At 39.4% G+C, this 60,948-nt stretch overlaps 3 protein-coding genes, 1 long non-coding RNA gene and 1 other non-coding gene across 6 annotated transcripts; 1 reads left to right on the top strand and 4 right to left on the bottom strand.

Moving 5' to 3' along the window:
* Positions 1–1,850: 1,850 nt before the first annotated feature.
* On the bottom strand, positions 1,851–13,424 carry dipk1b (divergent protein kinase domain 1B). 2 transcript variants are annotated; one of them, XM_051411731.1, is made up of 8 exons: positions 12,882–13,424; positions 11,485–11,552; positions 10,701–10,755; positions 7,686–10,438; positions 6,558–6,692; positions 4,111–4,218; positions 3,491–3,667; positions 1,851–3,307 (listed from the first exon to the last, which is right to left on the bottom strand). In XM_051411731.1, the coding sequence occupies exons 4-8, from the start codon at positions 7,752–7,754 to the stop codon at positions 2,495–2,497; spliced, it is 1,302 nt and encodes a 433-aa protein (XP_051267691.1). In that variant the 5' UTR covers positions 7,755–10,438; positions 10,701–10,755; positions 11,485–11,552; positions 12,882–13,424; the 3' UTR covers positions 1,851–2,494. The 2 variants fall into 2 exon arrangements, with proteins under 2 accessions (XP_051267691.1, XP_051267689.1); XM_051411729.1 differs by lacking the exons at positions 11,485–11,552; positions 12,882–13,424 and having other exon boundaries at positions 10,701–11,478.
* LOC127371036 (small nucleolar RNA SNORA17) lies at positions 10,513–10,647 on the bottom strand. Its single transcript, XR_007886348.1, has one exon. It is a non-coding gene; the product is annotated as a small nucleolar RNA SNORA17 (small nucleolar RNA).
* A 141-nt stretch (positions 13,425–13,565) lies between the features above and the next one.
* mrps2 (mitochondrial ribosomal protein S2) lies at positions 13,566–16,177 on the bottom strand. The gene is made up of 4 exons (XM_051411739.1): positions 16,094–16,177; positions 15,766–15,876; positions 15,547–15,667; positions 13,566–14,434 (listed from the first exon to the last, which is right to left on the bottom strand). Exons 1-4 carry the CDS (start codon positions 16,116–16,118, stop codon positions 13,888–13,890), a joined length of 804 nt encoding a protein of 267 aa, XP_051267699.1. The 5' UTR covers positions 16,119–16,177; the 3' UTR covers positions 13,566–13,887.
* Positions 16,178–16,462: 285 nt separating this feature from the next.
* On the bottom strand, positions 16,463–27,231 carry ppp1r26 (protein phosphatase 1, regulatory subunit 26). Its single transcript, XM_051411750.1, has 5 exons — positions 26,924–27,231; positions 19,625–22,961; positions 17,182–17,296; positions 16,894–16,979; positions 16,463–16,804 (listed from the first exon to the last, which is right to left on the bottom strand). Exons 2-5 carry the CDS (start codon positions 22,888–22,890, stop codon positions 16,768–16,770), a joined length of 3,504 nt encoding a protein of 1,167 aa, XP_051267710.1. The 5' UTR covers positions 22,891–22,961; positions 26,924–27,231; the 3' UTR covers positions 16,463–16,767.
* On the top strand, positions 25,779–29,685 carry LOC127370054 (uncharacterized). The gene is made up of 2 exons (XR_007886136.1): positions 25,779–26,661; positions 28,869–29,685. It is a non-coding gene; the product is annotated as an uncharacterized LOC127370054 (long non-coding RNA).
* Positions 29,686–60,948: the final 31,263 nt, after the last annotated feature.

The following is a 60,948-nucleotide window of genomic DNA, read 5'->3' as shown; positions in this document are numbered from 1 at the left end:
ACGGATCTGGGGATGCAAAAGTCATTGGCAGGACCTACAATATTTGAGGTATGGGTTCCATATAGACCCAAGGGAGGACCAACCGTAGATCCAGAACTAGTGCCAAAGAGAACCAGGGCAAGGCCTGTGACAAACAGGACAACTGGTGCAGCAAGCAACTTGCTTTGTGGTAGACAGGGCACCGCCTGCAGTAGACAAGGAGCTGTGTCAGGGGGCACAAACAGCACCAATTTGTCACAATTGTTTCTTGAGTGTTCCACACACACTTGCCCTCATTTAGCACATTCTGTCCATACCATTAGATACAAGCGTATGCATGTACAGGGCCGTGAACTTCAACCTCACTCTGCTAGGCTGCGTAACATCGCCTTGCAACCTTATATGTCCCAGCATCAGCAGGCAGCGAAGAACAGCACCCTTAGAGATCCAAAAAGAAAATCTTCAGCTTTGGGCAAATCAACCTAATGCACAATTGTCCTACTGGAACCAGTTCTAGGAATTGCTTTGGAATACTCCAGAGTTGTTTAATAAAGTTGTTGCAGTGATATTTCATTCTTCCTTAACACAAACTGAACTGTCGACTAATAGACCTTTAATTCAAATTTGAACAAATAATAACAGCTTGTCTTCTTAAGGTTAATCAGCAACAACAATGATCTTTTATTCTAAAATGACATGAGCTGACAACCCAGCTGATTTTTCTGATATACCAACAATTACAAATATACCTGTGTGTGTGTATATATATATATATATATATATATATATATATATATATATAGATATAGAGAGAGAGAGAGAGAGAGAGAGAGAGAGAGAGATATATAAATGTATATATCTTTGCAACATTAAGGTCAGAGGAATACTTTGGATGCTTGATTGCACCTCTTAGGTGGTGGTTGTCTTGAAGAAGCACAATCCAGGTACAAGTAAGACAGTTAGTGTTTTTCTGTCTGTAGTGTTGGCATATATATGAGAGTCAACATGGGATATGAGTGACTGCATTGACTGCGTGCTTTGAACATTTTGAGTCCTGTTCGAATTTGTTCTTAAGCTGTGCCACTATGCGATGTATTGAGACTTTTCCAAAGCACTTTGATCTTGCTTCCTACTATCAAAGACTTGCAGCAGCTTTCATCTCCAGGAAGGTTTCAGATAGCAGGGGCTCATGGTCAGAGTCTGACACAACAGATACAAGTGGTTAAACGATGTCAAACACCTCCTTGCTAATCTGGACAGATTTAGTTCTTCCTATTACAACGCTGTTGTCAGATGTGACTTGGGAATAGTATAGTATAGATAGTTCCACTGTTCTGACTGGTGACTAAACACCCATCATACATTTCTGCCAACTGCAGATCTTGCAGCTCTTCCTTCCTCTGCCTATGTGGTCGAGATGAGCACAACGTTTTCATCTTGGCTGTGAATGCCTTTAACATTTTGCACGCATTACCAACCATAGCATTTAGTCTGCCGGGAGGGTGATGTACTAAAATATCACATGCTCTGCAGTCTGCAAATTAGTGGAGAGGGCAGAGCTGACACTTTCTGCAACCTCTTTACCCATCAAGTCTGTAAATACAGCTATCACTATCATACAGCTATAGTATCCAGAATACTCACAGATTATCTTCTGTGCTTTGCGTTTTGCAAATTAGTTCGGTGATGCCAGGCTAGTACATGATCCCTTTACAAATTACTTTAATAAATACATAAAGCTGATTGAGTTACTGCGAGAACATCTGAATGACTTCTCCAACTTTTGACTTCTTCTGCTCTGACACCAGGCAGTTTACATGCAAACCATTTCAATGACAATGTGTTTAAAATCAATTGTCTGCACCAACTCATTCACAGATTAGAAGTTCATTCAAGTTTAATCATGTCTGATTGTCCTTTACAACTCCAGTCCTTTCAGGTCGATTTTAATACATAGTCAATATCAGATCAACACCAGGAGGTACATTTCAGTGCTACTGTATATACAGTACGCATTATTCATTCCATTAATTGTATCTTATCTCTGCTTCAGATGGAGATTCATTTATACACAGGAACAATGTTCCACTAATATACAGTTGTACAAAAACTACACTGTGTCACAATTAGACTTTCTGTCTTTACTAGGGACAAACAAAAGAATTTTCTATTAAACTACCGTATTTAATTTACTTACATATTACAAATAACGTCATAGGCATTGCCCTGAGAATATTATGTCTAAACAAATGAATGTGCTTCTCAAAATAATGCATCGGAAAACAAAAACATGATGGGATTTTACAAGAGTCTGCATCATCTACTGTTTCATATTATATATTTACTATTTCACAGTTTCCTGTTATTCACAGTCAATGTGGAGTCGAAATACATCAGTTACCACCAACTTCTAAAACATTTGGCAAAGCTTCATAAACAAAAACTACTGTACTTGTGTTCATGTAATAATTCACTCATGATGTAGAGGTACAGGTTGGATCATCTCAACCTGTTTTCAAGAATACTGAGTGTTAGAAATTTTCTTCCAAAGCAATGTCTTCAGGTTGTTAAGGACCAGCGAATGATGCACCTCCATCTGACTTGCAAGGCCGCTGAGTGTCACACAGGTGCGTAGTTGCTTTTCCAGATCCCCACGGAGGTCTGAAGGTGCGCCAAAAAGCAGAAAATCCTGCAACAGCACACACACCTTTGCGAGATTGGGTTGTACAACCTCAGTATTACACTGCTTCACTAGTCGATCACAGGTGGCCGTGCAGTCCCGGCCGTAAGTACAGTCTGCGTTAGTCTCACATCGCCGCCCCCTCAAATATCCCCGTACAACTGCCTCAGATGCCACACTGCGCAGATTGGCCATCTTGCAGTCATACTTTGCGTTGTAGCCCACATGGCGAGGACTGGCATCACATATTAGGAAACTCCCGTAGGACCCGTGGAAAACCTCTTCCACAAACTCCAGCAGGCCGATGGTGATGCGTGCCCTGCGTGGCCAGGCTGGTGCGAGCCAGTGGTTCAGGCTGGAGCTTAAGGCATCTGGGACCAGAGCCTGCAGGTAATGAGGCACCTCTATTCTGTAGAGGGAGCTATGGCCCACATGTTCTGTCACATACAAGTCTCCACAGAAGCCTAGCAGCTTGGGCGTGTGCTCCTTCTCCTGCAGCGCCACCATCAGGAGGAACTCATTGATCTGGAGAAGAGCCCAGATAGATTTGGCCTCAGCTAGAGACACTTTGCCATCCTGGTTGACATCAGCCAGGGCAATGACCCGGTCCACCAACGAGTTCAAAGATGGTTGCTCTCCAAGGTTAGCCTGCAAGAGGGAGGTTGACACAATTTGGTTATTATGAGGTAATTGTGGTATAAAAAAGGTTGCACAAGGAATATTCAAATCCAGGTCCAAAATGTAGTTTTTGATTAGGTAGCTTCTGCTTTCTAAGGTGGTAGTTGTACCATATGATATATTTTATGGTGTAATTACTGAGGAAAAAAAGACCTTGAGGAAACTGTGCAGCATCTCTTTAAATTCATCCATAGAGGTTCCACGAGTGGGTTTGTCAAATAAGCTCATCTCTTGTCGCAGTACAGAGTCTGGAGCCCCATCAATCTTCACTGGATCCTCGACACCACACTTGATCACAACAGGTCTCTCCTTCCACAGTCCACTGTACACCTGCAAGTATAGGAATGTGAGAATAGGAAGAGATAAGAGGATATGTATGAATGTTTGTATGTGTCTGATACAGTACCATGAAGGCCAGTGGTAGGGGTGTTTTTTTAAATACAGGCATCAATTAAATACAAGCCGAACAAGTGTTCAGAACTGTATAATATATTACACACTGATTTACCATTAGCTGTTACACAAATGAGCGCTGCTTAAAACTACCCTTATGAAAATGTAGTTTTCTGGTATAAGCAAGTTTTGTTTTCCTATAGAAAAATAATGAGCAGGAAAATCTGTTTCACACAATTTAAATATGTATGAAGCATGCAATATCCTTATTCAATATTTTAAATGTAAAAATCCTTTTGTTCCATGCTAGTAAATCAGAATCTTTGGCCTTGTAAGCGTTTGGTCTTTAGCCAAAAAGGTTGTGTGTGTATTCATTTTACCTGATGTGTGGAGGAGGTGGACATGCAGCGCTGCAGTGTTAGAGTCTTCTGATCACACAATGCCTTGCAAGATGAGCCTGATATTATGCCCCTTCTATAGTGATCGCACTGCAAAAGGAAACAGGAAATGCACTACATTAACATTTAAGTCAGAGAGCAAGTCAGACATTCTACATATATTTCCCCTATTGCTTTTAGGAAATACAGAACGGGTAATTATTACTGCTGGTACTCCACACAAGCTTATATTAGTATATTAGAAAATATTGATTATAAATAAACAAAATATGGTCCAAAACACCAGTTAGACAAACAAGACAACAACAACAAGCTCTGGCTCTGTCCAAAAGGGTAACACAATCTGCCTACCATCACCTCTAAATCTCACAATTGAACAAGTTATTGTTTAAAGTTATAAGTTAAATGTTGGTATCAAAAATTTCAATTTTTCATGACTTTTACCACTGCATTCCCATGATACCACTGTTCTTACTGATGTAGGTCATTCATTGTGGTTTGCACTGTATAAACATTGCAGCAGTATGCAGTAACCTACTGACTTGCATCCCATGTGCATGCGTCTCTGTCACATAAAGTCACAAAATGAGCACAGGTCATGCCCTTGCACTATGCACAACTAATCATTGAGCAGGCACATGTGCTGATAACGTCAAAACAGCAGTTTACTGACAGATTTCTAAAGATTTCTAGATCTTGAAGCAAAATACAAAGCAACAACAGGCAAATCAGAAACCTTTGTGTACCCAGCAAAATCCTGCATCATCCGCACTAATTTCATTGGCATGAAATGTCTCCCTGTAACCATATTGAACTTTTATCTATTACATTGTATAACACTGAGGCACACAGATACTGTAGCCTACATCAATGTGCATGCAAGCACACTGTTGTGCAGATCTGATTATTTGTTATAATGAGGTTACATCATTGATCTTTCATTGTGCATCAATTTCTCTGAGTAGTTATCCCCTTAATCACCATTGTGTCCCAGTGCCTGTTCTGTTTTCAACAGCTGAAAGTGCTGGGCACAGCTGGGCACAACAGGAGGTTAGTTAAGTTAAAGGCTGTATCTTTACCCAATGTCAAAGGCCATGCATGAAGGAAAAGGCCCCCAAGATAGTCCTTGTGTCCAGTTGTCCTGCCATATTTCCCTTTCTTTTGAAATCTTGCATATTATTTAGGTGTCTAAGTTGTTCTGTTTCAGCCTTAGAACGTATTGTATCAGTATCACATCAGTTCTGTGACAAATACACACAGCATTGCATTACAACATATGGCACTGCATCTTCTTTTTCTTGGTCCAAAACAAATTATGTATATATTTGGATTTGTGCTCTTGTAACTTTTCTCCCATCTACGCAATAAGGTTTTACATATACGTACTGCCTGAATCATGCCTATTTTCCTATGTAAACTTAAACCTGAGGCATGGCCACTGTCAGAGATTGTTGTACTTTAGAATGTAAATACATAATGATACAGTGACCTACATTTCTGACTCCTGGGCTTTCTGTAGCGTCATGATCACCACCACACTGACAGAGTTATGAATGCATTTCATAGTATTAAGAGACTTATACTTATTCAAGCCTGGATAGTTAGATGGAGTTTTTGCATTCTGGAGATGGGGGGGGAACATTTCCTTCATTTATTCTATTAAGTACTAAGTTCGATCTTCAAAATTCACTTTTTTTCCCTTTGTTATTTTCAGGTAAGACACTTTGTTAAGGAAAGGTATTACAATGCTCATCCTTTTCTTGAAAAGCTCCCTACAGTTGCTTTACTACTTTGATTTCTTCAGATCCTGTTAGGGAAGCCTGAGCCAGTGACTTGAATTCAGAGATATCAACAGAGTTCTAGGAAAAGGGCAATGTCCTGGGTTCCTTGTTGTTCTATTAATTTACGCGACATGTTAATCCAGTACAAAACTGAAACCCATCACTGTCTTCTAAATGTGACAAATGCTCTACTGATTTTTGCAAATTTTTTCTGGTTTCGCTCTACATTATACAACTTTTGGACTACAATCTGGCCATCTTTAGATACTTAGGAGACTTCTGAGCTGACATACCACATGCAGATAGCCCTGCACTTAGGAATTCTGGTTGCTAAGAAACCTATTCTTCTGAATAATACACAAAATAGATTTGAGAGAATATGGGGACCTTTCTTGTCACAGTGCCAAATTACCTCACATTCATAGGGACTCTGACTTGCCTGGATGCATGAGTTAGTGGGGTGTAACTCGATTCACATGTCCGTGTTACTTTACATTGCTCTGAGATGTCAACATTGTGACACTTTTGTAATCTTGTAAACTGTTTTTGTTCTGTTCTCATTGTTTTGTATGTCCTTTCAATAAATCTTGTCATTGTAAAATTGAAAACTCTAAATAAAGTATTTTAAAAAAGAGAGCCCATACTTACAATGACCATATGGCAGACATGCCCGCGGCAGAGTTCAGAGTAAGAGGCATACTGCATGTAGATGACCCAGCTGGCGATGAGGATGCCCAGCCATGCCAGAAGAAGATACTTCACCTTAATGGCTGGGAGACGACTCTTTAGGAGGGTAGGTGAAAAAGGGGTGGATGGGAGGGAGAAGAGAAGACACAGTAAGCCAAGAAGACGTGACAACTGATCACAAAAACCGACAGCAGAGATCGAAAGAACAGCCACTTGACCTCAGGATATAAACAAGATAGCTGGCTGAATGTGTTCATGTCCTTTAAATAAAAGAACCAATACATTATTGTAAAAAGACTATATAGATATCACATAATAACATAAGTGTGTGCTGTAAAATGTACTTAAAAGTAATCCTGTAGCAAAAATGGCATCTGTGTCTGATATTTTATTACATTATTACACAGTTAATACAGATACATCAATGTATAAGTAATATTTTACTGTTGCAGCTGGTCGTGGTGGAGCTAGTTAGTATAACCACTTTATATACAGTTATGTAGTCAGGTGGTTCCCAACATGTGGGCCAAACCTCTTTGCTAAGGGTCACAAAGTAAACTACAGTACAGTTCTGTGGGGTTGTGGGAAGGAAGTGGGTTAGAAAGAGGACAAAGAAAAGTTCTGCAACACACTTTTTTTATATACTGATCTTTGTTTTTTTTTGGTGGAATATTGGATAATTTTACCTCTTTGGGCCTTGAACAGTTTTCTTAAAACATGTAAGAAGAGATATGTCTTGTTTAGCTGCTCACTGATATCTGATGCATGACAAATCTCACCAATGCATTATATCTCTATACGATTAAGAAATATTGTACTTGAGTACATGCAGTGCCTGAATAAATAAATACTTCCCACTGAGGCCTACACAGCAGTGAATAAATGTGCAGCTGGTCACTTGACAAAACCAAGCCAATATGTAGCATAATTATCTCCTTTTTTTAAGACTTATTTTGTGATGCATCTGGACTGGACTTAGATGCCATCGACGCAGCTATCGTCCTGGTAGTAAATGAGACATGCATAATTTACCGTGTGGACCCTGTTATTGCAACAAAGGGAGACGGACATCATGCTGCCCATGCATACCTGCAGACCTTTGGACAGAGGGCAGAACAGCACCAAATGAAGCAGTCTCCGCAAAGCCCTGGGCATCATGAGCGACTCTGTTTAGGAGGCAGCGGAGCGAGAAACCACGGATTCCTGTCGGATCACATCCTTTACAGCAAACCTACGCCATGCGTCGCACATCACCAAAACGCGCGTCTGATTATTATTAAACGCAGCATTTGCCATCACATTCCCTTCATTTTCTCTTTTATTGCGGCAACGTTGGGGGGGCTGACACAACACGGGATCTTCGCAGAAAGGTTCGCAATCCAATTTTTTCAACAAAAATCAATCGCCGGAGAGAGAGAAAAGAGACCAAGAGCGCGTCCTTGAAATTGAGCAATTTCACATTTTCAGCTCCATATGGGCCAGAAAAAACATGTCCGCTAGAGCCCGGAATTAAAGAGCTCCTCCTCGGCTTGTCCAAACAGAAAATCCGATGACTGTAAAAGCTATCTCTTGATCATTTCATCAGATGAAAGTAGACTTGTGACACAGGAATAAGCAGCGGATCTCCCGTTGAGCGCACAGCCTCTGTTACCCAGCGACTCACCACTGCGCTGCTTTAAAGGGGAAGAGCGTCAGCTGTGAGAGGGTTTTAATACCGCCGACATAAATCTCGCCTGCTCTTCCTGTCAGGAGAAAACACCCTTCCACATTTACCCCGTTAATATTAGATAACTGCTGAAAGAATAAACATGTCACTCAAAAACCCCATTTAGGCCTACTTTTACAATAACTAATAACTTACTACTCACCCTATCATATAACCCCTATATCACTGTGTTATAAGTCAATTTTATTTTTAATTTTATTTGAATGTGTTTAATGTATGTATGCTACTGGATACTTGAATTTCCCTCGGGATAAATAAAGTATCTTTCTATCTATCTATCTGTCTGTCTATCGATCTCTATCTATCAGGACTTCTAATTTTATTAAAGGTTAGCATCTGTGTATTGTCCAATTTGAATTTGTTAATGGGTTAAAATCTATAGAATCCTGACTAAATGTAGCATAAAGGTTCTGCCAAAACTGAATATATTGATGAAAAACACTAGTTAACAATAAAGTTAACAAAAAAAAGTAAAAACTTAATTTACTTTACTTTTTCTATTTATCTTTCACTAGAAGAAGAATCGTGAAAGATGTCCACATAGGAATGGTGAAACTGAGTTCACTGAAATGATTTACACCTGTGCATCAGAGTCATTGTTTGTTAACATTTGGTTTAATTCTTCTTGGCAATCAAGGCAATCTTCTGTGTCCTTCAATGAGACACATGCAGACTCTTTAAATCAACATATTAACACATTTACCACAGAATAACCATCCACCATCCATTATCTTTACCACTTTACCTTTTTGCAGTTCTTGTAAGAAACCATCAGACTGAAAACACATTTAATTCTGTTTTTTTATTAAAAGCATTTACTACAATGCAATTGCCATGTTTTGTTCATATTTTTGGAAAAGGGGTGTGTTACTAGGAGAAAACAGGACTAAAAGAATAAAACTGTAAGACAACCAGCACAATAATGGAAGCGTGTTGCATGAAATGATGACAGATAGCAAACAGAGAATAAGCAGGACCTAACTGAGCCAAAAAACTTCAGCGAAAGCAAAAAAATAACAAATGCTGTAATAAACCTTACATATAAGCATAATCAAAACATCATACACACATTAGGCGATAATTGTAAAATAAAAACAAAATAAATTTAGTCTGAAATGGAAGGGTTCCCCTTGCATTATAGGGATCTATTTAGAAATACATTCATTTATGAGGGAATCATTTTGTTTTGAGTATGCAAAGATGTACAGTATGTACAGGTTCGGTACTGTAATGGCAACTTTTAAGAACCTATACAACCCTTTGACCTGGTCATTACTGTTAAAGAGGCTATTATATGCATAGAACTTTTAGCCCTGTTTCTAACTACACTCTATGTCCAAGTAAACAGTGGGATGTTGAGACTTCACTAAGAAGCCAAGGACATGATCATCTCACCACACTATCTGTCTGTTTACTGTCCCAGAACTCAGGAATGTGTAACTGTGTTAGAGTGACGCTCCAAAAGGGATAAAACCATACTGCTTCTTCCAATCGGGGCTCTTTCGGACTTTCACATACGAGAGTGTGTGACGGTTGTGTTGAGACCATTCATGGATGACTTGAATAAAACCTTACAGAAAGACAAGATCATACTTTGTATGCTTTATTACACAAATTGCCACCACAGTGCCTAGATTTTATCCAAACAAAGATAAAGGACAATTAATTAGATCTACCACTAGACCTCAGCTCAAGCAGTAAAGTAATATACCAGCTTACTTGAATGGCAGAATTAATTTATAGGCACAGCTGAATATCAGAATATCAAAAATAGTCAAGGGATAAATATATGTGTTGAGGTGATAAACAGTGTAAAAAAAAACCTCTGAGCTATGCAACAGAAGTATTTTTAATGATGTATCTTTTGATGATTGAAATGAGCGGTCTGGGCACTGCTATGGCAATGTCAGCTATGAGGTATTGGTCTAATTTCCCCAGTGTGTTTGTGCAGTGGAATGAAATACAATATATAGCTTGGTCAACAAAATATGACTTTATTTAAGGTTTATACTGTTGTCTTGAGACATGCCCTAATACTTTTAGAACCACCATGTCTTCAGGGAATACTTATCTGCAGATGGCTTCAAATGTCTTGCTCCAAGCCCGTGGTACTGCACTGTGAAGACAAAATCAGACTTTAGACATTTGGTTATGTTAGTTTAATCTTTTACCAGCTTTCCAATAAAGTGATCTGTTGGACTACATCACTCCAAACCCCCACTGTTGGAGGTATTGAATGCAGATGATAATGTAAGCCTTTTATTCTCTGCCACCTTATGACACAGACTCAACACGATGTTGGACTGCAACGCCTCAAGGGGCATGTTGGACAAGAGCAAAGGAAGCACACATAGTCTGCAAGTCAAGTGAATTCTCACCTTCCCAAGCAACTCCGTTGCTGCTCCACAGGTTCCCCTGGTCCATCAAGTCCATCTTCGTTAGAATGGAGAATGAAGGCCAAATGTTTAAAGCCAATTAACTGCATTTTTGTCCTACTTCATGCGCCTCTTAAAGTCTCTTATTAACTTCAAATATGGATGTACTGCACATTATATTTTCAGAATAATAATAATAATAATAATAAAAAATACAAAAATAAAAAAGGAGCTTTCTTACAGTTTTGAATGTGTCAGATGTGTTAGTTCATTACAGACACATAATGAACATAGTTGGTGTCACTGACACAAACTATGGGTTAATAACAGCCTCATAACCAAGTAACAAAAAAGGAGAAAATTGTTATTAATCTTCACAGTAACAACATGCAAATAGTGGTTACAAGCAAGTGTGATTCACTCATTATTGACAGATTGATTGACAGGGAAATAGACCAATGTGCAAGATTAACTGAAACAGTTGTCGGGACACTGTCGTCCTACTGGGACTGATAGAGTTGATGTTTTGCTATAAACAAAACGAAATACCACTGACTGTGAGTTCATGGGAACACATCTGTCGTGTTATAAACTGAGTAAAAGTATCTGGCCCGGTTCCATACCCAAAGCCCACCACACAGTGGCAATTGAGCCATCGTGAGCCAGTTACTTACTGTCTGCCCACTTATTGCACAACAAAGACATAGCAGTCAGAGTTGGGTCTCAAGGGGCAATATTAACCCTAAAGTGTCAAGTTACAGAGTAAATCCTCAACAATACCAGTTACCATGCTCTGAAACGCCGTCATCAGTGCCTGAGATGGAAAAGCCTCGTATCCTCTCGCCGTGCATGCGCCTGCAAGAGCAAAACAAGTATTCCAATACAAAATCATAACTATTAAGATAAGTTTTACATACAAAATGATCGTCTGTTTGTCCATTAACATCGCATGAGAACGAGTTGAAGGGTAGATAAATGAGAAATTAGTTTAAGCATATTATTCCCACCACTGGGCATTACAGTCTGATTTGGCTGAGCTAGTACAAGACTGGCTTTAACTAAAATAAATAATGAATTGATCCTTTTACTTGTACCTTTAACTTTTGATGTAACTGTGGCTGCTTTTTCCACAGCCAACTTTCACTACTAACTCAACTCTTGTTTTCATCTCCAGACGTTTGCATATTAAATTGATGGCAGCAGGGAACCATTTCAATTTGAGCAAAATTCTGCAACATTTTATACAGAGCTGAAATCATTAGGCGATTGCCAGAATATTATACGAAACAATTTTAATTCAAACAATAATAATGGCGATTTTAAAACAACAGTAGCAAGTATTTACAGGTTCCAGCTCTCTTTTTTCCCCCTGTTTTTTTATGCTTCTATGAGAGTTGATATATTTGGGTTCTGGACTGTTTGTAGGTCAAAACAATGTTCATCACCCTGGGCTCTGGTTTTCACTATTAGCTTTTATTGATCAAATTATTGATTAATCCATTAAACAATCGCTAGATGAACAAAATCAATAATAGCAGCCCAATTCTCATTTAGTATGAAACACTGTCCCTCCGCATTGTGTCATTTATTGTTATAAGAAGATTATAAGACAGGCGCCTGCCACCAGGGGGCGACAGGTCATTTTATTCCCAGCCCCGTTTTGACATTTGTCCCTACCCAAAAGTTGTCTAGAAGAATTAACGCAGCTCACATTTATCTTTTTATTTTTAATGGTATCAGGACTGTCAGGACTCCCCATTATCACACACCACCGACCAGTAAGCACCAGTAAGTGGTACAGTCAACCAGTTTGGATATTAAGCCGTGAAGCTCTTAACTGTAATGTAACTCGAGAAAGCCCAAAACTTAAAATAGCCTGTTGCTTACCACGTGAAAGGCAGGTTGCCCCAAACCGGTAAACTACACGAGAAACAACACTTACACACAGCTACAGGCTTTTATCTGAGAGTAAACCTCGACTGTGATAAACACTAACATTAATATTAACGTGAGAAGTGGTCATTTTCCAAGTCGCGTTTTCAGGTTCATGCCAACATTAAAATGATGAAACGCGTTACATTTGTATCCGTTTTATCAGTAATATATGATACTAACGTTACATAGTAAAATACAGCTTATGTATTATGTATACAGTTGTGATACAGTCACACACACACAACTCACCATTTTGTCCTCGCAGCAGTTTCCCTGGCGGCCAGAGAAGGTCGATACAGGAAAACTAGTTGTACAGGTATGGAAGCTGAAAGTGGCCAAACCTAATGTACTTCGCGAACAGCCCATTGTGGAGTAATATGCTTTATATGGCGCACTTATTATACACTAAACGACTAGCTATGTATATAATAGCAATGACATTGAAATTGTAAAGTTCATGTTCGGGATAAACATCCTTTCTGATAGTGATTTCTAAAATTACCAAACAGTGGCTGGAATTAAATATTTAGCAGATAAACAGATGACTAAATGGAAATCAAAATGTATATTTTCTTAGAAATGGCTTTTAATGAGTTTTGGAGTATAGCATACACCTTATTTATCTAAAATACCATCTGGCCAACCTACCTATGGCAATTTGATGACGTCACTTTGGACTGTGGGAAAAGATAATAGGCCTCTTTCATAAGTTTGTTGGATAATTGAAAAGCATTGTAGATGTTTACATACTTTCTTCACAACCGTCTCAAGAGGCTTTATAACATTTTCTGACATGCTGAATCACATTCAGTAATCAAACTAGTGTTTATATACTCCCACATACTGCTGTAATTTAAGTTTAAGAGTTTAAGCGGTGTTCTTGCTACATCTACACCAAACTGGATCTAGAGTTGGAAATAGGACACTGCGATATCAGTTGAAGGATGTAGTTATTATTTGGGTGATGTTCTACAACCTTTGAGCACTAATATGTTTACAACAATAACACGATTTTTTATAGAACAATGTTAAATTATAACCAGAAGACCATGTCACAGAAACAAGATTCATGACTGAGTAATGTACACACAAATTGAGTCTTAACAGAAGACAGCACGGTGGCATATTTTGCTCAGTCCAAAACACTAGCATTAGATCTTTTCCAAATGCAGACGGACGATAAAAGGGGAGTAGCAGACGGTCTGGACTTTTCATAAATGCCTTTCTAATGTCTCTTATTTAAGAACATATTATGTCACGATTTTCGTGTGGATGATGAGGACAGGATTTGCAGTATCTCCATCTGTCTCCTTTTCTCCTTGGCACGGTTGATAGCCATCTTGAATAAGCGACAGTACAGCTCCATGGCAGCTGGAGTGTCATCGTTCCCGGGCACAGGGTACGTCACCAGGCTGGGGTTGCAGTTAGAGTCGACCACACCCACAGTGGGTATGTTCATCTTTGCTGCATCTCTGATTGCCAAGTGTTGCTGAAACACATTGTTGAGAGTAGAAAGGAGGACGATGACGTCTGGTAAGCGGACTCCTTTGCCGTACTGGATGGAGGAGTTGGTAAGGAGGCCGCCACGCCAGTACCGTGTGTGGGCGTACTCCCCGCAATCCTTAGCAGTGCTCTCCACCAGGTGGCCAAACTGACGCCGGCGGCTGACAAACAGTATGATGCCACCACGATACGCTACATGGGCGGTGAAGTTCAGGGCTAGCTGAAGGTGCTCCATAGTCTGGTCCAGATCAATTATATCTTGATCCAAACGGCAGCCATAGAGATAAGGCACCATAAGCCTATGAAAAAGAGAATTACAGACAAAAAAATTAAAATGGGAAATTGATGGCACATAGTTCTGAGTAGGATTCTTATTTTATCATTTTATATATGAAGCTGCAGTCACCCATTATCTTCTCTAGCTTTGCACCACTGCACTGAATCTGAAATGAAACAATCTTCCAAGTTTAAAGTGCTGACTCTCTGCTTTAAGGGCATTCACATCCATAGCTGGTGACTACTTACAGCTCTATTTATGCACAGACCCCAGGTTTACGCCAAGCAGCAGGACAAGGGGTCCCGAACAAACACCTACCCATGAGCAGGTGGCATTTGTGAGGCTGAGACGAGTGATTTACTAAAACTTAACAGTTACGAGGGTTTGGTGAACCTGACTTGAAGCAGTTGTATAAAGAAGCCTCAAAAGAAAAACAAAAGTAAGAGGAGGTTCTTTAATAATACAAAAACTAACCCATACAACTTGCATGAAGCCCAATAACCCTAAACATATTAGCCAAAGCAACCATGAGGCCATAGGTTTTAATACTCCTGACAAGATGAAAGGCTAAATGTCACACCCCAAATGTCTGCTGTTGTTTGTGGGATGTACACTTCACACAACTGACTACATCTGCACATGTGGAACCAAATATTAAATATATAATGAATGTAAGCTTTATGTTAACTGTGTATTATCTGGTAGATCTCCACATCCTTTGCAAGAGCTTAAACAATTACTCAACTGACTGATAAGTTAGTGTCAGTGTAAGTTAGCAATAACTAGTTTAATAACTCGTCATTTTTCAATTTTGCTTCTGCTTTTCATGGTTGTTTGGGATAGTAAACTGAATCTCTTTGGGTTTTGGACTGTGGGTCAGACAAAACAGAGACCTAAACATTAATCAGTAATCAAATAAAGTCTATTACTTCATAATGAAATTAACCATATCCCCTCACAACCAACAGAACTGCTTTAACATCTGGCGTTTCCTCTGAATGACAGCATTTATCTTTAGTTGTTCAAACAAGTGGTACATTTACAGCATGTGCGTGACATCAGCCTCTGGCTCAAGACATCTGAGCAACAACACCGACAACAAACAGCTGCTGAGCTGTGGGAATTAATACCAACCTGTGCCTGCAACCTTTTTTGTGACCCAGATGCACTCTGGCGTGGAACAGGTCTTTCAACGAGACGAGCTCTGACAGACGGAAGAAGTCCGGCTTCTGGAGTGGTTTGCTCAGTATTTGTTCTGTATAAAAGGATAAATGATATTGCTCAGAGTCTGGAGAAAAAAAAACAACAAAAACTCTCAAACACAACCTCCGGCTATGTTACAGTGAAGCTCACCATGGTCAGTTTGGGGTGGAGGTGGTTTAATGGACGCTTCAGTAGCATAGTGATGTCCACCACAGGAGTATCCGACTGTAACAGCCCGTGAGGGTCGTAGCCCCAAAAGACCTAAATGCAAAACATCGGTCAAAACATCTCCCAGGCGAGCTACCCAGCTAACGTTAGCTATGAGCTACGAGCTAACGTTAACGGTTTGTCGTCCAGGGTTACAAACATAAAACGACGCCACAACTGTTCTACATAATCTATAGATGTCTGACATAACATTACATTCAAGATATCTCCACCATAACGCCACGCTGTCGGACAGTTAATGTGTTCATACCTTTAGTCAGCGCCCTGGCGGCCATGCTTGCTTGAGTGCCACAGAAGGTCAGCCAACTGCGGCTGCGCGTTTGTAGTTCCTGGAATGCCGTAAAGCTAAGCGGTGTCGTGGATAATACACTACCCATAGATAAAAAAAAAAAAAACTTTTTTTTTCCACAACTTTATTGAAGAACAAATACAACACTACTGATGTTTCCAACCCGCATGTCATTTAGCTACAAAAAGCCATACTAGAACATAAAACAACGGCAATGTTAGGAAATGACTGATAGAAGAATTAATTTGAATCTATCTGATCCAATATGAGTTTTAACAGCAACTAACCCTAACACAAGTAAACTCCTATTATTCAGTAGCAATGTGAAACAAACTAAATAGTACAATGTAGTTAAGAATAGTGGCAGGAGTTCTTGGGGTTAAGGATTTACTTTTTAGTCAGATAAATGTATTGTAGTATATTTTGGAGAATCTTAATATATATTTCAAAAAACAGGGTAAACCAATTTAATACAAATAAGCCACAATACAAAATTGCCACTAGCCTGCAACATCAAACCTGAAAAGCCAACCTTACATAAACAAACACTTAAAGTGCAAAATGATTATTCAACAACCCACATACTGTAATTTCAAGCATCATCTATGTGCATGTTTTTAAATGCAGAAGTTTGATTATGTTATGCTCTGGTCACTGGGGGCTTCCTTTCTCCTGAAAAAGAGGGAAATCATCTGTGATGAGTTGGTTTTCATTTAACTCTGATCACTCACTGTGGAGACCATTTGAGTCCGATCACATACCTGTCGACTGGAATGAACTGAAGCTTTCTTTTGACACGTTGCACGGCCTTGTTCTGCGCAGGACCACTACTGAGCGAACGTACCCCCTGCAAGCATCGTATAATACATATTTCACACTCTCTGGATCTGGAACTTTTTTACAAAAAGCCAAAGTAAAACTATATGCTCAGCTTTCCTTTCCAGGCTAGTGAACTTGGCTAATATGTTACTGAATATCTGGTTTCATCTTATAGGGATACAAATACTGAAGCAAAATTTACTTGCGGTCATGATTCTACATAATTGTACCTTCTTGCATTTTTTAGCCAGGTACCTCCTGTTGAACATCCTGCTTCTCTCCTCTGTTGTAAGAGCTATGCAAGGTCTGAAGGTGATGCCAGGGTCAATGGCACTGGACAAAGACCTGGGCAAGGCAGAGCAGGATACACATCAGACCAATTCCCAGTAATTACTTAATCACCTAATAATTGATCCCAAAGTCCATCTTCAAGCCTGTAAATTAAACCGGTATTTATCGTCCATGAGGCGTTTAACTATGATGCAAATTATTATACATTATTAATGAGAGAGACCCATTGTTCCTCGGATTCCACTCTTTATTACACAGATGCACTTAAAAGACACAGCAAAAGTTTTTTTTCAGAAAGAGTAAAAGAAAAAAGAAACACTTCTTACAAAATATTTACAAAACCTGGCAATGCACAGCATGTTCAGTTACTTTTTTTTGAATAAACAAAAATAAATAGCCTTTTTTCACATATGAAATTCAAGAAAACTTTAACGTGACAAAGAAATGAACACACTAAATATCAAGTATAGCAAGACAGAGAGGAGTAACTATGTGGCTTCTGTGGAATCTGGAACAACACTTGAGTCGTAGAGGTAATAAGTCCAAGACTTTTACAGTGGCTTTCATCGACAGATGAGATTTAAATTCCCATCTATAAATTCAAACCATATAATAAACTAAGGGCACTGTGTCTGAAAAACCAATGGTGCTGGCAAGATGAAGCGTAATATCTCCATGTAGTTGGGAAAACAAACAAAAATGATTTCAGTACCCACTGGTGTTCTAAATTTGGGTTATCCGTTTCAAAAGTGTACCCCGGCATTTTCTTTTCATGTGCAAAAGTTATAAAGGCTCAATCTGTGGGTGAGAAGGTAATTATAACATATTATTTCAATAGAAGCGGCCAGATTTAGAACTTCAGCATCGTGAGGTAATGACATAAAGAGGTGAGCTAGAGTGAGGGAGGAAGTAAAGTGGCATGTTTTGAAGGTGGAGCTTAGAATAGACCCTTTTTCACAGCATCCATTTTGACATGAAATAGTCGGGTAAACACAGGTGTTTATCAGTGATAGTAATTAAGGTTCCATTCCATTTAGGTCGAGCAGAGTCAGGGGGCTGCTACTGTGCATGCTGGCTCACTGGAAAGGCTCCGCTACACTACAATGGAATGGAACCTTCATTAGTATCATTGGTAGATTTTCATGTCAAAATGGCTGCTGTGAAAAAGGTCTCTACAGAGTGATTCTTTTTGGCTACACTTGAGTGGGATGGAACTATATGGGGAGGGAGCAGCCAGGGCGAAACCGCGAACAATTCAGTAAATGGTTGACATGTTTGAATTTGGTCAGGTAAAGTCGTGGTTAACTGTATTATGCTAGATTTGATCTCTTGTTTATTAAAAAATAAGCACTTTTAGGATGGTTTTTGATAAATGTAATCCCATGTTATAGAAGATTTTATTATAATAAAATTGCCATGTTACCCCGCTCTGCATGAGATTGTTGAGGACTGCTATAATGCTTATTTTCATTATTCATGAATCATCCAAGTATTTCCTTGATCAGCTGATTAATCTTTTACTCTATAGGAGGAGTAGAAAATGGCCATCAGAACTTCTCAAAGCCCAAGGTAACGTCTTCAAATGTTGATTTTCTCTAGACTAATCAATAATTTCAGGTCTAATAAACCAGGTCATAAATGTTTTTGCATGCACGGCCTTTATTCTAGTAATCTAGAGTCTAGTAAACGTACCAAGCTGTGTAAAAATGTTTAATTTATTATATTTATTGCACACCTGAGCGTAAATGGATCTAATTATATACGTTTTATCTTTTGACTTTAATTGAGATACCCCTAATGAAGGCTGTGACAGAAACATATTACAATAACCTACAAAATAATGACTTTTTAACTTTTGCACATATGTATGTTTTGATTAGCATTGCTAATTAACATTGTCCCACTGGTACATTTAAAAAGATACAACCAAATTTTAAGCATTTGGACGTAACCATAAACCCTTATTTTGTCATAATGACTGGTTACTTTTCTTGGTCACTTCTTTTTACATAAAACGTGAAAGATATTTAGGACGATGTCATTTTCTGCACTAAAGTATTCTACTCATGCAGTCTGCCTCTTGTACCAATATGTCACTGTATTGCTTTTTAAAGGTTCGATGATATGATTTAACCTCAGAGCACAAAAAAAAAGTTTTCATGATGGTGCCATTGTGTTACATAGCCGTATAAATATACAAACGCATTAAAAAAAATGCCTGTTTTGTTTAATCATATTAACAAACATTCCCTTAGAGCCTATAAATGAATGAGCTTGATCATAACCTACATTATATTTGTTAACAGGGCACAATCAAGAAATGAACTTACATAAAATTGGAATATGATGCTATGGGACATATTGACCAAAGAAAATACTTACAATGTGGAAAAGCCCTGCTTCTTCTCTGGATTTCTCCTGTTGTCTGACTCACAATCTGCCTCATCTATAAATTCTTCCTCTGTTCTTTCTAGATGTACTTCTTTATCATCTATCTTCATGCTCTCGCCTTCTCTTTTTATCTCACTTAGCAAGTCGACTCTCTCCTTTTCCTCGCTCCTTTCCCTGCTTCGCACCTGGACATGGTTGGTCCTATTAGATTCAAGTTCGACAAACACGCTCTTGTCCTTACGCATATGCACCATACTCTCTGTCTCTCCGTCTATAGGGCACTGTGATCTGTGGCCAGGTGGGAGGCTCTGTGTAAAGGACATCCTTGGATGCTGCCTGGCAGTAGATAAAAGGTTTAAAACAGGGGATCTAAATGTGGTATTTACAGTTGTCTCTACAGAGCAGGGGAATGGTGCTCTGCTGGTCCTTGCAGAGGACCAAACAGTGACTGGAGTCTGTGATTTGGGGGTGATGACCCCGCTTTGAAATGGCGGAGCTGCTGATGCAATCTCGCTGGTTTTAGACGAGGTGATATGGAATGGAGTTCGACTCGGAGTCCTAGTGTCAGTAGTGGGGAGTCCAAGGCTCTGGCGCCACTTGATTGACTCCAAGCGGGAATGAGCAAGGTTAGGACTCAAAACTGTCCGAACTCTCTCCACCTGTGGGGTAACATCCTGGATGTTGCCTCTCCCAGTGCCAGGCCTCCTTTGCTCTGTTCTCGCAGCCCCTGCCCCGTCTGCTGGTTCCAAAAGACTGGGGCTGCGGGACTGGACTGAGGACAGGTATGTCTGTGTCCCGATAGAGATGTCTGGCAGAGAACTCTGTGGCGTTGGAAGAGGCTTACTGCTCAGTGGAGATTGTCCAGAGAGAGGGCTGATACTTTTTCTTGGAATTTCAGCCAGCTGATTTTCCTGTTTAATGTCTTCAGCTTGAAGTAGGGTACAAACTGTGTCAGTGCCGTTACTTTTCTCTGCAGTGGAAACTTTGGCCTTTTCAGCCAGAAACCTTCTGATCTCTTGCTCAATGCTATCATCGCTGTCTACTGAACTGCTATCTTCCTTTATCTGAAGAGCAGTCTGAGTATTGTGCAGTGACGGCGTGTTTTGCCCTTGAGTTGCTTTCAATTTCTCTGTTTCACCTTCATGCATATCATGCTCTTCACTCTCATTATTTTGTTTATGTTGTGAAATGCTCATTTTACCCGACCCAGACTTCTCTTTCATGTCATCCTTGCTCTTATATAATTTCTTCAAAGCACTGCGCTTGGAAATTGGATCAGGTTTGGACCTTTTGGTCGGTAAAGCATTTCCCAGCATTGGTTCTTCATCCTTGAGGCACTTCCTAGATTTCCGGTTTAGGTCTCTGTTTTTTTTCTTTGACTTTTTTTTTGTCTTGAGCAGGTCTTTTATTGCAGTGTCTAGGTCCGCATCACTGTCGAGCGAGCTGCTTTTGTCTCCACTTGGCTCTGTCTCGTGTAATCCAGCTATTGGGAGCGCCTGACTTCTCTGGGAAAACGCCAATGGGCTTGATTCTTTTCCATGCTCAGGTAAAGGTTTAGGGGCTGCTTCTTTAACATTGTTATCTGTGCCCGACATGTTGGAAATGCTACAGGTTTCTTCTTTGTGTTTTCTTCTCTGTGTCAAAGACAATCTTGGAGGTTTCTTTTGGCTTGCAACTTGTGTTGCTTTCACTTCCTCTGGTTCATTTACACTAGCAGGCTCTTGAGTCGAAGCAGAGCTGGGTGGCTGTTTGTGCATTTGGGCCTTTTGCTCAAGAAATTTCCTGATCTCTAGCTCTATCCCATCTTCACTATCAATGGAGCTGCCATCACTTTCTTCATCTGGGCAGATGTCAGGAAACGAAGATTGCAAGGAAGATTCAGTGGGGGCACAACTGCTAAGGCCAACACTATCATGGAAGACCCCAGGCATAACAGTTTTTGAAATGTCCAGTATTGCCTCTGCACACATGAGCTCTGCGGTTGTATTAACCTTTGGAGGGGCAGGGGCAGAGGTAGGGGTAAGGGTAGGTTGCTCCTTAAAACTCTCTACTTTAAACAAAAGCAACCCATTTCCCTTTCCCTTCGAGCTCTCGGGAAGGGTATTCTTAGGTATGAAAACAGATGAAGGAGGAGGTTGAAAAGACTTCACTTCTTTCTCTGTTCGGGTCTTTTTCTTTCTAAGTTTGTGTTTCTTCATGTTTTCCTTGCTTGTACTTCCAACAGCATGTATTAATGGCTTACAAAAGGGTTTTTGCTTGTGCAAGAATGGTTTCAGGACACTCTTCTCCTTAAGTTGTTCAAGCTGGTAGCTGCGAATAGCTTCTTCAATCCCATCATCGCTAGTGGAGTCAGACTCCTCTTTGCATGCATGTGGGATGAAAGCCTCACTTTTGTTCTCCTGCTCCTTTTTCTCTAACTGGTATCTTTGAATAGCCTCCTCGATGCCATCATCACTACTGGAATCATTTGAGTCTTGCTCCACCTTAACAGTGACGGGACACTTTACTTTGTTGAAGAGGCTGATTGTTTTAGAGGGGCTCTTTGTCTGCTCTTTGGGCAAGAATAAATTCTTTGTTGTTGTACCTTTATCCAATTTCTTAACTGTGTTGTCATTTAGCAACACCTTGTTTTTGATATACTTTTTTATAGGTACAACAGCTGCTGCTGTGGGAGTCTCAGCTTTGACACTTTTTGGAAACTGGTTACTGGCAATCAGAAATGTATTGCTGTCAGAGTTCTGTTTGGAGACCTCAGAAATAGGTGGGGTCTTCCTGGGAATTTTGGATGAAGGGAGAAAGGTGAAGCACGGTTCCGCCTTGCGTTTGTGATCATCCTTTTCCTTCAGGTATTCAAGTATTGCCTCCTCAATTCCTCTGTCCACTGAATCATCACTGTCAGAGTCACTGCTCTTGTGGTTGATTGGGGAGGAAACATCTGCCTGTTGGTTTTCAGTGGGACCTTTAGTTTTAGACTTTGCTCCCACATAAGAACCCACTGCAACCTTGCAGACTTGGGGATGACCTTCCTGTCCTGACAGCACATTTCCCTCCATCTCGTCGCCCATCTCGAGTGAGGACTGGGTGCTCCTAAGACTCTCAATGATCATCTGGACCTTGTCTGAGATAGGTGTGCCTCTGGTGGACAACTCTGTGTCAGAGTCATTGAAGCAGATTGGAAGGCTATAGCCTCCAGGTGGGCCACATGTTCTCCATTCTGTTTGCGTCGCTGCGACAGGAGGTACATTCATCAAGTACATTCTAGTGAAGTGAGGTGAGGTCCTCGACCATTGGAGTGCAGCTGCCTCCGATCACAATCACATTGTTCAATCTGAGAAAAAAACAGAAATGGAGAAACAGACAGACAAGTCAGACAACACTGATAACTAAAGCCTCTATGTACAGATGTATATGTTTATGGGATTCATCTATCAAAGCATCCTGATGACATGCATTATTATACATTCAGTTTCCACATGTCTAATCCTTTTGTAAGAGCTGTGAACGAAGTCCATTATGTCATTGAAATATTGCAAGCGGATCTGTCCAAAACAATTTGTCTAAACATGTCCAAGTGTACAGACCTGTTGAACTGATAATTGAGTTCAGGGAGATTTGATGGATATTTCAAGGGAGTTTCCGGTTGCAGCTACCAAAACACATTTAGACAACATAAATGCTGCAATTAAAAATGACTTACGTAATTGATTATTTTTTACAATGACTGATTAATTGTTTGTACTGTAAAATGTCAGAAATTTTCCATTACAGTTCCCTAGAACACAAGATGATGTCTTCAAATTATAGCCCAATCAATAAAGGATTTTTGAGAGTTTGGTAAAAACCTGATAATACATGATTTAAAAAAAAAAAAATTTTAATTTTTTTTACCTGACCCTGTTGTTGAACTCTTACCCTGACAAAAAGGAAAACATGATGCTTTGTAATAAATAACAATATATCAAATATACATCCATACTAGCAGACTGAACATTTTGTCAGTTGCCTTTGATTTATTTTAACCACTGGAATCAAAAAGACTATATTACTTGTCAATGCACATCAAATTATTATGGTAAACTTCCACTAAATCTATGACTATCTGCTCTCCTTCACTTACCCTACAGTCTATCAGCTCAATGCTGACAAAAGTCTCCAGTCAGAATACATATCCTTGCAAACATCCTGAATATGCTACGGAAAAGATATTGTCAGTGCTCTGCTACCATCGTGTGGAGGAACTCCATGTGACCTCTCTGCAGTACTTACTGTGGGCTGTATGTTATCATGTAAAATTAAAGAATTTCTTTGAGCCTTAGGGGTGCAGGAGTTATTGCTTATTTATGGGCGAAATTTGTGAATTTCTGGGAGAATTCAGATGACTATGTTCACAGAATGTCCAATGCCTGCAGCTTCTGTAAGTCTCCTAGCCCTGTTTTGGTCATATTTTCCAAAATATCCCATATAATTCATATGTTAATCATTGTAAGTCAAGTGCATTAAAGATGTACTCCAAAACTGCACAAGACAACACTTCTGGGAAGTGAAAGGATGTAGTTAATTGGAAGGCTTTTACTGTGAAACCACAGAAGGAAGTATTCAGGTCCATTGGGTCACACTGAGGGGAAGAATGGACTCCAAATAGCTCTGATAAATTATGACAAATAACCTTAGGTCTTTCAGCTAGAGCCAAACCTTAGGAGCATGCCAAAAGGTACTCTTGCAATCACAATTGAAGTGTAGCAGCACAATATTATAAACTTCACTCACATTAACTCAGATCAGGAAAAAACAACTTTCTCAGTACCACTCAGTCTGCACGCCAAACTGTCATTATTCATTGCTGTGTTTTGTAGTCAGCATACTGTGATCCAATCAGTCAAGCCCATCCCCCCCCCCCCCCTGTCCCAAGTGGGTTCCTTTGAAAGCCATAATATGGTTCACACACTGATTATAATATTCCAAAAGTTGATTTTGACAACGCAAGGGAAATCTTTTCAACCTCCTCCTTCATCTGTTTTCAAACAAGACAAGGCTTTAGATTAGGTAAAAGGGCAAGAGCCGCCTTACTATTTATGGTGCACATTACAGAACAAATTTGCCATTAATCAAATTACAGCAAAGTAATTGCCACACCGTGAACATTGGACTTTCAGGGCCCCCAAGGGCCTGGGGCCCTTTGGCAGTTGTCCAGTTTATCCAGTTGGTAATCCAGCCTTGGGGCTTCCCTGAATAAATCTATTTTATTCCAGCATAAATACTAAAAAAATAAAACAATATTCCACTCTATCCTGACATGTGATGACTTTGCATACTCTAAGGCCTGTTGTTGTCTTCTTTAATGAGCTGATTATGGCAATGGCTGAAACAGGTTTTAAAAAAATACTGCAATCTGCAATCATATGCATGGGCCATGCAAGGTATCATGGGAAACATTTAGGATTAATTTTGAATCACTTAATTTAGATTCCATACTATCGCAGTTTAAGAATAGGAACTGAAGTTACAGGATGCTGTGGCTAGTCCATCCATCTATTACACAGCAGCCTGAGTGTCAGTGGCATGCTGGCAGCTGTGCTTTAATACGAATGTGCCCTCTAATTATGGTATCAATTACCTCAAATTAATGGTGTTAAATTATCATGTTCAACCAATTGGTCCTTGTCGCCGTAAACACTCTTTGTGCCATTAAGTTTTAATGCAGCACTGGATGTCGTTCAAGTTCTCCCTGATGGCCAGCTTTGACGGTGCACACATCCCACTTTGTAATGCAATATCGAAGGCTGGGCTGCTGGAGTTCAGTTACTCTTGGAAAAAGTATTACGATTTTTTATGCTTTTATGCAAGTAGAGATGCAATATATAGTAGTAAGAAAGTAAGTCCTGTATTTTTTACTAAAGTAAAAGTACATATGTATTATCAGTAAAATGTACTGAAATTATCAATACTAAAAGTACACCTTATACTTGTCATATCATTATATATTATATTATTGGATTATTATTACTGGTACATCAATAAGTTGAATATGGTGAGGGTGGAGCTAATTTTATATGCAATGCACCATATTTTATATCATAGCTTTTTTTTTTATATATTTAAACTGGAAATACTTTAAGTACAATTAACTTGAACTGTACTTCTGGTACTAAATGTAATACTTTCCACCACTGGGGTTAATACATCTGGGTTTGGAACCGATAGGTGGCTTGGTTTTAAGGTTTGCCTTTTAAAAAACACAGAGTTCTCTTGTTTCTGATATCAGATTACAGCTTGTTTGTGTTGTTACAATATGCAAACACAATTCTTGCACGAGTAGCTCATGTTAATGCTATTCCTGGTCTCAGACTCCGTAGATACTGGATGGCAATCAGGCATCTGAACCCTGGCATGCACTACTACCAGGCTGTCCTGTGAGTAACCTAATGTCCAGAGCTGAACTCTGTCCGCTTGTTTCCAGACATGAACCCAGCTGAGGAGTCGCTATGCAGGAGCAAATCCTCCAGCTCAGTGTGCAGCCTGCAGGGGGAATGAGCAACCCGACTACAGCCTGACACCAACAGACAATATGCCAAACTCTTAACCAATTCTGCTCAGTGGTTATAACCCGCTGAACCCGATATCAAAGTGCAAATAAACAACAGGAAATCGCGATAGGTCACCAAATACGCCCCGCTGAAAAAAATCCCGTGAAGCGCATAAACCGAGCTAAAAACGTAGCATAACGTAGTCGTATGCCAACTTAGTTTGACATATCATGTGTACAAAGAAAGTTTCACCAGTCATGCCAACATTAGGGAGTAGCATTTTCTGTGTTACATAACCAAAATGTGTTGTTGCCTGTATTTTCCCTCCCATACGCTTTCCTGGTTGCAACGGAGCAACCCCGACTGTCCCCGTAAGCCTCTAGCGGCAAGGACTGCACCGATGCCCGGCGTGCAGCGTTAGGAGACTCCGCAGAGCAACCATGTTTCTTGGTACCGGCCACGGTTGTCAAAAGCCACGGTAATCGGTCAGTAACGCCGCTAAACGTAAGTAATACCCGGTAAAGCTTCTATGTAAAACAATATGGTCGCATTTTTTGGAAGATGGACGGGATGGGGTGAAACATTGGAGGGATAACCGGGGCTGGTAGGCGACTTGAAAGACACAGGCGGGCCTCCCGGCTGCTGCAGCCCCGGCATTTTCTCCGGCAAAGAAAGCCTTTGTATTGAGCCACAGCTTACCCTCCTAGCCTCGGCTATTTTCACACAACTACAACCCACAAGACACCAGTACACAAGTTTAACTCACCTGGATATGTTACAAAACGACCGCTACACGAGTATGTTCATTGCTGCGTTGATTTAAGATGGTAAGAAAAGCCGTCGTGGAGATATTTCGGTGTCCGTGACCAGCTCACACACGCACCGCCTGAAGCTCTCGCCGTCGAGTCCCCCTCCGCTGCGACTGCCGGGGCCGGCCGGACAAGCTTCCTTAAACCCAGAGTCCAGCCAAGCATGGAGCCTTTCAAATATGGCATCAGCAAATTTCCCACCGGAAAATATCAACGCTTACATTTTTAAATGACTATATTTTACACGAATACATTGCAAAACACAGTGATATGTCTAATTTAGCTCTGTTAATGCTGCTTTAATAAATGAAAATACGCGTTTCCGGGAACAATTTAGTGTACAATAACCATAAAAAAAGGCTTCTTTTTTTTTTTTAAAGAGGAGAGTGTGATTGTCCCACGCCTTCTTAAGAGAAAGTTTTATCTTCCACATGGCAGAGATGTTCGATTAATTAGACAACTCCCACTATGCTTAACACTGATATCAGCTGTAGTGTTTTTCATTGGAATAAAATCCTGCACATAATTGTGCTGCCATGCAAATTAATTGTATTTAATTCAGGTTGGACTTGATATCTGCTTTATAGTTTAAAGTTTTTCCATAATGTATGTGTATATGTATTATACTTGTAAAACAGGTCAGATATACTTGAGGGTTATACAGCCAAACAACTAATTAACACCTTTGTAGAGACTATCCACTTTCTTTTAGTGTGTTTTTAATTGGATTCCAGACAACTAAGTCATTAAAATACCATTCAAGATACATTAAATTCAGTTAGCCTTCACCCCCTATGACTTAATATAAATGGATATTGGTACTTCATGCCATGTTTACTAAATAAGATTGAAGTCACATACTTTCACTCCAGTAAATAGGCCTACGTATAATTAAAAATCATAATTTAAAAGTTTTGTTTGTTATGGTAGCTATTCACAGCTTTCACTTTATAGAATCTTCCAGAAAGTCTCTCATAGGATGCATGGCTGTCACAGTAAGTCAGTACAACTCTTTTAGTAAGGTTGGGCTACATGGGGGTCAGGCACATTATTGCAAAGAGGTATTTTTGGTACTGTAATTGTGTACCGTAGGAAATGTCCACACATGGGTAAAATGTACTAAATGGTGATGCATTAGCGACCCTGCCAGCACTCAGCCTCAACAAGGCCAGCATGTGAAAAACAGCAGATTCAAAACAAATTTACCTATACATGGATTTAAAACTGTGTTAAAAGCCAAAATGTTTGTGAGGGATAATAGACGCATTCACAGCAGAAGTTCTTCACGGGGTTGAATTATCTGCTAGACATTCAAAAAGTCACTAGTACAGTTTTGTACTTTACAAAATGGCTTCTGACCTAAGAGTTAACACCTCCAGTCATTTGAGATTAGCTGTTCACTCTGCATCATACGTAAAGTGAATCCAAATAGTTTCCCATAAAAGATTCCCAAACTATCAGACAAAGTTTAGGATTCCTAGTTTTACTTGAGGCACCAGCAGAGTGGAATTGACTCATTTATTGCATTTAACACAGGGGCGGATCTAGAGAAATATTCATGGAGTGGCCTGAGAGTGGTAAGGGGTGGCAGAAATATATGCTGATTTAATCACAAACAATCGCATATATCAATATTTGCTTGGGAAAAGCCCAAATGAAGATATTTGAACTAAAAAACATTACAATATTGTGGCACATCATAGAAATCAATAAATTGTTTTATTTTTATTTTACATGTTATATTTTTAATTAATCTAAATTATATTTGACAGCATTTGCCACCAAACTGGGGTGGCAGCTGGGATGGCCAGGCATCTTTTAGGGGTGGCTGCTGCCAACCAATGCCACTCCTCTACATCCGCCTCTGTCCTCTTAACTCTCTTTTCTTTCTCATTAATCCAGGATGCAGTTAATGGATGCTTATCCTGTGCATGGTTGAGTCTACTACAATTTAAAGGCTGCATTGTGAGCAGTAGGCTTGTAACGCCAAACTGGACCAGCACATCTAACCAGTAGACTCTGGTCATGGCCCTGTTTATTGGGGAAATACTTTGTCAGAGGCTTTGGATATAAATGATCAGCCAAATATGTCTGGATGGCCATCTTTGTAGCTCCAAAAAGCACACAGATATTATAGCTTTTTAATCATTGTGAGCCAATAATTGATTATTTTAGATTCGAAGTTGCCTTGTCCTCTTGAAACATGTTACATTGGGATATATATGGGAATACAATCTGGGATACATTTCTCAAAAAGTCTGTGTATTGTGTATGTACATATTGTATAGCATGTAACCTTGAATAAAGCAAAAAAGGGAACAAAAATGTCATTATGACTCCTATAAGTTGCCTCTATTAAGTATTCCTAACATTTCTATTAGATTTGGAGGGATACGGAGCAAATCTGTAAGCTCTGCCTTCACTTTATACTATTATGATGTATCTGTGAAATAGGATTGTTGTTGTCATGCTGTACTATCACCGTGCCTCTGATCCTTGTTCTATTGTTTGTCACAGTTTGGTGGGTTTCTTTCAAGGGTTGTTCTTCTGATCCCAAAAAGAAACACAGCTCCTCGAGAGGCAATTAATCCATCAACGTGTCTGGACATTTGTCTTCTGTCAGTAAACATTCTGTTCTGTTTAGCCTTGAGTTTTCTGCTGTTCAGTCAGTGGAGTATAGTTATTATTTTGATTTAAATAAAGAACCAGCTTAAACCAGTATTTCTTTTATTATTCCAGAGCCCAAGGCTGTCTTATCTTGTTTTGTCAATTCAAACCAAAATCTAAGTGTAAGTTTTACAGTGGATTGTGACAATGAAAAGCAGTGACTCTTTTCATTTGAGAACATGAAACCAGAGAATGTTTGGCTTTTTTTTTTTTTTTTTTTACAACAAATTTTGCTTGACTTTCAGCTCTACAGGGTTTCTTTCATCTGTCCCTCTGAAACATTATGGTAGCCTGCCCATATTCTGAGAACATCTCTGCTTGGTGTACTTTCCGATTGAATTTTCAGAATTCATCAGCTCTTATAAGGTTTTAATAGCTGGCTATGTCTAATATACTAGCTGGGGGTTAATTCATGTAGCTCAATTCATGTAATCATTGGTAGCACTCAATACAAAGTAAACATCAGTAACTGCAGATAAAACAAGCTGCAAGAATATACCCGTAGCTTTGTAGCCCATGGCTAATGTACTGTTGATGAAGACATGAGTTGCTAAAGCAGTAGATGGGGTCAGTTAAATCCACCAAAATGAGCTAGTAAAAGTAACACAGTGTGGCTGTGCAATGGTCCACACAATGAGAAAACAGATTCTCAGGCCTGGAACTGCATGTCTCACTTCCCCTTTGTCTTTTTATATCACTGTACTTTCACTATACTACCAGGATGCAATTCAGCTTTTTACAATGCATCATCTTCATTTCCTCCACACATTCCTCCTCATCCTTATCTTGTATCCTGACTTGTGACTAGGCCCCTGTGTATAATGAAAATATCTAGATCAAAGATATAGATCAATTTCCCCAAAGATAAGGGGTGGTTTGATGGTTCAAAATGAGATTGTTGCTGTGGCATTTAAAGTTTTTAATCAACAAAAACAACTGTAGATCACTGGCAGGTCAATAATTGAATATATGTGATTCTGTGGTTATGATGTTGTGGGTGATATTAATCAAAAAACAGCCATATACAGTTTATTTTTCAGTGAGCACAGAAAACAGACCAGACACATCAGTTTTATCAGTATTGTCAAGTTGCACTTCCTGTGTAAACATTCCTTATAATTACCATAAGGACAAGATGACAGATGTGGGCTATGCTACACTGCCGATGTGTTGCTCTGTGCCATTAATCATGGATCACACCTCATTTAGATTATGGTATTCAACCTAAAGTACTACAGAGTAAGTATGTAAAATGACTTTAATGTCTACTGAATTTTAGATTATATTCCCAATTGTGTGAATAGCAGTCAATAGACATTTAGTCGTTTTTTAAACTCCCTAACATCTCAACCTCTCCCACAATCAGCCAGTTGGAATGGACACTAAAATCACAGCAGGGATCACTAAAAAAAGAGGCATGTGAAATGAAATGTGCAATCTGTGGTTAATGGTCCACATCCTTCTCCTTAACATTTGCTGCCATTAGAGATCAATTGATGGGACATCTCACTGGAAGATTAACATTTTCATGTTAGTCAGGTTTCAAGAAGTAATCCGAGCGTGACTCCCCTATAAAGTGAATATTCTTCTCTGTAGGAAATATAACTATCTGAGGCTTTTAAGCCATGTCAATATTTTGCTCACACTGTGTTTTGATTAGGCAGTCATCATCAGTCTGTCTCCTCTTTTGAGGCCATTAGAAAGTATTGTAGCACAATGAGCCAATATACTGTAACTACACTATCTTGTTCAGACTCCGCTGTTCTGAGAGAAAAGAAGGGTCATTTTCCTGACCACATTAAAGATGCAGCTCCTTTTACACCAATATTCACTGCAAGAAAGGAAGTGATTTGAGTTGCACCAGTGATAATGTGACTGAACCAAATGGCCCAATTTTCATGGCGGCACAGTGGCACAATGAGCACTGCAACATATTGTTATGTTCTTGACCTTGAGACACACTTTGGTCATTTGAGGTTTTCATTTGTATGCAAATGAGGAAGTGGTGGGCTAGCTCTTGTTACTTGGTGATAACTGAGGCTGACAATGCCCCGAGAATAGATGTCACATGATAGAAGTCATTTGATAATAAGACAAAAGGAATGATGGAAATACAAGCAGTCTCTCTGTCTGTCTCTATCTATCTGTGTCACTCCTTTCCCAAAAAAAATGCTGTCTGCTGTGGAAGCTCGGCCGTGCAGGCAGGAAAAAAAGGACCCAAGTGAAAAAGAGGTTCAGCACCACGGACAGCAACCCTGCTCACTCCATTCCTGGGAGGGGAAAAGTATGGAAACTTTTTTCACCAAAACACATCAAATGTATCCTGAAGGCCTTACAAACATGTTGAATGGATTTCCTCAACCTCATAAAATATTTGCAAATCCTCACATTTCCTTTACATTGGCTTGCAGCCTTTTCTTCTCCTGTATCAAAGCACTGCAGAGCGAGAGATTATAGTTGTTAAATAATGTCAACACCTCTTCTCATGGTGTGCATGTGCATGCCTGCACACATGCTAGAATAAAAACGTTCCATCGGAAGTGAAATGTTCCACAGGATGCTTTTAATTTCTCCCTGTCCTGCTCTGGAAGATATAGAGGTAACAGTACTGTTGGTAGTCACTAAAATATTGCTTCGGAATATATAAACAAGGCTATCTAGTAATTTGACAGGAAAATGGTGAGGGAAAGCGATCAAACAGATTGCCTGAGGCAGCTTGAACTTGACAGTGCTGATATCTTGTGCTGACTTGGATTTCTCTTTCTGGGTCTTGATATTTAGCCTACCTTTTTTATATGCTGATAGATGCTTTTTGTAGTGATTAGAGAACAAAGGATGACCCTCAACAGATGAACAGACTGAACAACCATGCAAAATTGCCACATCTATAAGGCAGGCCGACAACAGATTCTAAATGTGTGCTATTAAAGAAGGGTCAGTCATCCATTTATCCAATTAAGTGCTGACAATCTTTTCCCTTAATCCCTTTTCAAAATGTCAGTGCTAATTCAGTTTCTTTTTTTTTTAAATCTAGAACTGGTTTTCCTGGACAGGCCAAGCATTAAAACCAATGTTAACATTAATCTAGAATAGTTTAAACTGCTTTAATAAGTGACTGACAATATTTGGATTAGTTAGTTCTTTTGAGGGGATTCTCTGCAAATATTGTAAACTACATCAATTTCTACCACCTCTCTGGTTGTCATTTAACTACCCTTAAAGATGCAGTTGAATGACAACTTGTACAATGCTGTATTATATACATATTAAACAGCAAGAGAACATTTTGCCCTCAAAGGTGATGTATTAGAAGCAGGAAAAATGGGCAAGCGTACGGATTTGAGCGACTTTGACAAGGGCCAAATTGTGACCAAACTGCAGCTTTTGTTGGGTGTTCCCCGTCTGCAGTGGCCAGCACCTATCAAAAGTGGTTCAAGGAAGGAAAAGTGGTGAACTGGAGACAGATTCATGGGTGGCCGAGGCTCACTGTTGCACAAAGGCTGGCAATTTGCTGAAAAAGTTAATGCTGGTTCTAAAACAAAGGTGCCAGAACACACAGTGCATCGCAGTTTGTTGCATATGGGGCTGCATGACTTTATGACCACCAGGGTGCCAAGGTGGACATAATGTTATATGGCTGATTGGTGTATGATGCTCTACATAAACACACTGGTTCGAGCAGTAGTGTTGTTTGTACTAAACTACCCCGCAGCCCTGTCAAAATTGAGTCTGCCTAAAGACAGCTCATGGCCAACAGAATGAAGGGCCTTAGGCAGAGCCACAAACAGGACAGTGCTGCTTATAAGGCATCGATAGTATGATGTATTGCTAACACTGGAGCAGCTGTTCCAAACTGTTGTATTTAATCATCTCAAATCACAATAAAAAGCAATTCAAGTTAATGTCCATCCCTACCTAATGTGACAGTATCTTCAGGTAGGTTTTCCTGCAATGTGCCACCAGATGGCAGTGTAGACATGTGTAAAAACAGACACTCGTACTTCCTCTGTCAGTTTTAGATGTGTACAGCATTGGTGAAAATAATAAGAAATAAATATAAAATGTGAAATATATCACTTAATGTTACTTACAAACCCATAAAATAAATATTTTATTAGAGTCACTCTTTCTATAAGTCTGGGAGCTGGTGAATGTGCACATAAAAAAAAAATATTGTGAAGAATGCTGTTGTAATTTTGTTATTTTCTTTGCTTCACATTTCATTTTTAAATTCTGTCTGGAGGAAAAAAAAACAGAAGAATTTGCATGCTTCTTTTGTGAAATAGGCCTGAGCTATAATGCATTGAGGTGAACTGCAGCAGATGTACTACTTGTCTATCATCTATTCATATAATATATTGTATGCAGTATACAGTATGTGAGACCCACACACATAAAATCACAAAGTAACCTGAATACTCACTACTTAAAACCAGCGTGCTCTTCGTGTTCTACAGAGTTAATCACAGCACCAAGATGCTCTATCAGCAGCTGCAGTCTTCAGTAACTTTTCATTCTCACACTTTCCCATCTAACTCCCAATATGAAGTTCGATTTCTCAAAGGAGACATTTAGTGTTATAGTAGTCATAAGTCTTGTAGTGTTGCGCTACAGGGGGCAGCAGAGACCCACTGTGGAACTTTTCTTTTTTTCTTTGCAGTATTTGTAGTATTCAAATGAGAAAGAGGCAGTACGGTAACAGCCTTAATTAAAACACAAAGTTCAATCTTAATTTGTCTGTTCTCATTCTGCATCATCTCCTTAGAGGAGCTTGACAACCTGATATGATGGCTGATGTTTATTAACCAAAATGAAACTGATCCAGAGCCCGAAATGCCAACTGGCAGGGCCATTATTTTTCTTAATGCGCCTGTCAGAAACGAAAAGTGCACGTCTAGCTGGCATGCGGTTTGGGAAAAGAAGATTCTGCAATCTCAAATGGAGGCAGACAGGCATTATTTGCCAGGTTAACTGTACACATGAGGGTGCAGGAGTCCACTGGTACTTGTTAGTAGCCACTGTCAGTTTCTGCTGTTTCCTTCCTGGGGTTCAGCTGAGCCAGAACCATAGGCAATAATCATAGAGAAGGCACCCTGTACATATGAGATGAACAACATACAGTAGACAATAGTAAGAGGAGACAGGAAAATAGGACTGATCGTGAAACAGGAAGCGAGCCTGAGCCTGACACAGAGATACTGTAGAGCGGATGTTTCGCAATGAGATGTAAAAAGGCTTGAAGATGGTGTTCAGAGAGAAAGCCAAGACCCCAGCTGTGCCCCTGCTCCCACTCAGCACACATGTATGCACATATGCAGGTCCACCCACACACATACACAGTGGGCCTGTGCTGATTTCTGTTTAAAAAAACAATATTAGCATACTTACTGTAAGCCAACCAGATATACCAGTAATAATTCGTACACTATATTGACAGTGTAACACCAGAACCATCGAACTCAATCTCAGTGAAGAAACATTTTCAGCTACAGAATTAGCCATCATACAACATATCTAATAATAACATAATGGCTATTCAGTAAAGTCTACAAACCCTGTCAAGTAAATGTAAAGTCAAGCAAAACTATAACTAAAGGTAGTTATATCTCTCCAAGCAGGGGTGTGACACCCTGTGAGTGTATGTTGCATTTCAGTAGCCAACATAATATATATTTAAGTAAAATGCTGAATGTTTTATACACACACATACCCTGGTGGCTGACTATGGAGTTTAGGTAGGCACATTAATACATACTGAAGGTACTGAAAGACCATCTTGACTCTGTTTCTGCAGTTTCCAGAAGCTTCAACGCATAATATTCTCTTTTGACTGATTTACATCTCGACAGCTTATATTCCCCTGAGTTTATCTATTCTTAGAGTGAAAATCTCTCAGAAAAAACAATATTTTTGCCTGTCAGGTTTGACATGTAGGATGATTCAGTGAGTCATTGATCTCTGACATCCTATTCGCGTGAATGCTTCCAAACATGCACAGCACGAGTGAAGCCGGATTGCAGAGCTGTGGCATCGTGTTTGAGATGAAAAGGCAAACTGTCATCTCATGGAATTAAACTGGTTCTTTTCAATTTACAGTCAGCATTCAGGGACTTTCTCCACAACAACTGCAAATGCATTTGTCAAAATTCCAACATAATCAGGGAGTAAAATCTGCTTAATTCAACTCTGAGTTTGAGCCGTGTTTAATTTGTTGTTGTATCCCACTCAGGGGAAAGTAGTGTTTGTCAGCATGTTTGCTATTGACCAACAAGTGAACATGAGCAGTTGCCCTTCTGCATTTGACTCCCCTGCTATTGCAGCGTTCTCAGGCTCTTTCACTGTATGCTTACTTGTTATTATAAGTTTACGTCCTTGCCTTTTCACAGTTGGGGCACTGTGATGCTCTGCAATGTCATACAGAGGCCATGTTACATAACCACTTTTCATTCTCAACCTCAGAGACAACCTTTGTCTTGATGCAAATGTAAATAATATATTATGAATATTTCTCACACATTGTAGCATCTTTACATTTTTGCAAGGCAAAGGAGTCACTTTTACACTTATACATGGATCAGACTTGTATTGTGTACTGCCTATAATTATCAAATGGCACATGAAGTATGGGAATGTGATGGTCAGGTGTACCGTGGTTGAAAATGTGTGGGAGGAGATGATTGCTGTTGCTGTTTACCATTGTATTTCCACTGTGGAGGCAGCTAGTGGTCCAGAACAATTTGTTTTTATTTCAAATAAATATGAAGACTGGATGAAGAAAGAGTAGCATGAAAAGACAAATGATGGTGGGGGCACCAAAGGAGAACTTTTGTTTCATTATATATTTGATTAAAATTAATTCCATCTAGGGACCATCTATGAATCCACTGGCTCATGAAAAATATACCTCTCATGAATTAATTTATTGTAGGTCACTCAGGGACAAATGAGAGAATGTCTGATTTAGTAGGCCTGTAATGTTTTTTAGTCAAAGTTTGCAGATGTTGAGTGTGTGATGACCGTTAGTGCTCTCAGGACAATGTCCTGTCAAATAAACACTCTATTTCTAACCCCAACAATCCTCTATCATTTCCACACAGTGGGGTATTGATTGGTGAAGAAAGTACATTTAATTTCTCTCTCAGCAGGTCGACTGTGCCCAGCTGTCCTTCAGACCCCTTTTTCTCTGCTTAATGGAATATTCTAGACAGAGAGAGAGAGAGACACGCATACAGGAAGAGAGAAAGAGTGAGTAGAAATGTGCCTTCAACACCTACACTCCATAGGGAATATTGATTTGATGAGTTCCTGTTGTGAAAATCATATGGCAGTAATGCACTTGGGTTTTTTTCACCACTCATTCATTATGTCATTTGAATATGATTAATCTTTTGTGTAGGATGGTGCTTAGAGTAGATCATCTGCATTTAACAAGAAGTGTTCCCTGCACAATGTGAATTATTTCAAATGCTCATTAAAACACAGCATTGAAGAAAAAGTAGTTGTAGTCCTTTCCACAATATGCAACATCCTTTCAATCCGTGACAAAATCTTTTCTTTGAATTTGTGTTTTGTGTTTTCCTAGCAAAAAGAATGTGTTTTTGCCCATTAAATCAGACATCTGCTGTTTACAGTAACAAAGTACCAAAGAGTACCAAAATAGACATAATTGGTATCTATATATGCATTTATATGCACAATGGGTTACTGTGTGGTTTGGACTGGAAAAAGATGCTATGACCTTCGTATTCCAGCTCTTAATCCAGTGTAGCACCTGTGTGAGATTTTTGGATCACCTTGTTAGACAGGGCTTTTTGAGCATTGAACAGTAATTTAAATGAAACCATCTGAGAAGTTTAGAGCTGAAATCACTCACTGCTAACAACACACTGACATTTGAATTGTGACAAGGGACCCCAACAAGGATTGTAAGTGGTCACAAGCCAAGCTGTTCATTTTAAATTAAGCTTATAATTTTGTAATGTAAAATATGGAAAATATACAGTATTTCCCTTTGAAATGTAGTGTATAAAGTAGCAAAGGGTGCAGTACCTCAAAATCTCAACATTTAGAAAGATCTATTTACAGAAATGGAATATCATATTCATAGGTATTTTTTCATTAGTGGGTTAGGGTTACCTTAGAATGAACGGCTTTTGTCTACAGGGACAAAAACATTTTGTTTATTCTCTTCAATGGAATCTGCAATGTTGAACGGCCATGATACTACAGTAGCCCAGAACGGACAAACCATAAACTGGCTCTAGACTCGGCCACCGCAGTTTATCCTACATGCTTGGAAGGCTGAGCTGTTTTCAATTGGTTACAATCTGCAACTTCACCACTAGCATCCTACACACTAGTCCTATAAATCAGACATATTGTGTTTATAGTGACTACCAAAATAGACATATCTATTGGCATCTGTAGGACTCATAGGCGTGTTTTTGATTTCGCTCTGAAAGTGAGTGACATTAATTTTCCATAATGTAACCAGTGTTGTATGAGGCAAGATAAACCATTCATTGTTAAAAAAAAAAAAGTGGTATTCACCTTTATACTTTCGCTTTTGAAGAGAGAATTGAGTTTTATATTTTCTGGGCTTTAAGCAGTTGACAGTTGGCCTTTGGGAGTGTTTGCGAATTTCAAAGTACAACCATATATCTCCTAAGGGGACGGTATCCTCATGTGTGCTTTATTTTTTCCTGCTAACCCCTCCTGGGACTTTTACAACTACATCCAACCTCATTATGTGTAAGAATGACATCATGTGCAGTCCTTCCTCTCTCCCTGAAGGCCCTAAGTGGAATAGTGTTGCTAGGATCACTAATAAACACAGGAGAGTTAGTCCTATAGGCTGACCTATACACATCTGTTTTTATGGAAAGAATTCATTGTGGAATTCAAAGCTGGAAAATTAAGTTGAGCTGTCATATCGGAAAATAAATGAATGAATTTGTGGGAACCCAAGGATGCTAATTTTGTCGTCAGTTAACAATATACATTGACATAAAAATGACAAATGCACAATTAGATTCACACTGTCTATGTTAAACTTACACAATATATAAATCTAAAAAACCCCTCAGATTCTAATCTACATGGATTTAAAGGACTAGTGTGCAGGATTTAGTGGCATCTAGTGGGCCCCTTCCAAGCATGAGGGAGAAACTGTTGCCGTGAAATGCCTCCAAGGCAAACTGCGGTGTCTGTAGATATAAATGGCTCATTCTAAGGTAACAAAAATATATTCTTATTTTCAGGTGATTATACACTAATGAAAACATAGTTATGAATACCATATTTCATTTCTTCCAATAGATCCTGCTAAATGTTACACATTGGACCTTTAACACTATTATATTAACATATATTGTCAATATTACTCACTGAACATGACTGAAAATATCAGTGCTGTTTTTGAGTTTGATTGCATGAAACACCTCCATAGCTCCTGTATCTTCCAATAAAACAGCAAGATTAACACTGATTGGAGTTACCACACATCCTGCTGAGTTCTTGGCAGCCGGGAAGAAAATGTTTGCCGAGTCGATGTGACTTTTAACCAGAATGCCCCCTCGGGTTCAGGACTGGGATTGGAGTGAAAGGTTGTCTATAAAATATGCATGTCACACCAGGGGCTAGTGGTGGAGTAAGTGTGAGTGTGTGTATTTTTGTATTTTTTCTGTGTGTGTCTGTGTGTCTGTGTGTTGGGTGGGGTGCTAATGGATTACTTGAGAGATAGATACAGATTTATGCTGTAACTGTATGGCATTATAATACAGCCATAATTCAAATGGATATGCAAATTTACAACAGCATTTTGTGCACTCGCAAAAAAGCATGATATAAAAGCCCACTTTGCATTTTCGTGTTCAAATGCACATTGTCTGTCTAATATTAATATTATTCAAGCCTCAATCACACATCTCTGTCATAATTCAAAAGGAAAACAGGGACAGTCCAGACAGTCACAACATCTATCTGCTCGCTCTCTTTCTGTTGGACATGCACATATACACATATTAACCACAGCAGCTTTTGCACTATTTAGAATTAGTCCCTGGTTTTACCCCCTTTATGAATATGAATTAGAATTTATTTTTAAAGCAGTATTAACATATTTTTTTTACCACATGGGGACAGCGGAACAAGATGTAAAGACAACAGTGACCTATTACATTATAAAGTAATTTTCCCCTTATAATTGAATGGATAAGCAAACTGTTGTTATTTACACATTCAGCAGACACATAGCAACATAAGCATTCATTTGGAGTTGTGTTTCTGGCCACCTGATGAATGGAAGTTCAATATTCACTCACCTTTTAGCTCTGTTTTGGTCGCCACCATCTCCGGTGGGAAGTATCTGGCTCTTTGGCTGCTAAATGCACCACTATGTTACTACTACTACTAACTACTAGCTAGTTGCTAACTTTGTCTGCTGTTGGGTCCTAGGCAGGCATTGTACCCAGGTTAACCAAAACAATTAGCTGAGGGACACTAAAATGCTCCAAAGGTTAAGTTGAATGATAACTCTCTGTAGTAGGTCTTTACTGGCTGCCCCTTTACCATTGGTCATTTTATTGATCAGTGCAGATTTAATGTCAAATGGACTTTGCCGTTGCATTTTGATATTGGCAGATAATGTACACATGCCCATGTGACCCTGAGAGCTATGTTGTCAAGGGCAACAGCTCCTGGGAGGTTGTCTCAAGGTAAACCGTTCTGAGGTGAGGGGCCCTTTTGCCCCTATGAATCTACTTCTATAGCCTGTATCTACGGGGCAAGGTCAGGCTCAGCCCATTGAAACAATATGGGGCTTCTTCTACATCCAGCATATAATCCGTAAGAAGTCCAGTGCTTTGGATGACAAAAGGAGATGGGGGCTTTGGCGGATTGATCCCTGGATTAAAACTGACTGATGGGACATAGAATATCCTCTCAGAGCTAGTGCAGGACTGAGTGATACATATTTGAGCTCACCTCTACGGAGAAGATCTGGAACCAAACTCTCAAACAAGGCTGGACTCTCCTTTAGTGGAGTTCCAGAATGAGAGGCACCTTGCAGGTGTAGTGATAGTCAAAAGCCCCCAGCTGAGTTACACTGCCCTTCATTGTTTCCACATTTATCCCACTGCATGACAGCATCTAGCCAACTAAATCTGTACACAAAGCAAAAAAGAAGGGCATTGCTGTACTGTACTTGCCAGTACAGTGAAAGTCTTTCTTCTGAAAAGATTCCCCGTAGCTTTACAGAAATGTAGCTGGCATCAAATATAAATTCAGCTGCTGTAGCAGGTAAACATATTTGTTCCTTAGTGCTCCATCGTGCTGTTATGTCAGGTCATGCATATATCTGGTGTGGCTCTAGGGTAAAAGCTTTACTTTTGTGCGTTCAAGATATTCAAGGAGAAATGACAACCATGACTGAAGATAAACAATCAATGTGTAATTGTTATATTCAGAGAGTCACTTATCCAATAAGCTATAATGCAGTCTGATTCAGGTGAAGCATACATTTAATCTACTGTTTTTTTGTTTGTTTTTCACGGTTGGGAAAAAAACCCTGCAGCAGCTTGGTAGGATGTCCCATTATCGAACCATTTTTAAACTTGTAATAGGAATGATTCCAATCTAACTAAACCAAAAACAGAAAAACAGCTCCCCCGTGGTCTTCAGCCACACATTCCGTTCAATAAAACATGGACATGCAAGTACTGCACTAGATGGAATCACTGGATGATGGTTTGGAATAATGTCACCTCTCGCTGCACTGCCAACCCTTTTTGTTGGTTGCTAGGAGACAACACTGTAGTGCCTAAAGGTTTTTAGAGATAGTGTAATGTTCCATAGCCCTACTTCTTCAGCTGAAGTGTGAGAAACACGGTAAGAAAACATGGAGGGATTTTCGATTTACGAGTCAAAGGTAGCCTGCCAACATGTGAAAAGGTTAAAGCATGTGCCAAAAATATTGTTCAATTAAAATGAGTGATGTGTTACAGTAGTGTTAACAGCAACTTTCTGTGACATGGCAATGTTATGGATTATTACTCTAGAGAACATAATGATTACAGAAACTGCATGATCATAACCAGGGATTAAAGAAAGGCATGCAAGTCTATCTTTCTCTCTGTCAGTGGTTGATTTTAAATAACTTGTGTATCTCCACCAATGGGGGGCAGTAAAGGTCTATATCAGGTTAACACTCATTCAACTTTATTGTTCTTTTTCCTCTTGCCTTTACTTCTCATTATGATTCCATTTTCTGTCTATCCACGCAAACTACATTCCCACAACAGGAATGTGGAAATACACCAGGCTGTGTATTAAGGACCCATTCCAAACACCAATTTGGATGAAAGGGGAATTTCCCAGGAGGCCTTTTTGTGTTCACAAAATCCCCACCCCCTCCAAAGTCCAAATCCCCCCAAAAATCATATATGCAAAATATACTGTTGGTTCAAGATATTAAGACTGAAAGCCTTTCTACGGTGCAGGCAATTTTTTCTGTTTCTCCAAAGAAAATAAAACACTAATCAGCAAACTTGCATTTAAAGCTTAATTTGGGCGGATGTTAACACCATCACTTCAGCAAACATCTGTTCAGTGACACTATAAGCAAAGGATTAAAAATAGTTATGTTTCAATTGCAGATGGCCAGGAAAAAGTTATATGTAGTAGAGACTCTGGACAGTACCATCTCTACATATAACCATGATGATCCTAAGAACATGGGTTTTGGTCATGGTCACATTTGGAACAGAAATGGGAGATTGTCTTGTTTATTATGTAATTTTTGAAGTCTTTGAACTGATCCACTGAGCTTGATCCATCTCACATTTAAGCAAGATAAATATCCACAATGCATCTTTGCACTCATAACCTCTTTTAATAATTAAATTAAATAATTTAATTGAATGAAATTGAATTGATTTGTCTTTTGGAATTTAAATGATTGAAATAACACTCTCAATAAGTGTGGGTTACAAAGAAGGCCTTATGTGATTCACTATGTTGGCAATCTCTCTCAAAGCTATTCTGAGGTCCATATGAAAAGCTACTGCTAACCCCTTACACCTTAGACTAGCTATTGCCAGCAATTTTGGTTGCAGAGCAACAGGAATGATTTAATGTACCTTGCGCAGGAGAAAAGCATTCTTTATATGCACGTTTTTCCCCACAACACATATATCACAGGCGGTGCCATGCTGTTCTTGCTCATTCTTTTTCCAGTGATTGTACAGCCTCAGAAACTAAAAGATGCCTGGAAGAAGGATGCACTGTAAACCACCAGAAAAACAATTTAATATCAGCTCTGTAAACTGACAAACTTGCCTGGAAGGAGGACACAGAGTGAACCAGGACTAAGCATTGTGGTCTCATAACAGCTTCTGAGACAAAGATAAACTGGACAGAGAGAAATAGACTATAGGCACAGTGTAAGGTTAGTAGGACCAATTATCCTGGTTGGTTACAGGGTATATTCCTATAGAAAATGTAGGAACTACATTTGTCAAGCTATCTTTAGTCCTTTTAACTAATTGTCCTAATATTTTTTCGAAAATATGGAGGTCTAGAGGCATTAGTTATATCAGACTTACCCCTGATTGAGCTCTTCTGTTTCTACCCATCAGATGTACTATTTTCAGGAGTCAACCTTACTATGTGACAATATTGGTTTAATTTATCCTGGTTGGTTCAATTTTTACAGCTTCTCTGGTGGTAAGAATTGGTGTCAACATAGGAAAGAAAAGAAGAAAAAAGTTTAGGCTGCCATTCACCTCTAAAAATGTTGCAAAACCCCACTACATTTGGAATCTGTTCTTTTCTTGGCTGCCGGCTGTCATTTTGTTTGAAGAATAACTCTTCTCCTCTATCTTTCTCATCTATCTCAGTTGAACAGAAAAATGAGACATGCCTACAGCTACAATGAAGAAGACAGAGTTTGGTTCATTTTACTGAGACAAGTGTACATTTATAACTAACATGTCTCTTTTATTTGCCTTAAAGTTCAGTTCCCAGTTAATCCCAGTTACCCCAAGATAAAATTCATATTCATTCAAATGCAAACTGTAGGCTATCTAGCCATGCTAACTGTTTAGTTAGGCTGTACTTAGTCACAGCAGTGCTTTGAGCTAAATGCTAATATCAATATGCTGACATGTTTAAACTGACAGCTCTAAAATGCTGATGTTTAACTGGTACATGTTGTCCACCATCTTAGCTTAGCATGTTAGCATGCTAATATTTGCTAATTAAACACAAAGTACAAGTAAGGCTGATGGGAATGTCATTAAATTTGCTGCTATTAAGTCATAAACCAAAGTATTGGACAAATTGAAATTTTCTTGATGGTGCTTGATGAAAGTTAGTGTCTCACCCAGTTTAATTAATCTCGAGGGACACATTAATGTCTGTACCACATTTTATGGCAATCCATCCAATAATTGTTGCGATATCTCAAAAAACACCAGATGGTGGCACTAAGGAAAAGTCAAGGAATCACTAAAGTAATCAGACTCATCATCAGGGAACCTTGGATGTCTGCACAAAAATGGGGGCCAATCCATCAATTAGATATGGAAATAAATTTCAATGGACAAGTGAAATCTTGACCAACTGAATTACCAAACTCAGTAGGATCCATCCTCTGGAGAAAAATAATGGCTCTACAAATATGGCTAACCTGCTGAGAATCAACACCTTTGACTGAAATGCTCACACAATCTGACTGTACACTTCCTGCCCAGTGAGAATTGATGGAAAGTTCAAGTAAACTAGTGGCTCTTGAAGACAGCTGAACATCTATCAGTAAGACCCAGATATATATATAAAGTGGGTGGATACTGGCCTAGTGTTTGACAGATGGTGAGAAAGCCGATTCCAATTGGATGCCCATATTCCTTTGTTCCTGCTGAATATGTGAGTAACTTTAGGGATGTGTTTGCCTATGTGCTAGCCATAAGATAAGTTGGCATTTCAAGGCAGTCAAAAATTGTTTAGAGCAACAATAATATTGCCACAAAGGGAGAACTTCACTTCCAATTTTACCAATCCCTGCTTTAAAAGACCAACACCACAGTAAGTGTCAAAGCTGCCTGTACCACAAACACAATTTCAAAGTAAGACAATAACCAATACCTTTGCATGGCGCAGAATTATAACCCTGTCTGTCAGGATATGATTTGTTTGTGCATCCTGTTTTTATTCAAAGGTTTAATATGTGTCTTGAATGTGTTCTCAGTGGAGCTGACAAAAACAGACATCCCATGAAATCAGATTTCTTTAAGCATTATTCATTGTTCATTTCACCAAATGTTTAAGCTGGCACTGTAATAGCATTAAAATGAGAATCCTGTCTGAAAATGTAGACATGTGAGATGGAAACGGATTTTGGAAAGGATAATTGACATGTCTATTTGACCTGATTCATCATGTGATGGTTCACAAATATCAGAGAGAAAAACAAATAGTTTTTCTTATTGGTATTTCTTTTGTATTCTCTGTGAGTACAGGGTATTTTCTCTCTCTCAGTTATTCAACCCACTGTGCTCCCTCTTATGTGATCTTCATCTTTGGGGACTAGAAGTGGAGCACTACCTTCAGCTGAGAAAGGCTTAGAGTTTCTTGGCATGCCTGGAGGCCCATGTACCTGAGGTGATTTGGGATTTGTTACGAGAGACTTTGCTGTGGTGGCAGCGTATGGGAGGTGAAGAAGTTACACTGAGCTAATGGCCCATTCATTTTTGTTGACAGGATGCTAGTGAATCTGGACTTCGGCCATATGCTGAGGTTTTGTGTGGTCGTCTACAGCCACACTTCCAGGAAGCATAATCCTCGGTGGGCAAAAACGTATTTGTTGAAAAGAGCAATTTGTTTAGTGGTCTGCAGACTCTCCTGGGGAAACTCAACAATTGACAAAAGTGTAATGGAAGTCTGCACTCTGAATTAAAGGGAGAGCAGGTAAACTACAACAGGTGACAGACATCAGGGTTTTTAATGAGGAATCGCTCCCAAAAGATTGTTGCTGATTGTAGACACACAATTGAAAATTTATACAATCAAGACACCACCATTCTGGGCATTTTAAGGATAATAGATCACAGTGTTGTTGATTATGATTGTGATAAGTAGCAGCTTGTTTAACATCAACATAGAGACAAAAACATTTTGTCGTTGGACACTTGGTTGACATCACTCAGGGGAGGCAAACCAGGATAACCCGATAATGCTGATGCTCTTTTTCTTTTTCTGATTGACCTGCTGTTTTTTAGTCTGCATGTACAATAAGATTGTGGAAAAGGAGTGGAAATGAGGACACTTGGCTTATGTGGAAAAGTTGATGTATTGATACAAACTGAATGGAAACAAACTTAGCACATAAATCATGACAAACGCGCTACTTAAATTTCGCTTAAACCTCTGCTCCAGTGAAGAGATGAAAAACATCAGAAAACATCACATCTGTGTGGAGCGATGAGTGGATTTAACATTCTTTGAATTAATGTATGAAACGTGCGTGACTAAGCATACAACAACATGTAACAGCCACCTCAAACATCACTGTAGGAACAAATGCAGCAGGTGTGTAAGAAATAAACAATCAGAGGTGTGATTTTTCTGGAATAATCAGAAATTCGGGATCGTAGAACACTGGACTAATTGGCCACATTGTTTTCCACATGGTGCTTTTAATTATGTCATCTTATCATCTCCTCTTCTTCAATGGTTTAATGTCACTGACTGGAGAATTAGTGCCACCAACTGTTTATCCCAACTGTGCTCAACTCCTAATATTCTCATAACAGAAATGTGCATGAATTAGCATTCTCTTTGGCTGATTTTCTGAAAATTAATTCTGTGATACATTTGGATATACAGTATATTGAGGACAGCTTGTGCCAAAATATGCCACACGATGCAAACAATATGTGATCTTATTCTACTCTGTTTTCTTCAGGTTCTGTCAGTGAATTTAGTTGCAATTGATGAGTTTGTAGAAACAAAAGACAGCTCAAAAAATAAAGCAGACATCCAAAGAGTGACATAAAAACAATCCTTCTAGTGTTGAAAACGTATTTATAACACCCTCTCTAAGTACTAATTCATAGTGTGGAAATAAAAAAGGTGAAATATAAACATAAATGGAGGGTTTCCTTCAGTATTAAAATATTTCAGTTATAATGATCCTTATGACTATCAATTTAACTCTCCAAAGTTAGGTGTTGGATTGAAAATAGATGCCTCAGAGTGTTTGAGTAAGACATCCGTCCTTTGGTTTACTGTACAGCATGCAACTGAACAAACTGCAGCTGAATTATTAATGTAAATTTGTAAGCTTGGATAGGCAGCATTGCATTGCTGTGATCATACGTTATGCTTGTCAGTTCTGATGTCTTTAACATGCACTAGCTAGTTCATGAGCTATCCTTAATGAATTGCTTGACCACGTGTGTATGTAATCACTGTATATTTATATTGTCACTCTTGTAGATGTGTATGCTGGGGGTACAGTGTCTACACAAGGCAAGGCTGGTTTTCATGACAGAGTGCTGATGAAGGTAGTCAGGTTGAGGCCAAGCTGTCAAACACACAAACACTTTACCAGGCTGCAGCTGTCATGGTTGTGTCAGAGCACTCAATGCACAGCAGGCGAGAGGGAAATAAGGGCGAGAAGCCATTTTACAGCACAATGCCCAGCTGTTTATACACCACTCAAAGGCTGTTCAACTGGAATGTCACTCTGTATTTTGACAAAGATATTGAGGTCCATAGAACAGCTCGGAGCATTTATTATAACCTTCGTCCTTCGTCTCCACCAATGCCAGCAGCCACTGAGCTGAAAGGGAGAACAATAAATCAAAGACTACTGAGCCTAGAAGTTTGCCAAGTGAACCCATAACATGTGTCAGCTGCTGCTATATAGTTATCATAGAACTAGTGAATAATTAAGATGATGTTAAACCTCAATTAGTGCCCTGATAATTTTGAAAAGTATTCGTTAGTAGCTCTCACTTAACCTTAACATTATTATTTCAGCTATTACACTGGCTGGTACCGTATAATTACAAACTGTGGATTTGATGCAGATTCATTAAATGGTTAATGGACTGTACTTGTATAAAACCTTTCTAGTCTTCCCACCACTCAAGGTGATCAAGGACACTTTGACATACAGTGGGAGGAGCCGGGGATCAAACTGCCAACGTTCTGATCAGTGGATGGCCCACTCTACCTCCTGATCCACAGCTGCCCTCCACTGCAGGGCAAATTCATCACATCACAGAATAGAGGAGAACCATTATGAATACTTTGTCTATCTTAGCATTAAAGAAACATTAAGTTTTCTACCTCAAAATAGCAATTGCAAAATCATTTTGATGCTATACATTCATTCATGGTGCCACTCTGTATGCCTGTTCTCACTTTGTAACTTTTGGTGATATGGCACTACACACCACCATCACTGATTTTGGTGAAACTGAAACATAAAACGTTTTCTGGTTTACCCTCTGATGGCCTTTGTCTGCTCTGCCTCAACTCTTTGTGATTTGCAAAGTTTAGTTGGACAGTAAAGTAAATTGCTGCTAAATGTAGCTGCCGTCAGCTAGTTTAGCTGCTCAGTTACTTAGCCATGCTGCCCCGAGTGTGAGCCCAGAGCACCGGGCAGTGTTTGTATTTACACAGCTAGCACAGGAGCTTTGGATTCCTGGGGGGCACCAGAGCTGGGCGAGAGGGCAGTGTAACGTAAGGATCCACAATGTTGCACTACAATGTTTCACAATGTTGCACTACAATTTTCCTTTATTACCATAAACAGGGACACTGTAGTTTCTGAGTCAATATACATATAAAATCCTGCCAGTAGTCCACAAAATGGTTATTAAACCGTAGCTGAAAATAGTCACTAAGAAATAAGATAGGATAAGATGTTCCTTTATTGATCCCCCGTGGGAGAAATTCAAGTTTGACACAGCAGCACAGGGGAAATGTAGTGCAAAAAGTACAGAAGTATAAAAATACAATAAAGAGTAATAAAATAAAAAGTATTATAAAGATATAATAGAAAATATAAAAGCTTTAATGAAAATATAAACACTATATGCAGTATGCAATAAAGGAATATGGTGTGCAGAAATATATATAACAGTGTATAACTAACTGTACACATGCAAATATTACAAGGTAAACAGTTGTGCAGGTTAAAGTTAAACAGTCTTAAATCAGCAGATTTGGTAAGTAATAGGTGCTGAGTCTGATGGCTGATGGCCTCCAAGGCGCTTTGAGGCAGAGGGCTGGATCATTCTGTGGCTGAAAGTGCTCCTGAGCTGCCTCAGCTCAGCGTAGAGCTTCCCTCTCATCCTCTCCTCAGTCACTGCTTCCACACTGTCCAGGTCTATTCCCACCATCGAGCTTTCTTCACCAGCTTGCTCATTTTGTTGGCAAAGAACATAATCCTTGCGGTGCTCTGTGGCTTCTCCAGGTGAGTGTAAGCTATGTGAGGCAGGTAGATGATGGCATCATCAACGCCTATGTCAGCCTGGTATGCAAACTGCAGCGGGTCTAGGCAGTGGTGTACCAGGGGCCTGAGGTGCTGCAGAACCAGTCTTTCAAAGGGCTTCATGACATGCAATGTTAAAGCCACAGGCCTGAGGTCATTAAGAGCACTGAAACATCCCTTTTTTGGACACAGGTACTATGCAGCATGATTTACTCCTGTTTAAGTGATGTTTGCTTGGTGTCTTGGTGTTTTAGCAAATTACTGAGCCTTACTTTTATAAAAATAAAAATAATATTATTTGGTGATTTGTTTGTGATTTACAGTATGTATTCAGTATGCTAAGGACAGGGTACTAACATATTGTCGATTTCTGAATTGGTTGAATTTGTTGAATGAACACACAATTTGTGTGTATTTTATCTTACGTAATTATAGTCATATCATACTATATTATATTGATTTGTACACCACACCAACCACCACACACCGACACACACACACAGAAACTCAGACTCATCTCTGTGACTCACTTTTTTTCCCTTCTATTTATTCTTTGTTTTATAAAATTCATCTTGTAATGTTTTATTCCAGGTCCACTGATGCACTCTTAAAATCTAAAAACTTTTTATGTTTTTTATTCCCAGTACACTGGATTCATATGAAACTTTAATGATCTCTGTATAGAAACTGGGTCATTGCAGTAACTGTGAATATGATATAGAAAAAAACATAGGAAAGCAGATGTGCAAGTGAACATTAAGCATCATGGATGATTATTCTAATTTCCTCTTCACTGTTCATTATTTTACAGTCAGACTCTGAGATATTTGCAGTTTTCGTCTCCTCCGTTTCTTCATTTATTGTTAAGCAAGGTAATTATCATCAACAGTCGTGCAACAGTTAAGATTGTGGCCTGGGTCTAATCATTTTCCGTCAATAAATTCTGCCATCCCTAATCATCACAGTCTCTTTCAAACATTCAAATCCTCTCCACCTCTGCCACTCTCAGTTCTGTATCTGCTGTCAGTCCACCCACATGCGCTCTCTATCCATCTGTTTTGCTTTGTTACTTTCTTTTTTTCTATGCTCATCTCACCTCGGGGGAAATCATTCCTGGAGGCCCTTGGGTTCTGCAGATGGACTCAGCTCAGCCCTAGGGAAAAGAAAAAGAGGGGTCTTTCATCTGGGGGTAAAAGAATAATGACACGCTGCAGACAGTCAGTACCCTGCAGCCCGATTTTGACATCCAAATCTATAGTGGTCAGTGGAAATGGAGTGGGTGAGTGGATTTCAGCAAAACTAAACCACAGTCAGTTCACGTGCATTTGGAGCAGTGTGAGAGGACAGATTGAATGGGATATGCTTTGAATAAAATTACTGTTCAATGATAATGTTGATAATGAAAACAGAGAGGCAGAATTATTCAAGGCAAAAACAGGGAGTCCAGCCCCTTTTCATCTCCACACATGAAATATGTAGAATCTGCCAGTGTGCTTTCCCTTTGAATTTCGAAATGTAATATAAAATGGAGGACAGGTTATTAAGTACCCGACAAGTTGTATGTTGCACAATCTCTATGAACAGATATCTGCATAGGAATGCAGACTTTTGGTCTTGGACCAAGATTTTCGTATTGGAAGTTCTGGTTTCCCTTTGTAGTCAGAGTAGTATTGACCAATTACGTTTGAGCGAGCTTTGGTTGCATGCAGATAAACAGTCTGTCTGGAGAGCAAAAGAGGTGGAACACATTGGCCAAAATGCAATCTTGGGACCCGTCAGCTATTGTCTGTGTATCAAGTTGTTAATCGGACTGAAGAGTAGTCTTGGCCCCGATATAAGGTCCCTTATCTCTTATCTGTTTTCTGGATATTTGCTGGCTGCCCCTGAAACCACCTTGGCTGTTGCCAGCAAAGGTTAAATTGTCATCAGATGATAGCCAGTGTCCAAGACTGTACGTTCCATGATTGTAGTAGATGATGCAGGGATGAGAACCACTCACTGCAGAAGGGCAGAATCACGCTTAGACAACCATGATCTCGCTTTTCTGTTTGAAATATCATGAAATGGAGGTGTAAATTAAAAATCACTTTGCTGATTCAAATAATTTAATTTAAAGTGTAAACTCACCTTGACATCAGCGCTGCCCGCTGCACAATACTAATAAAACTGTATTTCCAGCAGAGACATAGCACTCTCTCTCCCTCCCTCTGTCACAGACACTTCAGACAAGTAAGCTCATTGTCTCTTTCTCTCACTCTTACCTGCCACTTACCTCATCTCCTTATTTTCTGTTCAGTTTTGTTTGCATGTCCTCTGTGGTCCCCTCTCTGAAAATTACATTTGAGTGACTGTCATTGAAAAGATATTTATCGTTTGTTGTTGTTGTTACACAAATAACCCTGGCACCAAGCTCTGTAGCTAAGGCTCAGTCAGAGGAAACCAGGCGCCACGGTAAAAACACCCCTCCTCCCGTTCATTTTGAATGGGGTTTAGGCTGTGGCAGTAGGGGCTGCAGGGGAGGCTGGGAAAGAAATGCAGTGACCTGCAGCAGAGAAGTTGAAACATTATTAGCTTTTGGAAATGCAACCTGAAGTCATGCTTCAGTGGCCAATCTGGCGAGACATAATCACTGAAACAGGCGCTATCGAGATGGAGTTCATGGACCAAACTTTGATAAACTCGCAGTTACTTTGGTTTGTATCTGTTTGTTTGAGCGGTTGTTCAGCTGTGGTCGAGCTACACAGACAGTGAATGACACAGAGAGAGAGCATTGGTAGTGTAACATTTTATTTCTGTCATTTAATAACTTTACATGGAATCTCAAAGTAGTTGCTACAACTTTAGAAGCTAGTAAGCAAATCTACAGACATTACATTGCCATTGTTAAAACCGGAACAGAGATATTAGAGCATAACAAAAAAAAAATCAAAATTTTCCCATATTCACTGCACCTCTGGGAGAACAGTATGCCTTTTATCAGTTAAGTTTAGCTCTAATGCAGCTTGTAAATTCAATTTCTAGGGCAGTATTATGTATCTTTTCCCTTGTCGCTGGAATCTTACAGGAAGGAAGTTGATAACACCTCATCTCCTCTCCACTTTCTGACTCTAGGCTGCTTTATTTGGTTTTCAAGATCCGAGACATAAGTGCTTCCTCTTTTGTGAGCTCGGACTGAGCCACATGTGTCCTGTCATTTCCATAGTACATCCCAGTTCTGCTGCTGTACAGTAGTAATGGAAACATACTGGTATAGCTACTCCAGTCATTCCCCACTGGCTGCAGGCCTCATTAAAGCTGTGGAGGGCTCAATGGCCTGTCACACCACATCTCTCTGCCCATTTATCTGAGGGTGACCATTGTTGCATGGTTGTGTGCGCATGCACACTTGTGTGTCAGTGTGTGAGAGACCCGGGATGTGTGCTAGGGTATCAGTAGGTCACTGTGTTAGAGATTTTCATTGTCTGCGTCTATTTACTGCTTTCATTTCACCGCAGGCATCTTGAATCAGAGGATGTTAGGTTGTTCATTTACACGCAAACACATCTTCACAATAAACACCACTGTCTTTCATTGATGGTATATGAATATTTTAGAAGAGTAGGGAAAAAAGTTAATCTCACAGATATCACAGATTGATAATAAAGGTTGTAATAAGTATCATTTATTTAGCGTGTGCCTCCCCTCTGCACATACACAAAGGCAGTCCATGCTCAAAATTGCTGGTAATTCATGATGTGGATAAATTGTTGCCTTTTCATTCGGGTTTCTTTTTCAGCCTGTGTGAAGGTCCTTGCACTTTTTGCATTTTTGAGCCTATTAGAATTCCCTGCAGGCATAATTCAAGGACGCCTCTGTTCTGCAGGTGGAGTGTTTCAGCTGTCAGGCCACATTTCTGCCTGAAACATTGTAAACAACACGTGAGGGGAGTGACAGAGAGAATTGCGTCTATGACATTCAGGAGAAGAATGAAGGATGCCTTGAATTGAATTAGTAAACCCAAAATGCATAAAGGACATTGTGCAATAGATTAGATAGGATGCACTGTTATACATTTAATGCATATAGATGGTTTAATTGTATTCTGTGATTAAATGAATCAATGTTTTTTCATCCATGCATCATATCTCTCATTCCCCACTCATCTGATTTCAAAACAAGCTACTATAAACAAACTATACTGATCGAGCTGGACCACTCCAATGAATGAGCCTCTTTTAGTTGAAACTCTCCATTTTTCCTCTTGTTTCTGATGAAGCCTGTAATCCTTATTCTTAACTCCACCTTGAACCATGATCTTCAGCTTACCTTCATCTAAACAAGGGCTCAATCCCCTGTATAACACTACACACAAACACACATAAGTGAGCCATTTGTTACTAAAGCTGGAAACACACTACACAGTGGCAAGGCTGATTGTTGCCCTGATGTGACCTTGATAAGTGATTATGAAGATTGTGGAGTGTCAGTACTTGCCCGCTAAAGATAAGGCTAAGATCAGTGTCTTGCTGCCCAACTGTCAAGTCAAACCAGTCTGAGCCATCATAACTACTGTATCTACTGCATATACATGTTTGATTTTTACAAAACTCTGATCAAATATGAAGATGCTCATGTTGTTTGAGCTGGTAAAAGGGGATCTCCATTGATTAAAGCTGGATTTATAATTCTGTATTAAGTGGTGATGGCATAACTTCAAAGCAGATGCACATAGCTGCCTACAAAGTTTCTGACACTGGTGGAGATTGTTGATGTAGTGAAAATGACTCAGTGATCTGCTGCTTTTCAGTAACACATATCTTCCAAAGCCATTTCCATCACAAACCTTCTGCTCACAGGGATTCTCGCTCTTTATAACTGCAAATCATAAGTAAATGAAAGAATGCAAACATGGCTACTGTGGGGAATATGAGCAACGCCCAATATGGCCTGATCATACACAATACATCCATCTGGTGCTATCAACAGGTGAGATGCAACATTGAACTATAAATCAAAATCTAGTTATCTAAGATTCTTGTTAAGTTTCCAGTCCAACTAAAATCCCAATAGCTTTTTTGCAGTCACGTGATTTCAATGATGCATGAAATTCAAATGGAAGGCAGGAAGTGAAAAGCAGAATAAATGACATGGAGGAAGGTCTGTGCTGTGCTGGTATAAATTATATTAAAGAGAAAGATATCATAGAAAAGTACAACAAATGCTGCCAGCTTCTTAGTACAAAGTCTGTGTGATGTCCGATTGAACCCATACGTGAATAGAGGAGGTCCAGTGGGCAGGAACACGTCTGACACGGCAATAGGAGATCATGAGAAAACAGCTCTAGTCATCCATTTTTGCAGTCAAAGGGATTTTTTAAATAAATTATCGCTATTTTTTTTTCATTAACAAAAGGGAAAAAAGGTCTTTGAGGAAATACCAGAAATTATCCTTGGCCTTCAAGCCTCTGAGTGGGTGGGCCAGTGAACGTGCGTAGGATGGAAAGCATTCTGTTTGCAGTGGTGTTGAAGAATAAGGACCTGATCTTGACATTTGGCTACAGACATTTCATTTCAGTTGGACTACAATGACAAAAGGTCAAAATGGAAGCAGCATGGCCAGTGTCAGTGCAAAACAACATGTTTTTGTTGTGTTTTTTTTATCCTTCCCATTATCACTTAACCAACTTATAGAGAACTTTTACTCCCTAGTATGGGTCAAGCTCAAAAGAACACATTCCCTTTAACGCAACCAATGGTATCTTTTTTAGGACCCTCTCTTAAAAACCCATAAGAAAAACCTTTCAGTTTGTAATGGAGACTTATTGTTGAAAGCTTGTAGTCTCCAAGAGCAGGTCAAGATGACATTATCAGGGGTTATTTTTGCTTTTCTTCACAAACTTCACAAAGCTCCTCCCGAACCACATAAGACATTATACAACTCCCCGGGCTGAGTAGTGCTCACCATGACTAATAAACCGACAAAACAGGTGCATTTCCCCGTTAACAGCTCAAATCTGGATGGTGTTAAGTGACTAACGACTGTCACATAATTTTAAAAATGATCCAGTAATCTGTTATGGACTTACTGTTCCATGATGTTAATCATTTTCTCGTAATGGGGTAATGACTAAACAAGCAGTAAAAGCACCTTTAAAAAATACTTCCTCCTCCTGAGTTCTTCCTGTACCAGTTGCATTATAATCTTATCTGAACGGTTCCATTTATTTGTGAAAAGAAGAGGAAATTATGTTTGAATTCTGGTTGTGTTGCCACTGGATGAATGTGAAGTAAATGCAACATCTACAGTCATATTTCATGTTCTTGTAGGATTTCTTTTTTATGTTGGTGTTGAGTGTTCAAGTGCAGAAAACAGTAAATTAATAAGGTGACACTGGGAAGGAAAGCATGCGCACACTGCTTGAAAAATACATTGCAAAAGACACATCCACTCATATGGGGAAATCAACAGTAAAAAGTATGTCTAATGGTCTTCAATCAATCACAAGTTAGGTGGTAAGCGAAAAAAAACCCAGAAAAAGATAATAAACAAACAGGAAGGTTGATCCTGATATTTTTGACGAGGTGACACGAAAGCAGAGAGATAAAGAAAGTTTGAGATGTGATAAGACATAAGAAGTGATTTATATTCATAATGGTGTTGTGACAAGAAAATATATGATATGTTCTCAAATATATAATGGATTCAGAGAATAAAGATAAACAAAGAATGGCTTTGGGGAATTTCAGGGGTTGAGTTGGGGAAAAGATTTAGCAAACTTGGACTGAACTGCTCTGGACAACATAAAAATAGTCAAAATACTACTACTACTAAAAATATAGAGTCAGATTGTGTTATTAAAACTCCTAGCCATGGTTGTCTTGACACAGTTTAAATATGCGGCATATCAACCCTATAAATTGTATGGGTGAGCCGGCATACCAAACACTTTTTTTTTTCACACATTTATTATTATTTCCTGAAGACCAAATCAAATACATTTTTTGTCAAATGATTCAAATCAATGCTCTAGGTCACAGCTGCCCAAAGTGGGGCCTGCGGGCCAGACCTGACCCACCATAAGGCTTGACTGAACCCACCAGATGTTTCTTGTGAAAGAAAATTAAAATGAATTGAGAAAATTAGAATAAAAATCACTGTTTATGCTGTTTTATTTTTTGTGATAAAAAATGCTCTTCAAATATGTACAATCCCAAATTATTAATTATTTTTCCTAATCTGAGCACCAGGGGCAGAGTGACACTTTGTGCAGGAAGTCAGTCAATTAAAGGAACTTGGTATCCTAGTACCATTTTGCATATTAAAATTCAAGATTCAATAAATTATTACCATTTCAATCAAACATTAATTGGATTTTGTCTTGGTTTGTGCACAGGGTAGACAAAAACAAAAAACAAGTTCATAAACTGAATGATGATGATGAGTTAAGGTCCACCACTGCCTCAGGATATGTGCTTCGTTTAGAAGCGACAGTAGCTCAGGCTGTAGGGACTTGGCTTTGGTACCGGAGGTGTCACTGGCTCAAGTCCAGCACTGACTACAGTATGGAGTGTGGACGGGTAGCTGGAGAGGTGCCAGCCCCACCTCCTGTGCACTGCTGAGGCTCCCCTGAGCAAGGCACCCAACAACGGTGCTCCTGGAGCACCACTACTGGCAGCCTATCTCTCCACATTTCCATGTCTATAAAGCCTACATGTGCATGACTGTATTTCGGGCCTATATGTTTAAAACAGAGTGAAACAAGAATTTCCCCATTGGGGCTTAATAAAGTATATCTTCTTCTTCTTCTGCAGTACAATGGGTGTTTGCTTCGTAAACAATACAATGGGTGTTTGCTTTTGGACTGTTGGTGGGCGAGTAGCATTGTGGGTAATGTAGGGACCAGGTTTTTGTCAAGAAAGAAGAATTCATAGACTTAAAGAGATGATATCGCAAGTTTTGCAGAACTGTCTATAGTTATCACTGGAGTACTCTTTAAGACATACAGTATGTTATGTAAATGTAATGTAAAATCCTCTTTACATGAATGTATATAGCACACAGTCTTTATACAGCAAGACTCTCTCTTAATCACTAGAACAGCACTGACGCAGCCCTGTGAGCAAACTAAGCCATAAAAAACAAATCTAAATTAAGATTATCTGGTTAACATGAAGTATCATATGAATGGTGCTGAGGGAAGGTGTTACAGCAATTTCTGCTGCTGAGTATCCATGCAGAGACAGATGTGTTCTGTATGTAGGTCAGAAGAAGAGCAGAATGATGCCAAACACAAACAACACACCACACCATGGCTTTTCCTTCACCTGTGAATTGTAAGCAGTTTGACCCTTTCCTCATGCATATACCACTGGAGAGGGGGAGAGACAAAAAAATATAAATCTGTTGCCAGGCTTATGTTGTAACCATAGCAAGTTGATTTATAAGGCTGTCTGCAGAAAAATATAAGATGAAAATAAAGCTTCTTTTGGCTACCAACATTTTTCTGAAGCCCATGAGTAATAGGGCTCAAACTGCAGCATGTCCTGATCAGATATTGCCATGTATCCCAAATTGGTTATAGGTCTATCTATTTTTCTTTGGATGTCAAGATTCCCCCTCTTTTTTGGCACGAAAACCAGCCTCTTATATAATTTCTGTGTCACAAAATCTACACTCTTGTGGTGTTGCTGATGACTCAGTTTGATAGTGATCCAGCACAAATGGATAGAAGGCATACATTCCCTAAATGCTTAATGTTATGATCCCATATTTCTCATGTGTCATACCATGTATAGGCACATGTTTTCTTAATATATAGTTAATCTTTAAAGCAAAAATTAGATTATTTCTACAATTGTTTTGATTGTTGAATGTGAATTACTGTAGGTAGCATGGTATGGTTCTGGGTATTGATGTGGGTCTCTCTTTTTGACTCTTTTTCAGGCATGGCTCTACTCACATTTTGCCTTTTAGTTTGGATACCATGCATTAGTAATGGCAGATCTCTGAGTTGCAGAAAGAAAAGAAAGTGCAAGCTAAAAGGGAGGCATGTCAATTTGGACCCACTCATTGCTCTACAAACATAGCCATTTTACCTCAGGAAAAAGACACAAGATCAATCGAACCAGATCAGATTTTCTAACTAAGTCTGAAACTCTATTTGGCCCAAGACACAATGTTAGAATGTTATTAGTTTCACAAACCAAAGTATTAGAAAAATTAAGATAGACCAGATAATGGTGCTAAATGGAAGATCAGGGGATAACCATGGTGATCAATTCATCCTGCGGAGGACACAAATACCTCTAGGCTTGGATGGTGTGAGCTATCTTTTGAAGCTATCATGAATATGATGACCAAAGTCCAATATAGTCCAAATCCAAGTCAATAGACAATGAGCTATTTTACAGCATTAGGGAAAACCTTGACTCTGAGATGACCACATCTTTAGGATTCATCCATTGGGGACTGTGACTGTCTGTACAACATTTCATGGCAATCGCTTTTGAGGTATTTCAGTCTACACAAGTGGTGGACCGACTGACAGATTGACATTGCCATTCATAGAACCATGACAATTAAAAATGAAAAAAAACAAACAAACAAACATAATAGAGACAGAATTGTATAAAACGTTTGCTAAACAGGAAATAATCAGGGACAGGAAATTCATCCAGATCACTAGTTTTACACAAATTTCTTGCAATTACAGAAGCAGGGGTCGTCAGTTTAAGAAATGATAGAAAAGGGGTCCCTTAAGGAAAAAGGCTGGGAACCGTTGCTTTAAGTTACCACAGGGCTTTGTGCACAAACCACATAAAGTCCAGCTCTAATGCTACATGGAAATGCCCTTTATTGAACTGATTTTTTAAAACTGAAATGATAATAGTATACTTTTATACAAATGACAGCATGAAAAAAAAACCAGTAAAATGGATGACATAGCTTAGCATTACACTGTGTGCACATTGTTCTCCTCAGACCTCATACAATAATGCCTCTGGATATCACAGCTGCCTATTAGTTTTTAATAAGCACCTTCCTATCCATGGTGGGCCATTAGTAGCCCAAAAATAATAACAGCAGGGTCCAAAGAGTCCATCCATAGCCTGAGCCAAAGAGAGACTAAGATGGAAGAGAGTGTGGAAATTTCATTCAGTGCAGAGAGGGGGTGAGGAATGAAAGGCTGTATACACAACTATGCTTGCCTGAAGCATGACTACTTTGAACAAAAACCTAAATTTAGAGAACGACTGAGCAGCCTCGATAAACACAGAAAGAAAACATTGATGGGTTTTGCAACAATGGAATGAAGAAAGGATCATTACAGCATCTCAGGAAAAGAGAAAGGAGCAGACGTCCACGGAACAAAATTTCTCTAGTTCTCAAGCAGTGTAGCAGCCATTGCTCTGAATTTAGTTGACCTCAGAAGAGACCTCCTGTCAGAGAGGCCACTGTGGTCGAAATAGCCATGGAGCTGCTGCTGTGCCATGTAGGCCTCCTCCAACAATCGCCCCGATACCTCCTGGCTACTTGACCCCTTTGCTGTGGAGGACCCTTTCAGCCCACTGATCAACCTTTCCATGTATAGCTTTCTGACTTATGGGAGACGACTTTGCCCGCAAGTCCCAGACTGTCTCAATGCCTAATCATACATACATTTTTGATGATAACCTCCACACACGGATAAAACCTGAAGGTCTCCTGATCTATTAAGTTTCTGTGATAGTGCAGTACCAAGTTATCAAATGCCTCAAACCTCAGATGTCATTTTGACTGTGTTCTTATGGAAATGATTAGCTGAAATTAAGATAGTTGCTAGTTTGTTAGGACAAATGCATTATAAAGTAGGGCAATTTGTTCTGTATCTCAAATCTTCATCTATCACTTATATGGTGGACTCCGCCACTTCCTATAAAAACTATTATGTAGAGCGATAAATACAAAATGTAAATACTATAAATTCGACATTTTGGGAAATACACTAATTTACTTTCTGAGATAAAGCATTGTATATTATCATTATCATGTCTGTATGGTAAGGCTACAGACAGCGGCTGGTTGGGTTAGCTTAGCGTAAGGACTGCTCTGGTTAGGTAACAAAAGCTCACTAAAAACTGAGCTAAAACCACAACTTGTTTTGGTGCTGGAAGGCAGCGTTTATTATGTTTGAAAAGCTCCAGGCTAGTTGTTTCCCTGTTTCCATAGCGCACAGATATGAGAGTGGTATCAACGTTGGCAAGGAGGTGAAAGGCATAATTCTCATAATGTCTAACTACTCCTATAATGAGCTTTCAGTAAATCTTTTTCTGTGATGTCGTGGGCTGTAATTCATCCACTCTCATCTTATTTCCCTCATTGTTTACCAAAAATCTAGCTGCAATCCTTCTCCTCCTGCCCATGACTCTTTATAACCTCCTTTTTTTCCTCTTTGTTTCACTTTGTTCATCCCTCTGCCTTTTCTATTCTGGATGGGAGGCTAAATTAGTGTGTAATTATAGTCGCCGGCTCTTGGCTGTGTAGCTCTAATGGAACAGAGCCTCTCCATATACCTCGGTAATAGTCTGACAGAATCCAAATGAGAGGGGCTCACGCTCCCAAATGCTTGATTCTCTGCACAGACCTTATACAAATAACTCACACCATCCATCCAAGGCTGGAATTGGAACAAATGAGATGCAAAGAAGATGACATGGCTGATAGCTGTGACATTTCTAATGATTGTCATTGTTGTTGCAACAGCAGCTGTTGTTGCACTCATTTCTACTGTGATGTTTGCATTTGAATGCACTATGCAATCTTCTGTATGTTTCATGGCACTGCTTTGAATAATGA

This window comes from Dicentrarchus labrax, unplaced genomic scaffold (assembly GCF_905237075.1).
Source record: "Dicentrarchus labrax unplaced genomic scaffold, dlabrax2021, whole genome shotgun sequence".
Classification (NCBI taxonomy): domain Eukaryota; kingdom Metazoa; phylum Chordata; class Actinopteri; family Moronidae; genus Dicentrarchus; species Dicentrarchus labrax.
The sequence above is the reverse complement of the archived record's forward strand: the minus strand, read 5'-3'. Positions and strand labels throughout refer to the sequence as shown.

What these genes read in the sequence shown, in the direction of transcription:
- ppp1r26 (XM_051411750.1), bottom strand. Translation starts at nt 22,890, where the DNA reads ATGTACTTGATGAATGTACCTCCTGTCGCAGCGACGCAAACAGAATGG. An exon ending in TGGCTAAAAAATGCAAGAAG is followed by an intron (nt 16,980 to 17,181) that starts GTACAATTATGT and finishes CGATGCTTGCAG; the next exon opens with GGGGTACGTTCGCTCAGTAG. An exon ending in CAGTTCATTCCAGTCGACAG is followed by an intron (nt 16,805 to 16,893) that starts GTATGTGATCGG and finishes CCTCTTTTTCAG; the next exon opens with GAGAAAGGAAGCCCCCAGTG.
- mrps2 (XM_051411739.1), bottom strand. Translation starts at nt 16,118, where the DNA reads ATGGCCGCCAGGGCGCTGACTAAAG. An exon ending in CGCCAGGGCGCTGACTAAAG is followed by an intron (nt 15,877 to 16,093) that starts GTATGAACACAT and finishes TTTTGCATTTAG; the next exon opens with GTCTTTTGGGGCTACGACCC. An exon ending in AAAAAAGGTTGCAGGCACAG is followed by an intron (nt 14,435 to 15,546) that starts GTTGGTATTAAT and finishes TCTTTTTCATAG; the next exon opens with GCTTATGGTGCCTTATCTCT.
- dipk1b (XM_051411731.1), bottom strand. Translation starts at nt 7,754, where the DNA reads ATGATGCCCAGGGCTTTGCGGAGACTGCTTCATTTGGTGCTGTTCTGC. An exon ending in CTCTGTCCAAAGGTCTGCAG is followed by an intron (nt 6,693 to 7,685) that starts GTATGCATGGGC and finishes ACCCTCCTAAAG; the next exon opens with AGTCGTCTCCCAGCCATTAA. An exon ending in TGCTGCACAGTTTCCTCAAG is followed by an intron (nt 3,308 to 3,490) that starts GTCTTTTTTTCC and finishes TCCCTCTTGCAG; the next exon opens with GCTAACCTTGGAGAGCAACC.